The sequence below is a fragment of the Ursus arctos genome, unplaced genomic scaffold (assembly GCF_023065955.2).
Source record: "Ursus arctos isolate Adak ecotype North America unplaced genomic scaffold, UrsArc2.0 scaffold_30, whole genome shotgun sequence".
Classification (NCBI taxonomy): domain Eukaryota; kingdom Metazoa; phylum Chordata; class Mammalia; order Carnivora; family Ursidae; genus Ursus; species Ursus arctos.
Genome location: NW_026622986.1, coordinates 33,023,958 through 33,095,365, shown reverse-complemented (window position 1 = coordinate 33,095,365; position 71,408 = coordinate 33,023,958). Strand labels below are relative to the sequence as shown.

Here is a 71,408-nt window from a genome sequence, read left to right as displayed (position 1 = left end):
TTCGCCCACAGCCACATTCCCTTCTGTAGCCACGGTCTCTCAGACTCCTGGCATTTCGGGTTTAAAATGCCGATGCTGTATTTGGCGAAGTAGGGGTGTGTGAGAAGAAAGTCTCAGTTACTCAAAAGTTGCTAGCAAAGGACAACGATGACCTCAAGCTTGGGTAAGCGAACACCTCGTGCAGGTTCCCGCCCCTCCAGCTGAAGAGGTGCTGCGGGACGGCGCGGCAGAAATCACCAGCAAAGAAGGAAAATGAAATGAGAAAAGAATATGACACAAACTGAGAACAGAGAGCATCTGCTGGAAAGGCTGCCCGCCGGCCTGGGCCTGCTCTGTTATCAGGGGACTGTTTTCCTGAAAGGGACCTGAAGGTGACGGCCGTCCTCAGTCAGGGGTCCTGGAGCTGTGTGTGTGCCTGTGTCCGCCCACAGAAAGCCCCATTCCATACAGAACAGGGATGCCTCCTTCCGTGTTTCTATTTTTTTTTTAAAGATTTAATTAATTTTTTTGACAGAGATAGAGACAGCCAGCGAGAGAGGGAACACAAGCAGGGGGAGTGGGAGAGGAAGAAGCAGGCTCCCAACGGAGGAGCCTGATGTGGGGCTTGATCCCATAACGCCGGGATCACGCCCTGAGCCGAAGGCAGACGCTTAAGGACTGCACCACCCAGGCGTCCCCTTCTTCCGTGTTTCTATTAGGAACTCGAAGACCCAGATTGTGGGAGCCAGTGCTTTTTATTTTTCCTAAGAGGGAAACTTGCTCTAAAAAGGAGAGCAGAATTCTCCAAGATCCTGCATGAACACAAGGACACCCCTTCCCTAAAAGGCAAACCTCACAGCCAGCAGGATGCCACTCACCTTACTTCCAGGGACATACACCCTCCTCCCTGTCCCAGGAGGTCACAGGGGACAGGCTTGCTGGCCTTCGGATCTGACAGAGCTCCATGGTCCCGCCTCTACTCGCTCTCTCCATTGCGGCAGCACTGCTCCCCACAGTGCTGCACGTTCAGGGAGCACGAGTGGAGTCCGCGGGCTCCGGGGGATGGGAAAACCGAGCCCGTGGCCCGCAGTTGCTCTGCCCTGTCTTTATTGAAACGATCTGTTTTCATTATTTCAATCAATGGTGTTATTATGTGTATTCTGAAACTTTAAGCAAATGGAATCATGTAGAAAATGCAATAAATGAGTAAAATGAGGTGAAGAACAGAGAACACCGTGTTTTCAGGCATAGGAACAATAGCCGCTCCTCCGGCCCCACTGGCCTGTCCCCTGGGCGTGGTCACCTGAGACCAGGGTCACATCAGCACGGGTCCCCATTCTGCCCTTCCGCTCCTGCCAGCAGCGAAGTGTCTCCCTGCAACTGCTCTCCTCAAGCCACCTGCAGCTGCCACGGAGCCGCGCAGACCGCCCCCCCCCCCCGAGGCCCACACGCATTGGTACCCGGGCCCTTGGGCTGAGCCTCTGCCTTTCTGCAGGGGAGAGTGCGGAAGGATGCCCGCTGCGTGGCCACGTCGGGGACACCTGTCTGAAGACCACGATGGGCTGAATGTCAGGTCCCCCGCGTGTTGAAGCCTGACCCCAGTCTGAGGAGATGGAGATTTGGCGAGGTGATGAGGTCAGGAGGGATTAGTGTCCTTATGGAAGAGCACCCGTGAGCCTTCTCGCCCCTCCCGCCGCGTGAGGGCACAGCGAGCCAGGAAACGGGGTCTCAGCAGACACCGGACCTGCACGGGCCGCGGTCTCAGCCTCCAGCCTCCAGAACTGGGGCGGGGGGCAGATGTCTGCTGTGCATGAGCTCCCCTGTCTGGGGTGTGTGTCACAGCAGCTGGAATGGACGAGGAGGAAATGCCGGGGGTGGGGGTTGTTAACGCAGTGTTCATACGATCTTACTTAAGGACGGTTTGAGACACGTGAGGGGTTCCAGAGGAGCGTGGTGTGTGTGCCTGCACCCCTCACGCCTGTCTGCCCTGCTCACAGAAGAGTAAGTTTTGGAAGGAGGGGAAAACCTCAGTTAGCCCTGAAGTTGGAGGTTTATCATCACTGGCAGTAAATGGCAATTCTAAGGAGCATTAGAATAACTCTCGTGAGAGTATCTTCTCAGAACCTGGGCAACAAGATGACCCATTGCAGGGACCATAAATGTCCTTGCCCGGACATCACTGGGCACCAGGACAGGCGTCCTGCAGCTGCCCATCTCTTAGAGCCCACACTGTGTGGTTTAAACAGCAAACCACGCTTACCGGGGCCTCCATAACATATTTATATTGTCTCAACTACTGTTCGTTTATGAGAGATATGTAGTTATTTCCAGACGAAACGAGAGGCCACAATGCCCTGCAAGGCCAAGGGCAAGGTGGTGGCAGAACGGGGACTCAAGCCCAGGTCCCTGCTGCTCCCTCCCCACACAGTCAGCTTTGGAGCTCTGAAAATCACAGAAATGGGCACTCCCTCAAAAACATCAAGAACCTCTTGGAAGATGTGTCATGAAAGGAAGCGTGGACAAGCCGTGCACACCCGTTCTTCCTTCTGCCCCCTGGCCCTGTGCCCCCACTCTCTCTGGGGCTGAAGAGCTCTTTGCATTGCATCCCTGCCCAAGGTGGAGAAGGTCCTGGTGTTGGGGTGCTCTCTAGTTCCCTGGGTGTGGTGCACCGTGCCCTCCCCTTGCTAATTCCCCAGGCATCAGACCCACGATGCACCCTGTATCCTTGAGATGGTTTCTGAGATGCAGATTTCAGGCAGAACAAGGCTCTGTGGCTGGATGCAGAACTCACATTGCATGCATTTTTCTCCTGGTCCTTCTCCAAAATGAGATAACTGAGACAATGAGTTACTCAAAAAAATTAAAAAGGCGGAGGGCACTGGGGTGGCATAGACCATTAAGTGTTCGACTCTTGGTCTCGGCTCAGGTCTGATCTCAGGATCGTGAGATCCAGCCCCACATCGGGCTCTGTGCTCAGCATGGAGTCTGCTGGAGATTGTCTTTTTCCTTCTCCCTCTCCTTCTCTCCCTGCTCATGCGCGCTCTCTCTCTCTAAAAATAAATAAATCTTTGAAAAAAAACAAAAATAAATAGGAGGGGCTTTCTATCAAATGTCTTCTCGCAGTTTTGACATGTGGAAGGCCAGGGGACCTGGTTCGTCAAGACAAGAACGGTAGGGAACGTGACCAGCACAGTCAGGGGACACCTCCAAGATTTCCGTCCCTCCACCTCTGCCCTCAGATCACTTTTCTTCCAAGATGGTTCCTTTGAGGCTTAACTAAGGAATTTGAGCTGAATTACTAGCATCAAGGATTGGTCTCTCTTTTTTCAAAGGGCGCCAAAACGTGCCCATTTGTTTCTTTCTTTTTTGGTGCATGTTTAGGACTCAGGATCTGTATGGTATTTAAAGAGAAGCTGAATTTTTAGTCTCTGAGCCAAGGGCGGTGGGTGACGTTCAAGTTCCCCCCGAATCTTCTGATTTTCACTCTGGTTCAAAACCACAGTTCCATGTGCAGTGGAAATGGCATTTTCCTCCTGTCCCTGACTTCTGCATTTAGTATCAAGCCCTGGGCTGTGCGCGCAGCTGCGGGAGCGAGCGTGGCGCTCTTTCCACGCATTCCACCGCTGGAGTGCTCACATCCACTTTGGGGATTGCTCCCCGGAATGAACTAGAGTCCCTCATTCCTACAGCCGACGCAGGCATGGCCTTGCGCCTCAAGATGCCAGCACAGAGATGCGAGAAGCTGTTCTTAGTAGGGCGCTCGATACAGGAAATGAAAGAGGGAACCAATGGTTTCCACCAACTTAGAGCAGAACCGAAAGTCTGCAAATAAAAATTACGGATCCTTCATCACAGCCCCCCTCCCCCTGCATGCGCTGCATGAAAACACGCGTTTCTGTAAGAGACTTGCCTTTTTTCAAAGCTCTTGAGTCATCTTGGTTTCTGTCTCCTAATTTAGATTGGCTTGGAAAACAATAAAATGAAATAGTCAAAGCCGCACATTTCCCTGCTGTGCACGGAAAGCGCTGACAACGTCTCGCTCCACGAAAAGACCCTGCTCTGGGACGCTTTGTGGGACCCGACCTAACTGTGCTCGCTTGACCTTTTGCCTGGTATTTTTGAAAAAAGAAGAGAAGCACCTCAAAACCTAAACTTTGGTTTTATTTCTGGGCCAAACATTTGGGGCTTTCTGAAAAAGTATACTGAGATAAAGGCATCATCAACTGTGGAAAAGAAGGTTAGGCAGAAAATAAGTGGTACATATTTATTACACATTAAAGACTAAATGGGCTGCAGGAGAGATCGTAAGTCCACATAATCTGTGCCAGGTCTCTCCTCTAGCCCTGCTCAAGCCTTTCCTCCCTCTGTTCTTGCTTCTGATTTGCCCAATTCCCCAAAGTTAGAAAACAGAAGGACGCACAAATGACTTTTTGCCTGTCCTTGGGAGTCTAACTTTGGATCCACACCCATTCCGTGAAGCGTCAGAAGGTCAGATGTGCATGTTTTTCTGCACTTTGGGGAAAAAAGGGAACTGACCATCATTACCAGTCTTCAGAACCCACTTTAGTGCTAATAATTCAGCTTGGATTCCTTAGGAGCTATACCATGCTCCAGCATTTGTCCTGGGGAAACATTTGGGCAGCTCATACCTACAACCTGCATATAACCTCCCCAGCGACCTGCTCGTTGGAGCTGACAGTTGAGTCAAAATATGTTTGTGCATCTGTTTTTCTGCTCATGAAGGACACGGCAAATAGATTTTGAATGAGGAGAAATCTGCAAACCCGGGCTTTTATGTTATGAGCGCAACATGGCGAATATGACCGTGTCAACATATTTTAATAAGCGTTCGTTACTTATTGGGCCTAAGAGTGCTTATGCAGTACGCCTTTAATTGTGTTTGTAGATTTTATTGTTTTCAGTGGGAAGTACTTGAAGGCAAGTGTCCTAAGTGTCACTCAGGCGCCAGTGTGGCCGTCGGATCGAAGGAAGCCTGTGAATTCTAAGGCACAACATAAAGTGAGAATCACCGGATTAACTGTGGGTAGACAATAACAGCCGTGAGTACTGTATAAGCTAATATAAAATTATCCCTAAAGTAAGTATTCTAAGAGTAAATTATTCTAGCCAGTAGTCATCAGTAGTGAATACACCATCTTGTCACTTCCTTTCCCCCCTCCAGGATTTTATTTACTTATTTGAGAGAGAGCACAAGCAGGGGCAGAGGGACAGGGAGAAGCAGACTCCCCACTGAGCAGGGAGCCCGACGTGGGGCTGGATCCCAGGATCCCAGGACCGTGACCTGAGCTGCAGGCAGCTGCTTAACTGACTGAGCCCCGCAAGTCCCCCCATCCTTGTCTCTTCTGCACCTGTAACATGCCAGCCCACATAATTCTGCAACACTATGTTAAATCTGCAACAGCACAGCCCCCGACTGACACTGTCTTAAACAGTAGTCCCCTGACCATCCCTTTCTTTGCCCCTAGAAAATTAAAGTCCCTACATTTGAAAGAAAAGGGAATTTGTATTTGCCAAATGCCTGTTTTATACCATCCCCAGAAGTTTTGCCAGGAAGATGTCCCTTTTTCACAGGTGTTGCCCCAGAGGCTCAGATAGGTCAGGGGACTTGCCCACAGCCTCACAGTTCAGATGGGGCAGGCGGGACTCAGACCTGGTTCCCAAACCCACCTCATCCTGTGACTCCGTGCTGCCTCCCCCTTGATAAGTCATGCCCCAACAATCCAGTTTTACAAGGACACACCTCACATTTCTTCAGGGAGTCTCCCCTGGGCCCTTCCTGTTCCTGTAAGGTTAAGGGTGCAGCTCGTCTGCACGCATAAGCTCTGGAAGTGAAGTCCTGTGACGTGGGTCAGGCTGCCATCCCAGGGCTCAACAGACTTTCCCAGAACAGTACGGATGGGCGAGGAAAGTGCCGAGTCTTGCTGGACGGTCCCACCCCAGGTGCTCGTGCTCTGAGTCACGGGCTGCGTGTGGGGTGCAAGCCCAGGGCAACTGAGTCACCGCAGCCTTCGTCCTGCACGGAGAGCTCTCCTTGGTGAAGAGCTGCTCCCCACAAGCCTCACTAACACCCTTGCCTTTTCTGGGCCCATCTTCTCGTCCAGGGCCTGTTCAGAGACTTGTCCCCAAGGTCACTAGACTTGTTCTGTCCCTTCTTTGCTGCCCTTGTAGGAACGGGTTGGGGAGACAGCCGGCCAGTGTGGGCCAACTTCAAGACGCTCACCCACAATTACCCCTCTATTCACTCTGTGGCCACTGCTGATCGCTAGGTGAGGGGATGAAGGAACGTGGCCGCCCTTCCGAGGCTGGGCTGCCTCTGGCGTGTTCTCCATCCTCGGACTGCAGGGAGCGTGTGCCTTCGGGCTGATGATGCTGTGTGCACACACGGCACCCTGTCCTCCCGAGTTACCCAAGGGGGACGGCCTGACTGTCTCATGACCAGGAGGCCAGCAGTGAGTTCAACCAATGCTTGGTCATGGCATCGTCTTAAGGTGGGTTTTCATCTGCCAGTAATAACCCCTCTTTGTAAGAAGAGAGCTCTCAGATCATAAAAACTGTGAGCGATCGGGAAGCACGGATGAGCTTTACGTTCTTGCCATGTGTGCCCATCGGAGGTCACCCGGCTGCTGCTCCCCGTGTGGCCCCCATCGTGTCCCCGTGCTGCAGTCCCCATCCTGGGCGGTCACGTGTGAGGGTCATTGCTGGAGCGGGGCTGTCGGTGCAGGAGCACAGGTCACGGTTCAGCCTCCCCGACGGTGACGGCAGGGTCCGTGTGAGCGGATTCTAACTTACTCAGTGTTGCTGAATCTCTGAGTCCTCTGGGCCCACCTAACAACTTCAAGACGCTGTTTTCAAATTACTGCTCCTGTTTTTCAGAGAAGAGGCTACAGTACTCATCTGAACCGGAGGCAACTGTGATGTTCGTCGCCCGTAGGGGCGCCCGGGCCCAGGCCATGCTCTTCACGGATGTCACGGGCGGTCCCAGCACGGCCCGCCGTCGGCGGTGATCAGCTCCAGGGCTCCAATCCGAAGCCGCGGAAGGCAGAGAAGCAGCAGCAGCGTGGACCCTGGAGCATAGTCCTTCCCACCAGTGGGTTTTCCCAGCATTAGCCCCTGAGAGCGCCACACCTGTCTTGGGATTTGGGGGACAGGCGTTTTCACCCCCAGGAAAGTGTGGTGTCTCAGCCAAAGCCACCCAGGCAGCGGTGGACGCCAGCCGAGCGAGCACCAGGCCTTCGGGCTGCAGCGTGTTTTATTTGCTCCTGAGATTGCCTGAAAGGCTATTTCCCAGTGACTGATCCCCAAAAATGACAGAGTAAAGAAGGGTCACTAGAAGGAATCATGGCAAGCAAGAGAAGGTTCTGTCCAAGGACTTCAGATAAAAACCACGTGCCCCTAAGTGAGCCACCCAGAGAAAAGTGGATTGGGGTTGACTTCCTGCCACCTCCTGGCACCGGGGACTGCATGGGGGGGCAGCACGAACCCCGTGTCTACCGCTGGCAGCAGCGTGAGACGGAGGCAGACACGGAACTGCAGCCCCTCGCCCACGGGGATGACATGATCCAGGCTGGGAGTCGAACTCGACGTTCTCATCCTAGACGGTCACCAGATCCTGGTACCCAAACCTGGGACAGGACGACTCCTCCAGGTCCTGCCAGAATCGAGCACGTGAGAAGCAGGTGAGAAGCAATCATCTCGTGAGCTTGTAGAAAAAGAGGGGCACTCTGGCAAATCAGATGCGGGAAAAGGCTCCACGCTCCTGAGAGAGGACATTCGAGGTTTGTAGATGAGTAAATCAGCCGCCTGGAAACACCCAGCTTATTCCACGGTTTAAAAGGCTTTGCGTTTAGTTTGGAAGTAATATGTCAAAACACTTGATTATTTAAATTTGAATGACAGACAGAGAGCCAGCTCTAATAAAGTTTCATTTTCGTTTTCCCCGAGTAGCTCTACTCCGAGGCATGGGGCTCTTTCTGGAGTATTCAGTACATTTGTAGGGGGGACAAGTTCTTTGAATTCACGTCAAGTGGAAAGAAGGGAACCCGGGTGGTGACATTGCCTCTGTGAATGCTGCGTATTCGGATCCGAGCCTTGGCAGCCTTACGGATTTCGCCCATCATCTTCCCCTGATCTTCAGCAGCTTCGAATTCTCCAAGAGCTTCTGTGTCTAAGGTGACGGGGAGAAGGAAAAGAATGAGCACACGCTGGGTGAGTGGCCTTCCTCAGGCCCCTCTGGGTAAGAGATTTACCGGAGATGTCTAATACCTTGGATCAAGTGAGTAGCTGGGCTTTATTTAGGATGAAGGTCTGCATGCTGCTGGCCACACAAGTGAAGCAGACAGAGCAGCCGCCAGTCCCTTCGGGCGCGGACCAGGCAGGTGCAGCGCTCCCACGCTCACCGCCCAAACGGACTCCTGCTCTGGGGAGCGAGAGAGAGAAAGAACCCAGAGAGAGAAAGAACCCAGAGAAGAGGCAGGTGCTGGAGGTTCAGCAGAGCAGAGAGGACGCCCCAGGAGGGACTTCGAGACTGGCTGTCGTCCATTTCTGAAATGCCATCACACCTGAAGGATGGGCAAGGTGTTCTCTTCGTATGATTCAACCACCTCATAGTAGACATGAAAACAAATTCCATGCATATCGTGTTCACGTCCATCCTCCGTATCCGGTGGTAGAAAGTCCAACACTGGTCCAGAAATAAGGGCATGCACCTGCCAGTTATCCTCGTGGGCATAATTCCTGATGGCAGGGCATGCTTTGTGGCCCGCAGGAATGGCCCGGGTGACTTGTTTTCAGATCTAATCAAACGTGAGTCCCAGGGGCTCAGAGGGCACTGGTGAAGGAGCCGTGGGCACACACAGGCACATCCACATCCATCATCACTGCCGAACTAGCAAGCATGTATTGAGCACGGACTTGATAGGATACCCAAGCTTTGAAAGGCCTAACTCTCTGGCTGTGCATTTCAAGTGAAAAATAAAAGCACGGAGGTGCCTTGCATTGCATATCAAGTAAGGCAAATAAAAAGCAAGGCTCAGGGAAGGAGACACCTGTGGACCAGCGTGACCCTGGCGGCTGGTGGAAGGGGTCTGCTTCTACCCTAAAGCTTGGAGAAAAGGGTCCAGACTCGGTCGGTCCTACGCGGTCTGCGGTGGTTGGGCTTCACTGTTGCGTGGATGAATGAAACGTGGGCTTTGCCCTCAGATCCCCTGTCCCTGGCTCACGTGGACTCCAGCTCTGGGTGGGTTGAGAAGGTGAACGTGGGTCCACAGGGTGCATGCACACGGACGTAACGAGATGGCTGGCTTGTTTCTCTGGCTCTGCCTCCCACTGGCCATGCTGGCGGGCTGACCGCGCCTCTGGTCCAGTCCGCAAACTGAGAACGCTATTGGCTGCCTGCTCACCGCCGCTGGTTCGGTTTGAGGAGCAAGTGAGAGCCGTTCTCACAGTCTTGCTGATCAAATTTGTTACCCGGAGTGGTGCCTGCATCAGACCCCGCGGGAGTACTCATTTGTCAGAGGACAATGGCCAGTAAGACTGTTTTACAAACGAACACATCAGCACCCCCAAAACAGAGCAGAACAAAGGAACCGAACAAAACCAAACCAAAAAACCAAAAAACCTCTGCAAACATATGGCATTTTATTTTCATCAAAAGTCATGGAGGCATGGGAAAAGGGGGTGAAAATAGAAAACAAGCAAACATCAGTTAACTAAAATAAAACAAGAAAGAAAACAAACCAACGTGTGTATCTGCATGTAAGCATAGGGATTTTAATTGGACAAAACATATGCCGAGTTAGAGTAGCTTCTAGCATCGAGGCTGAGACTTGGTGATGGAGGAGGCTTTCCATGCACAGAATTCATTTCATCAGAAAGAACATAGCACGTTAAATAATGCAGCGAGTCCGGAGGACTTTGGTGAGTTACCTGTTTAATGGGAACCTAAGCTCGGCCCACCCAGTTCAGAACAATTGGACCAGTCTCGAGATTTATAGCCATGCGTGAAAACCGCGGTAACGCTCGGGACTTCTGGGTTCTTTGTCATTTGTTAAAAACACTGTGAATTCAGCTCCCTGACTGTGTTGGTCAATTCCATTCTGCCATTGGTCAGCATGTTCACGGCTTCTGACAGGAAAAGCGTTTTACTCAAAGATTTGCAGAACTTCCTTCCTGCAAGATTTCAGTAGCATGGCAAGAATGGCGAGAGGAAGCTACGGTATTGATCGTAAAAACACCCCGCAAAGCCTAAGCTTGTCCTTCACTGGATTTATGGGAAGATGTCGTGGAAAGCAAACATGGGTGAAATTTGCCTAATGCTTGCTGAGTTTTGTTTTTTTTTTAAAGATTTTATTTATTTATTCGACAGAGATAGAGACAGCCAGCGAGAGAGGGAACACAAGCAGGGGGAGTGGGAGAGGAAGAAGCAGGCTCATAGCGGAGGAGCCTGATGTGGGGCTCGATCCCGGAACGCCGGGATCACGCCCTGAGCCGAAGGCAGACGCTTAACTGCTGTGCCACCCAGGCGCCCCTGCTTGCTGAGTTTTAAAAAAATCTATTTTTACATAAATTCAGTGGGGAAAACAAGAGTTATTTTCCTGATTGAGAAATAAATATCCACCACACAATGGGCATCAGCAGCAGCTACCCATCACATGTCATGTTCCAGACCCCAGGCTCGGTCCCCGCCGACCTGCGTTTTCTCTAGTCTTTCAACAATCCCCAAAGGATTTCCATTATTCCCGTTTTGGAGATGAGAATGACAAAGTTTAAGGATTGTAGGAGACCATCGCGCAGCCGAGAATTAATGAATCTTTTCGTTTGTTAAGTTCTATGTGGGAAGGTTCACCATGGATTCCCCAGAACATAGGAGGGTAAGTGCCCGGTCTTGGCAGATAGAACTGCTAGAATTCCCTTAAAACAACAGAGGTTCCTAGACTGGGTCACTGTTAGACGTTTCCAAGGGAGCTCACAGCTTGAAGAAAGGGCTCCAGGGTATTTGGACAACAGCTTTCCCACGTTCTTGGGGGTGGTGGTGGTGGTGGTGGTGGTGGTGTGCTTTCCAGGTGCCCCTCCAGCTGTCCCTGGAGTACAGGCATCCTTAAAAGGCGACACTCCTGATGACCTAAGCACAGGAAGCTCGGTGGGTGGGTCGTGATTGATTCACGGCGAACGAGAAGTTGCTGGCGCGCCTTCCTCTCTCAAACCCCATCAACTTTTCTAGTCACAATGGGACTGGAACTGGTTCCCATTGCCCCCTCCTCCTGACATCCTCAAAGTTGAGTATGCGGCATCACAGCCTGGAGAAGCCCAAAACACAGGCAGCCCGTCTCTTGGGACCGTCCTCACGTGCAGCTGGGTGGCTCGGTAAAGGCCCCCACAGCTTTTGCTGCTGTTCCCCCAGGCATGGGGATGTTGCAGGAGTGACCCTGGAAATGCTGGATTTCCAGTGGCCTGTTACCCACCAGGCCGTAGCCCCTGCTGCCTGTCTCCATCTTCCGACAGGGCACCACCAGACAGCTTCTGAACCCCGGACTGCCGGGGCTCCCTATCTTCAATCTGCAGCGAGCACGGACGTTCTCTTTCATTTACTTTAACTAAACGACTTACCTATCTGGATTCTGCCTGAAGGCAATTTTGCCATAAAGAGTTAAATTTTTACAGTGACAATGCAGGCACACATCTGTCTTGTGGGGAGTCGGCTTGCTTTAGCTTTTGAACTGTGAATAAATGACCTGGTTTGGGGAGGATGGTAAATTGTAGAAGTCGGGCCAGGGGTGCTGGGGAAGAGCTTCTCCGGGTCCCATCGCAACGGCAAGAGAGGGCGTGTGGTCCAGTGACTCCTTTTGAACTTGTCCCTTGTCCTCACCTGCAGGAGCAGAGCAGGGACACCCTTCCCGCAGCGACCTCCCTGACGGCCAGCGCAGGCCATCACCTATCTTGCACATCTGGAAGGAAGTCTTGCACAACCGGAGTGAAGTGTGGCAATGTGAAACTGAAGAAATAGACGGAACAGAACTATGCTTTGTCGGGTACGTGCCCGTCACCCCTACACATGCTTGGGCGCCCGGCACTGTAGGAAGCTGCAGAAAATGCTGATGCGCCACGGGGGGAAGAGTTACCCATTAGCTAAGCAGCTAAGCCGTTTAAAAAGTTAATCATTGTTTATGGCAGCTTTGAAATGGGGGCTCTTAATTTAAGGAACAGTTCCAGATCATAGGATAACTTTGCCTTTTTTTTTTTTTTTGGTACGGTTTACGTAAAGGGAAGTCAAGGCCTAGCACCCCGAGTTTGGAGGAACTGACAGGCACACATCAGGCATTTTAGTGAAATCTGCTTTTATTGAAAATTCTTCAGCGACTGCTCAGCCCAGCATGGCTCCTATCAGGACATGTGGTACCCAGACTCCTTCCTCTCTTTGTCTCTTCTCACTCACAGAAGTTTAGAGAATTCTCATTAAAATTACTTAGAGCGAAACAGAGAGCCCGTGTTATAAAATAAACCTAGTTAAATACACTTTGTTGTATTGCCTCATTTGTGTGATGCATGGACTTAATTTTCCTCTCTTTGTGTCTTAACTACGTGCATTAGGTGACGCTTGCCAATTAATGCAGGATGTCACATCCCCAATCGCTTTCTCTATCTTCTTAAACATTAAAAATAAATACACGCCATCTGTCTCATATCTTGAAAGCAATTCAAAATGGTTACTTTTGTTTGCTTAGGATTGCAGCACAGTTTATAGCTTTAGTGCCTCTGAATTGTAGGCAAGTTCTGTCTCCATTTCATAAATATAACTTCATTTTAAAGTTCATCCAGTGGAACGAGCAGAAGGCTCTCATGAGAGCTTGGACAAGACAGAAAGCAGGGGTGGGTGGTGATGGAAGCCTTGCTCTTTGGCATTTGAGAGAGCTGGACCGAATGCTTAGCCTGCTTTTTACTGGCTGAGCGATCTCGGAAAATCAGCTTTAACTTCGTGAAGCCTCAGTATTCCCTATCTGTGAAATGGGGGTAACTCCTGCTGTGTGGCACGCTCTGGGAAACAGATATAAGTACCCCCGCGCGAGAGAAAACATACTGCCTGCCCAACTCCTGGTTAAGGCGCAAGAAATAGTAATCATCTTCATCATCACCCACATTTGGGAGGGGGATAATTTAGTTTGAGAAGGAGGATTGTGGTGAAAAAAATAGCTCAGACTACCAGAAGGTTAAATCCTAAGAAAGGAACTACATAGGAAAGCTATGTTCTTTCTCCATAGCAATTAAAATATGAGGGTAAACAACTTGACTCCAATCGCCCCCACTGCCCCTCGGGCACCCAGGTCAGCTGGGATGTGCAGAATACGATTGGTGCCTCGGGACAACTGGAGACACTTTGGATCTGCCGCAGCTACAATGGCACTTTTCAAAGAGGTTTTCTTCTCCTTTTTTTTTTTAAATTAAAAAAAAAATGGTATGCCATAAAGCACCAAATGCCTGAATAACTTAACTATAATTAAAGGGGCAAAGGGCAATTTGAGAACGTTCCATTTTCCATTCTAAGTCAGAGCAATTTTCCCAACAATACTTTCTACTGTAGCAAAAGAGAACTTTTCTAGATGTGAGCCGAGCATTCTGAAAATGGTGAATGTGTAATTTGAAATCCACCCTATACTCACAGACCACAGAATTGTAGTGCTGTATGAAATGCCAGACACATGTGACCTGGCCCAAAATATTTTAGCAATAAGAAAATTGAGGTCCTGTGAAACACAGCAAATTGCCCAGAAGCACACAGCTAGTTCAAACAGAAACGTATCCTTTCTTTGAGCTAGGTTTCAAAAAATTCGTTAAACACATTGAAATTTTTTAGACTTCTATAAATATCCTTGGTTTACAGCCGATTTCTTACACGACGCGGCTTCTAACAGCCTTATTTGAACATAACTGAGCTGTTCAGCATAGTCTCCGCATGACAAAGTGGTCAAGTCTTACTAGTAGCCGAGAATGCATTATCAAGGCTTTATTTAGCCGTACTGTCAGGGCAATCCAACTATTAGTCATCTTGACATGTGCCTCAGAACACCACACACCCATGAGTCCTGGCAAAAATTGCATCTGCTTCCTGCTGCCTCCCACACTTCAACTCTTTGCAAATTGCAGATATTTTTACTGCCGTTCTAGAAAGAAAATTACTTAACATTCCTAATCTGGGGAGGCATTTAAACGTCCCCTCCCTAATTATAAAATTAAAAGCCGACTAGTGTAAAGTCTGCATGTTAGCAAAATGAGGATACGCTAGGAAGAGCAGTAGTGAGCAAGCGAAAATCAAGCACTTCCTGAAACGACGACGTTAGGAAGTTCATGCCTACGGAAATTTCTGTCATCCCGCAGCCCCCTTCTTCTAGAAAGCACATTGGTTTTACCCTGTCACTCCCGAGTCTTCATATGATCTGGAAATGGACTTGTAGGCGGACCAATTGCTACTTATCACATAGCAAAACCAAGCCCAAGATCGAAAGCTGTTCACACGAAACATTTCTGAAAACCAAAAGCGTTTGTATTTTCAAACCCTACATTTAATACGTGCTGTTGGCCCTAAACATTGTATCTATCTGGCTACATAAAATCATGTGATCATGTAAACGATCTTTTACTTTGTGCCCTATTTCACTGGGCTGATCAGTAAACATATGGTTTATACAGAAGAGTGGGTTGAAGGCCAGGGGGTGACTTTTGGACCTGCTGCCCCGCCTCTGTCATTTCTACCCTTCTCAGAGCAAGATCAGTTTCCTCTTTCCACCTTAGCTCCCAGGACAGGCTGTTCAAAAGTCAGGGGGGAAAGGCAGGCAAGTGGCTGTCAGAATTGCACAAGCGATATTTCCCAAGGAGGAGCCATGCTGATTAATAAAACAGGAATCTGTTTCGACACCCTGGCCTCACCCCCGCCCCCAAGAAAAGAACCACCAGACTCAAGATGCTGATAAGAATTCTTTTATGTTATTCCAATAAAAAATACATTCATACAGAAATATAACAATCTTGCAAAAAACAATTTCAAATAAAATCTTGTAAAACAAAATTTTACAAAAATCTTACAAAGATTCTTTAGATAACAGGGTGCTTCAAAAAAAAAAAAGGAATTTCACTAATAGAAATTTTTTTTTAACGTCAAGCAAAAAGTTTCTGCTTGATTGAGGCTCAGTTATCACCTGAACAGAATGTAATTCTTTATGTACTTGCTTATTATGAAAATTACAGGCATTGACACACATGGCACCCAGCCCCACCCAAACAACTTCACGGTGTTTCATAAGTGAGACAAGCCAGTGCAAGTTGTTGTGGGTTTGTTTTTTTTTTTTTTTTCCTTTTTTGTCTTTTGTTTACCTTCTTGCTTAATGGAATTGTTATGGCTAACACAGCAGGGCCAAAAAAGGAGTTTCCCCAAACCCAGCAAATCCAGTGCCTGGATTTGGAGTTGCCAAAAGAAAAGTGCATTTTCCCCTCAGCAAAATGAAATGAGTTCTTCAGGTAAGTGTATTCCTCAGCCTAGATTAAAAAACAACAACAAAAACAAAAACAAAACCAAAAAAAACCAGTTATGTGAGCTTTCCTCATTGCTCATTTCCAGGAAGATCAAACAAAATACCAGCCCAGCCAGACTCATATGTGTATATATATATATATATATACATATATATAAAGAAAAGATCCACACCCACGAGCCAGCAGCTGGATGACATATCAGCTGTCCATGCTGCGGTATGCCAATTCGGGGAAATTACTCGTTGGAAAAACTGGAAGAATCTATGTGCTGGAAAAAATAGCTTCATCTGCATAAAAAGTATTCGAAAAAAGAATCCCTGGGATTCCGCTTCCTCTTAGGTTAGATGTTCTAATGAGGCTGAAATTCAAAATCAAACCCTTAGTGTGTCTGAGACCAATTCGTGGGCTAGGATTCCCTTCGTGCCACTTTCGAACGGCTGAAGGTCCCTTATTCTGGACCCGCCAATAACGACGAGTAAAGTCAGCAGTCTGGAACAGACTGGATGCCAAGAATCTGTAGCAAATCATGAAATTACAGATAAAGCCTTTAAAAAGTTACGGTTTTCATTTTTACCTCCTTTATGGCCATTCTGAAATACTTCTTCACAGGCTGTGGAATTTTCTATCTAAACATTCTCATTTCTCCTTAGAAAAATATTTATATATTATCTATATATATGTATATATATACACACACACACGCACACACATACACATACTATACACACGAATACACATACACAAGAATTCTGCCCACTTTTTAAAAAAAAGTAATATACTTTCTGTATTACCAACAGATAGCTAGATAGATATGTGGAGCTTGTGCCTTTTAAGCAAATACATTAACATTGTTTTTTTTTTTTATACTTCTGTATCTTTAATATGTGTGACAACGTTACATATTAAATACGGCCGGTGTGTGATCTATACAATTGTTGTGCAAAGTCTATATGAAAGTCTCATGGTGGCAGAAATGGTCCGATTTTCCAATTATCACGTGTTTTCCACTTTAACACTGACGGTCAAGTTGTCTAAAATATCGAGTAAATACTGACTTGTTTGGGGAGTTTTTAACCTCTCTATTTGTCTTTGTGAAGGAGGACTTTAAAGAGATTTTTTTTTCTGTATTATATATTGATACAGTACAATGCCAGGTGAAAAAAGAGCCTTAATAAAGCATGCATCACCCATACCCCTGTATGAGACCCCCACAGAAGGGGTCACTTGCATAAGGCACCATTATTAAGATCTACAGTGCATTAACAGCTAGAAAACCAGAAATTAGTCCTCAAGGCATAAATAAGAGAAACTTAGCTGCATGAGAAAACAGTTTCTAAGCTTTAGTGGTTTTATCCACCCAACTGAGAAAAATTTTAGGTTCTCAGTCTAATGTAACATTAGACTAGCAATTCCCAGCCCTAGCATTCTTGATACCCAACATATGCCCAATGTCTTCAAAGGGCATCAGGAAATTCTCCAAAAAGGTAATTCAAATTCAGAATCATTTAAAAAATAATCCTATGCTGCACAACGCCTTTCTGAAAGGGGAGTGTTATAAAATCGCCGAGGGGGGGGGGCGTGGGGGAGGATTGTGTATTGCCAGGCCCCGATGGCGAGGGATCACTGAATTTGACCAATCCTATCTTAGCTGCTCAGTAACTGGAATCAACATTGTAGTCCTGATTTAAGAATGGAAAGCAGTTCCCCAGACCATGCATTACTTTTTGTCTTATAAGGAAAAGTTATCAATGTGTTATATTTGTAAATACACAGCTTATACAACGGGTAACAAATGAGCTCTGTTGTAGCAAGTAAACAAGCTACTTGACACATTGCACGTTTTTTTTTTTTTCGTAGCTGCACCAGACACCGAAAGTTCTCTCACACGGGGAGGGGCTCCCCTCCCCACACCCATTCACCACTCCGGGGGGTCTTGACCACCCACTCCCGCCCTCCATGTTTTCCCTTCTTCTTTTTTTTGTCTTTTTTTTTTTTTCTTCTAAGGCGCAGACCCCACCCCCCAGGAAATGATCGGTGGTCATCTCATCTCGTGGGATACTCCTCACACACAAAACATTCAAACTCCGCGCTTGCTGCCTCTTGCGGTCTTGCTACCGCAAGGGAAAAAGACTCTGTCCCCATCACACAGTCAGTAACTAACAGACCCTCCACAGACAGTCAACCCAACCATTAACATTCTCAGTGCACATGCTCACGGCAAAGGCTTAGGGACCACTCAGAAGATAGGTACCAGTGGCGAGTCCAGGGCCACCCAAACACCACACACCACAGGTGCTCTGCCGCTTCTGACATGACGTTTCTCGCCCTCGAAAGACCTTCCAAGTAGAGGTCCTGGAGGCAACTGGGTGGGGTGCAAAATGGCATGCTTCGGCTGGAACACGCACCCTCCTTCCACGGCCGTCTCTCAGCCTGGAAGCCTTTTAGCCCGCGGGATTCGCCGCTCTGCTCCCTCAGAGGTGCCTCTTCATGTGCAGGGCCAGGTGGTCGGACCTGGAGAAACACCTGCAGAGCAAAGCAGCCCCCGACACGTTAGGTCTCCAGCCTTCCCGAGCTGATGGCCCACCCGGCCTGCGCTCCCCGGGCCCAGCCCCTCTCCGAGGCAAGGCGGGAACCCACGGAGTCCCGGCCATTCCCATTTGGGCTTCTGGGGCAGGAAACCCCGACGGAGGGGCATATAAAGGAAGGCCTCCCATCAGCTCTCTGGAGGATTCCACCTGACCTTATTACTCAACCTTCAAGTGTGTACGGATGAAGGCCGACCTCCAGAAAGTATGAATGAAATCACTCTGTGCTCACGCACACAGAACCCAGCTCTTCCTAATTTGGACAACTGGCAGATTACAGACTGTCTCAGAAAGGCCCAGGCTCAAACGTGGGACAGGGAAGCGCCTGCCTTCTTTCCTGCGGCCTGTTCCTCCCCGGAGAGGCCATTCTGCGTCCCTGCGCTTTGTGCACGTACCTGTCACAGTGAGAACATTTAAAAGGCTTGGCACCAGTGTGCTTTCTGAAGTGTCTGGTTAACTCATCGCTTCTTGCAAAACGCCACTCACACCCTTCCCATGAGCATCTGTAAGGCTTTTCTCCTGGGAAGAGAGCACACGACAAGCACACGGTGATTTCCCTGAACAGGAGAAGGTGTGCAGCGACAGGGCGGCTGGACAAATGTCAACTCGGGAGCCAGCTCCGGGGCCGGCCCCGCTTAAGCACGGAGCTGGCACTCGAGGTGACACAACGGAGCCCCTTCCTGACCCAGGCCTGGGCCGCCGAGTGCCGTGGACGGGACCGGGGCCGGGCAGAGCCCACGTGACCGTCATCGGAGTTACCGTGTAAGAATGACAAATACTCAGACTGGCGAAATACTTCAGGGGTGACGTGTCAGCCCGCTGGACCCACAGCCCTGGCGGGGGCAGGGTTTTATTGCTTTCTCCATGGAAACGGTTCTCTCAAGCACTAATTTTGCTCCTTACTCACTTCCCTGTGGAATGAGGCTTTGTACTTTCCTCCGGGAAATGACATTTCTCCAAAACTGAGGTCATGAGTTTCTGGGAAACCCCATCCTGAGGCCTTCAAAGCACTTTCTAAATGACAATCAAGTGACCAAAGTGACCTCTTCCATCAGTCAGACAAGAAATATGAATTCACTAAAAGTGCTACCTGAGGCAATCAAGACGTTGCCCCAGCCAGTGCCCAAGTGGGCTGTCGGGACAGACGGGGGCCGGGGGGGGGACCTGGGTCCTGACCGTGGCTCTGCCGGGGACCCCGACTTGAGGGCTCCGAGGTCCCCTCTCGTCACCGGGCAGGTCAGAGCTTACATGACTCCGCATGCACGATCCCTCCCCACTCGGGAACCTGCGTGACTCTTCACCCAGCTACCCCGGACCAGCACAGTCATCTCAGATGCGAGTTCCATCTGAGTTGTGGGCTTTCATTACAAAGCTGTTCTGTGTGTGGGGTTTTTTTTTTTTTTTTTTTTCCAACCGGTATCAGAAAACAAAGGCCACGTGATACACAGAGAACTTCTCAGCAAGTACCCGGGGATCAGTACTGCTTCCATGGAGCGCGTGGGTCAAGCTCCCAGCTCACGGCCCCGTGGACACCCGCATGCTCTGTACCCCCCAGCCACCCCTTCCCCCCACCCTTGGGTTTCATTTCAGAAACTTGGGAGGTTAACTCCACAAGACGGGATGCCTGGATGCTGCACACCGGGCACCGGGGGTGGGGGGGGCCCATCACCGGGAAGGTTGGAGTGAGTGAGGGATGGGGTGTAGGCGGAGAATGGGATTTACCTCATTTGTTTAATCTGAAAGTCTCGCCCGTTCATCGGGCTCACACGTCCAGTCTTTGAGCTCCTACTCTGTCCTCCCCAGAGACCCAACTCTTTTGGGGAAGCATGAGGTGAGGATGTGTCTGCTCTGCCAGCCTCCTGTGGAGCCCCGGCCCCCTCCCAGGGCTGGTGCAATTCAGTGGCGCCCACCAGCAGCCCACCTCCCGCGTCGCAGGAGGGACTGACCTGTGTGAGTGCGCTGATGTGCTTTCAAGTGGGAGCTTTTGGTGTAAACTTTCCTGCAGCCGTTAAAGTGGCAGCGGTGCACCCGCCTCCGGCCATCCGGGGAGGCGTCCCCGCTGCCCTTGTCACCCGGCTTTCCCGCAGTCCCACTGCGCAGCTTCCCGGGGGGGTGCAGCTCGCCAGGCACGCAGCCCCACAGGTGCGAAGGCTCCCTGCTTAGTTCTGGAGAAGATGGGGGCGTGGAGGTGACCGAGGAGCTCAGGGTCCCCGAGTTGACTAAGACTTCACCGATGGGGTCGGAGGTAAACTTGGTGGTGGGAGAAAGCTCCTCAGAGCTGTCGGACGACTCGCTGCTCACATCGGAGTTCAGGCTGTTGGTCTCCAGGTTGTAAGCAAAGCCGGGGCTGTTCAGAGCATCCTCGGGGGGACTGGAGGAAAGCTTCAGGTCCGGGTCCTCCTTTTTCTCCCGAGCCAAGATGATTTTGGTCCACAGATCTTCCTGGCTGTCGAACTTGATTTCGGAGGCTGACACATAGCAGGGTTCGCTCTGGAGGTAACGTTCCAACTCCAGGCAGGTCTGTGCAAAAGGAACCACAAGAAGGCACGTGATCGTTATGACGACTAACAATGGAACTGAAAGCACGTTTCCAAAAACATGCAGGAATCAAGGGCAAACAGACTGTGGCCGTGGGGCTGTAAGAATCGCATCTCTAGGAGAGCGAGAGGAAAGCTGTTTCTAGGAATGGATATGCAATCAGGAGAAGGACCAGAGGTGGAACCTCTCTGGGCCTTCCCAGGTTGGACCAGTGGCCCCAAGGACTGATGGTCCCCAAGCCACCTCTGTCATAGTTACCAGTGTTGACATGGCTACTGAGTTTCTGTAAACCACACAAAGAAAACCAGCTGCAAACACATGCCCCCCGACAGGTTTAACCAGATCATCTGACAGTCTCGAGAACCATGTGCTTTAAGGGATGCTCCGGCCACCCTCGTTTCTCACGCACAAGACAGAAAGGCCGCACTGCACGCGAGGCAATGTGTTCTGACATTGCATGTGTCTTTCTTTAGAGACACAGCTGAGAGCACAGGGCCACACTCAGCCGGCAGACGCAGCGAGCTGACGGTCTGCGTTCGGGGCCATCAATGGAGCTGCGGAGAAGCCACCCCGTTTCCTGTAGAGCCCCGACCTAGGAGGCTTTCAGAGAATGCCATTCCCAAGTGCGGGGCCAGGCTCGCACACAACTTTAATGACTTCCACGGTGGTCAGAGAAAAACAAGAGCTTCAACAACAGGAGTGGAGAAATAATTCCAGAACGGCCATCTGCTATTGTAAACGATTCAGGAGGGGAAATTCCTCCCCAGCCCTGCTGGGAGTCCCACAATGGACAAGAACTTCATCTACTGGCCAAGAGTACAACTGTATGAGTCATCACTCTGTTTCTTTCACGCAATGCCAAAGGAGACTTCCTTTTGAAATTCTGACCAGCGGCCAAAAAAGGACCCGGTTCAAATATACATGCAGTGTGTCATGGACAGTGCCCCTCCCCAGCCCCACAACCAACCTTTCAAGAAGCTACAACTGCCGAGAGACCAGCATCCCCTCTCCCCACCATCTCAAACTTTCTAGCCACTGGAAAAGAAAAACGGTAGGAAACATTTTAGGATTAAATTATGTCTGCCCTTATCTTTACTAGGATCAACTGCCTGCATGTCCTTATAAGGCTGTCTATGCAACTGCAATTCTACGGATTTACATTTCTACAGCAAACTCTGTTCTTTTTAGCAAATCATTTTCAGGACTAGCAGAAGCCTACCCGAAGGGCTCCTGCTTGCTTGCTTACTTAGCAAATGTGCCTGCTGTAACATAGCACATACCCTTCCCCCTCCCCACAGACTCGTCACAGAGCTAGCATGAGCAAGCAAAGGGGAAAAAACAATCATTGTTTTCTCTTTACCCCTAAAATTAGACGTCTGAGTTACAGTGCATACAACAGTGTTCTGAGAAACAGTGTTCTGAGGAGAGACGGCCAGGTTTATTGATGTGCCAAAGAAAAAGGAAAGCACATTTACTGAGATCTTGTTAAACTTTAATAATCTGGCTAATTTAAAATCTCCATTATGCTGATAAGCACTGGGGACCAAAACGTAGCTCTCTCAGAGTTTAAAAGCCTCTGAAGGCAACCGGGAGCTCAGCCTGGCTTGTGGCCCAAATCCCAAATGCCCGAAGGAAACTACTTAGATCAATTTCAATCACGTCCTAGGGAGCAGCTTCTTTAGGAGGAAAAGGGGGGAGGGGAGAGGAAGGCAGGATAGGGCTGGGAACAATTAAGCAGGCTTGTGAAGGCTGCAACACTTTGCATTTCATCCCTTTTAAAAGCTTTCTAGGCTTTGAAACGCACAGAACATATTTGATCTGCTAATTCACTTTGCGACAAAAAGCAAACAGCCTAGCAGGGCAGAGAGACAGCCCCGACCCCTCCTTCTGTCTTTTTAAAGACAATGGGACAAGTGTCAGAATCTCTCTCCCTTTAGGCAATCCTAACGAACTGGGGGGGGGGGGGGTAACTTTCTTAAATGTCCAATGTCAAAAATTCCAGTTCTACTAAAAAAAAAATGCTGGAAACCGAGACTCTTCTTCTCAAACTCAGACTTGAAGCAATTTGGACGGGCTCATTGTCATATGACTGATAAGTCACTGGTTGTGCAAACACTGTTGGCTTTTTTTTTTTTTTCTGGTCAACAAAAGAAGCAGGTAAGAAAAACAAGCCAGATCGAAACAAATCTTAAGGATTCCAAAAAGGAAAAAGAAACTGGAAATGGCCTAGCAGAGAAAAAAGGAGCTGGTGGATGTTTCACTGGTGACATTTTTAATAATAATAATAATAATAATAATAATTTAAAAACTCTATGTACAAACACTAAAAAACCAAAACCAAAAACAAATTCCCCATTAAAAAAAAAAACAAAAAAACAAAACAAAACAAAAAACCCTTGGCAGTCCAGGCAAGTTCATATGACAAGATCCAGCTGTGGAGTCTGGAGCCGGTACAAGGCACCAAACTTCTGCCAAGGGCTCGGGCCGGGATCAGGCCGCGGAGCTGGGACTGCCCTCGGGAGGATGCAGCCCAGCAGCCCCAGAAACGGGCGAAAACACTCGGAGAGACGAAGCGTTGCTGCGCCCCGCTCATATGACAACTCCGCTCCACGCCGTCAAAGGCCCCTTTAAAGTGCCTTCCGCACGCAGACAGCGCAAGTACGTTTTGAGTCTCATTATTTTAATTTTTCAAAAATTTACCCAAACCATTAAAAAAAAAAGAAAAAGAAATGCACCTCCAACCACACACCATCCTGTCCGTGCGTGCATGCACTCCCTCCTCGGTGCACCGGGCACCTGGCACACGAAAATTCCTATTTACCTGTTGCCAATATTCCTCCAGGGAGGGCAGCGCCGAGAAGTAACCAGTCTCGTGCACAATCTGGAGTTCCTGGAAGATGCTGCACATTGGGAGTACATCCATGTCGGGTTGGAAAAGACAGTCACTGCTGTTGTGAAAACAGGGAGGTGTGCGGTCTGGAGTCGGGAGCGCAGCAGCCGTGCCTGCAGCGCCGGGGAAAGTTTCATGCAAACTCAGTGCACAGCAATTAGGCGCCGCGGGTTCGGATCCTGCCGGAGCCCAGAGACGCGCTCGCGAGCCCACACAATATTTGCAAACACCGGACTGACTGCAAACGTAACCCCTGCAAAACTTCCCTATTCAAAGCTCCGCTGCCAGCCTCCCCCTCCTCCCCGCCTGGCTCCCCCCACTCCCTCCCCCCACGTGACTCGCCCGCGCCCGCCCCGCGGACCGCCCAATCACGCTGCGCCCGGCCCGGGGGCTGCGCGCCGGTGATGTCAGCTCCGGCCAATGGCAGGCGGTGACTCACAGCGGCCCCGCCTGGCGTGACCGAGCCTCTCCATCACAGCCCTGGCCATTGGCTCAATTCGAACTTCAGGCGGCTCTGATTGGAAGGCGTCCTCGCAGGCTATTTTTAGCAGGGTATATAAGGCGCGGGCCGCCGCGCGCCGGAGGAGTCGGCGCTGGGAGGTGCGGGCCGAGCGGCTCAGTGAGCCCGCGGCCGGCCGAGGGAGGCTCTCCTCCCGTCCCCGGGCCGCGTCCCATCCCCCGGTCCCCGTGCCCCGTGCCCCGTTCCTCCGGTCGGGTCTCGGCCCGGTCGCCCCGGCCCACAGCTCAGGCCAGCAGTCTCATCCCCGGCCTGCCCTGCGGTCTTCGTCACCCAGGCCCCGTCCCGGTCGCCAGATCGGCCGTTCCCATCCCGCCTCCGGGCCGGTCACTTTGGCCCCGTCACCCCGGGCCCCGTCCCCTGTCCCCCGGCAGAGCGGCTCAGTGCCCCGAGGGGAGCCAGGCGGGCCCCCTCGTCCCTGTCCCTCCTCCGTCCACCTTCGGGGCCGCGCTGCTCCCCTCGTTCTTCCTTCTGTCCCTCCCCCTCTAACCTCGGGGCCGCCCTGCGCCCCTGGCGCCCTCTGTTCCCCTCCGATCGCCTCCACCTCCTCTGACCCTTCTCTGTCCCCCGTCAGTCCTCTGCCCCCCATCCTCTTCTGTCCACCCACCTTCCTCTGTTCCCCCCAACCCCGTCGCCCTCCGTCCTCCTTTTCCCCCATGTCCCCCATCCTCTTCTGTCCCCCTCCATCTTCCTCTGTCCCCCAATCCCCCTCTGCTCCATCTTGTCCCCTCTGTCCCTCCCCCTCCGGAACCACCCTACCCACTCTGTACTCTGTGCCCCCCCCTTGTCACCCTCCACCCCCCATTCTCCTCTGCCCCCCATCCCCCTCAGACCTCAGGCCCACAATGCCGGTGACCCCTGGAGTTGGAGGACAGAGCCAGTGTGTGGGGGGGAACCTGACAAGCTGGGAGTGAAACGGAGTCTCTCCTTCCCCCTCCCTCCCTGGCACACACACCTGTAGGCCTGGGAAACCTGCCTAAACTGCGGGAAAGAGTCAGAAAGGCCTGGAAGATGGATGCTGGGTCTGCTGGCTTTGAGTCGGGTACTTTAGGATGAAGTGTACGTTTTACACCCTGATTCTGTGAGAAAGAATTTTGACCTTTAAAGAAGAGATGCCCTATAACTGGTTCTCAGTAGGGTCTCAAGCCTAGCACAGCATCCATAAGGTACTTGTTGAAAGTCCAGCCCCCAAACCTGCAGCATCTGAAGCTGGGGTGGGGTGGGGCTGTCCCAGCCATTGTGTTTGAACAGCGAGGTGTTCTGTTGCCCACTGAAGCTTTGCCAACCAGGGATCTGGAACTCGAAGTGTCCATTTACTTGTAACCTACCACACGATGGCCTTCATCCTAAGACGGTGCAGAGTCTACGGCTAATGGGGAGGAATCTGTTTATCTGGTAGAGCTGCAATCTCCCAGAACCCTCAGCAAGGTTAACAACTAAGCTTTTCCTCTGAATGTGCAAACCATTTAAATTAGGATGGTGCTGACATTCAACGTGTTTCTTTCCCATATGAATTATGTCCTAAAATATACCATAATGTTCATTTTCAAGAAAAATGCCAAGACCACAAAGAATGTGCATTTTAAAATTCAAAATGGAAAACTGAATTATAACTAGTAGTTTCATTTTTATCTCAAGATAGAGTTTAATGAACATCCTTTTGAAGTTTTTAAAAATGTACCATGTAAAAGGATTTTGAGAGGATTTTGTATGTTACATTTGCACAGATTAGAGCAGACTAGAATATACCAGGATTATGACCCTGTAAGGTTCTAGGCAGGGACCTTTGTTTGGGAATCCAAAGTTGGAAAAGGTTATTAGCTCAATGATCTATCACAGAGTCTGTGAAGATGATCCACAGTGAATCAATACGAGTGATCATTGGCCTGTGTTCGTGTCATTTTGCCCCAGAAACAAAGAGGATGTCTAGTCTTCTGTCAGTGAGACGTGTACCTCGGGTCTATTTCCAGGAACAGAGATGGTTTGGCCTTGAACCATCCACAGGTTGAGCCAACCTGGTGACCAGCAGCTGGTCATCTTTGGGATATGGTTCCAAGAGTGTGGTTTTGTTGGGGGTAGGATTTTCTTAGTATTTAGTAGCCATTGCCAAAGGAAGCAAAAATCCAGGGCATATACAAGTGACCAAAGCCGGCATCCCGGCATATGGGCATATGGAGGAAAGTCAGGGCAAGGGAGGGCAGTCCTCCCCAAGTCCTGAGAAGGGAACAGCTCTGTGCAGTGCATATGGGTGTCATGGTAATGGTGCCCTATGTACCTTTTGGACAATTAACTATTCATTGTTTTAATAATTTTCCTTATCTGCATTCCCATGGAATGCAGATTTGTCCTTGTCTCATGCACGCATTGACAAATAGTTAGAAGACTGTATAGTTTATTTTTAAAATAGTGAGCCTAATTGGACATGATACAGAGATGCTCAAAATGGTAATTTTCAGAAAAAAAAAATAAAATGGTATAGAAACAGGATATGTAGACTGGTTTTCAAAGAGAATGAGCTCTGTGACCTCCCACTACACCCGTGAGCCATCCAGCTCATGTTATTCATATTCACGCCCTGTGACTGGCCAGGTATTTGGGACTCTCCTACGTTTACAAAATCGGCACAGCTCCCTGCGGCGGGGGAGGTGGGAGATATATTGGAGGGGAGCTATCTTAAAACAGAGGCATTTCTGTTCCTGGTAGGAGCAGCTATTTGGTGGGGAAACAGTGTCAGCCTCCTATGAGAAAAAAGTCTGCGTGGGATCCGAGTTATACTAGTCACATCTGATTTCTAAAAAGATGGGCACAGAAGATTCGGAGAAGGCCAGAGTTATTTGGAGGAGGGGGAGCGTGGCATGGTATTTAAAACTCCAGCTATCCTTGCTACACGTGCGGCCTTGGTCACGTCCTTTAAATAGGAGATGAAAATGTCTGTTAGAATCAGTTTGGTAGGATTGAAAGATGATGCATGAAAACCCCTGGTTTATGACAAATAGTCATTTCATAAATTGAAGGCAGTATTTCAGTTATTCAACATACATTCATCTCTTCAGTTTGCTGTTGTTATTTGCTTTATAAACCCTCCTCCTCCCCCCACTTTTTAAAAATTTGATGAGTGAGTGTAGATGGCAGATCGCATCGCCAGTCAGAGGCGAGGTTGGGCCCATAGTGAGGTCCAGGAACTCCAGAAGAGCTTCTTTGGGGCGCCTGGATGGCTTGGTCAGTTAAGCGTCTGCCTCTTGGTTTTGGCTCAGGTTGTGATCTCAGGGCTGTGGGACTGAGCCCCACATCGGGCTCCCTGCTCAAAGGGCAGTCTGCATGAGGTTCTTTTTCCCTCTCCCTCTGCCCCTCCCCCATCTCTTTAAAATAAATAAATAAAATCTTAAAAAAAAAAAAAAAAAAAAGCGAGCCTCTCTGTCCCACCCACCCCACCCTGCAGATCTCCCTCCCTCCCACCCCTTCTCGCTCTCCAAGCTGTCGGAGAGAAAATCCTCAACTCCAGTTGCTGAGCGTGACCCTTGTTCTTCTCCATCTCCCTCTGCCCATCTGTCAGTGGTCACACTGCCCACCATCTTCAGAGGCTCAGGACCCTTCTCTGTGGCTGCCCCAGGCTCTTCACGTTCCGGGATCATAGAGGAGTCTGACGCCATAGCAACCCCCTGCCGATTCCTCACCTCCCCCCACCCGCACACATGCCCTCCTCCATTTCCTCTCTGGTCACACTTGGGTCATACTCAGACATTTCATACCACTAAGTTCTATCTGCCACTTTTAGAAAAAATAAAGTTTGTCGTTTAAACCTAACTTTCAGCTTAAAGATGTATAGGGTGAAATACAAGCTTTTGGTATGTTCAATCCTCCCTTTTCTTCTAGATAATTCAGGTAGGGCTCTTGAGAGGAGTCTTATGAAGGCTGAGCCAAGGGTCATTCCAGCAACGCCCCCAATGATATTGACGGACAAGATGCTCTGTTGGATGAGAAGCTGCTTTTGTTTCATTTTGGTTTTGGTGTTATTACCAAAACATCAATTACTATACGCCGTTCAGGTACGGATTTGCTCCTTAAACAACTATTAGTGCTGAGAATAGCTAATCAGGAAAGTTCTCTATTGATAGTTTTTAATAGATGTTCAACTTACGTTATCAACATAGGGAACGTGCTCAGCGCTCTGGCCCTGAGGCCTCCAGGGCATTAAAGGGGGAAAAGGGGGAAAATTTATACACACCTAAAGCCTCTGTTTTAGTGGCCCTCTTTTTAAAATATCATAATGAACTCTGGGGTATTTGATAACAGTGGGAAAATATGTTGCTATCTATCAAAGTTTTATAGAAAGAAAGGAACGAAGGAGAAGAGAATGAATCCACACTCGATAAATATGTTCCCTATGTCAGGTACCGCACTGAACCCTTTCCACGTGGTGCCCGCAGGACCCCGTGGAGTACGTGTTACAGTCGACAGTTGAAAAAACAAGTTTAAAGCTCAGAGAAAGTGTGTGATTCGCCAAGTGTCAGGGTGTTTAAATCCTGGTCTTTCTCATTGCACAGAGGGCCTACAGCTCCCCTGTCCAGGCCTTCTCAAGCAGGATTCTCACACTGGACTGGGCACAAGGGGCCTGTGGCAGACAGAGCTCTAAGGTGGCCAAGGGACCCCTGACCTGCACCTCCCCCTCTCCTAAGTGTGGCCGAGATGCTAGGCTACCCGCCCTTACTGTCACCTGACTTGAAGTTAATCAAAAGGGAGATATCTTGGGTGGGCCTGACCTAAAGGAATGTCCTTTAAAAGCAGGTGAAGCTCAGAGAGACCATTCAAGATACAGACGCTCAGAAATTGGAAATGGAAGGGAACGTCCCAAGTCTCATAAAGGGACTTGGGCAGCCCGGCCCGCCCAGCAGTGGCTGCCGCTTCTTTTCTCCTACCTCGGCTCACGGTGAGAGCAGGGTATGTTTTCAGTTCTGATCTAACTGCTGTCCCAGCGGCCCTGTGCATCTGTGCTCTGGGGCTTGGTTTTCTCAGTGTTGCTCCCTCTTCCCCTGGGCAGCCAGACTTTCTTGCACCTGCCAGAGGATGGTTGGAGGTGGGAGAGTCCCACCCCTCTCCTGGCAAGGGAATTCAGCTTCCTGGCCTGTAGGACCCGGCTCCTGCCTCTGTCCCAGCTCTGAAAGGCTTTCATTGCCTTTGAGACAAGGGTCTGGGAGGGTGGGTGGGGTTTCATGCTTCCTTCCCACTTGGGGTTGCAGTGGGCGGGGGGCGGGGAGCGGAGGGGTGTCTTTGCTCTCCTACCCTGCACACTCGTCTCTCTTGTGAGCACCTGGTGGGGGCCCGTGCAAAGAGCTTGCAGGTCAGCTTCTGTCTCAGGCTCCTCTTTATTCCAGACAGTCTGTCCTGCCAGCCCACACTTAGGCATTAACAAATTATTACCGTATCACTGTTTTCTCCCGTGGCGGCCGCCTCTTCCTACTTTGCCAAAGTTGAACCGGAGTGGGGCCTGACTCCTCTTTGGTGCGTCTTCACACCTTTGAGATTCAGTTCCCATGGGGGCCAGCCGCCCTCGGCTCTTAAGTAGGCTGAAGAGAATGAGGATTTTGTAGGTTATCTGACTTTTTCCTGTTATTAGGGTGTAAGGGAGCAACGTTCTCCTACGACTTTCTTCACACTAGGCAGAAATGAGTGCCAGAGAAATCCAAATGGGCACAGAAAGTCTCAACAAATGCAAGGACACCTGAGAACACATATGGTGGGGGGCAGACTTCGGCCCAGTCTCACATCCTATACAAAATCAATTTGAGACAGATTATAGAGCAAATGAAGGACTAACCTGTAAAGCTTCCAGAAGAAAACATAGGAGAAAATCATCATGACATAAGGGTAGGCAAAGTCTTCTTGGACAGAATACCGAAAGCCATAGCATAAGGAAAAAAATATTTTTTTCTGATTGACAAATTAGACTTCACCAAATTTAAAACTTCATCAAAAGATACTACTAAGAGCATTAATAGACAAATCACAGACTGAGAGAAAATACTCTCAAAGGTCTATCAAGTGTTGAACAGGTATCCAGGGTATGTGTAAGTCACTAATGAAATTTTTTTGAAAACATAAAAAATAGGCAAAATACATACATTTCTAATAAGCACATAAAAACATGTTCAACAGTACTTGTCATCAGGGAAATGTAAAATGAAACCCACTAGAATAGCTAAAGTTAAGAAGACTCAGGACACTACAAGTTGGTGAAGATGTGTGGGGGGTGACCAGAACTTTCCTACCACTATTGGTGGAGGTGTGAAATGCTGGCCATTCTTAATAAAGCCCAACATATGCCTACTCTATGACTCAGCTCCTCCATCTTCTAGGCATTTAGTTAAAAGCACTGAAAGAACATGTTCAGAGATTTGTGCAAGATTATTCATGGCAGGTTAGCCATAACGGTCAAAACCTGGAAACTGCCCAGGTGTCCATCAGCAGGAGAGGCGGTATTTCCGTAGAGTCGGTACTTCTCTTCACCGCATGCAGCAACATGAATGTATCTCAGAACCGTGGGCTGAGTGAAAGAAGCCTTGCACACAGGAATTCCTACCGAGAGATTCAGACTACATTAAGGGCTAGACAAGGTAAAACTGATGTTTGGTTGACTTGGGTAGGCAGGGGTGGAAACTGAGAAAGGACATGACAGAGTTCTCTTGGTGATGGATGATGGTGACAGTGACGGAGGTTGGTGATGGCTAAAGGATGTTGGTCATGGCGATGATGATGGCGGTGGGATCATGATGGTGATAGTGGTGATGGTGGTAATGATGGTGATGGTAATGATGGTGTTGACAGTGATGGTGATGGTGGTGGTGGTGGTGTTGACAGTGGTGGTGATGGTGGTGATGATGTTGACGGTGATGATGGTTGTGGTGATGGTGATGGTAGTGTTGATGGTGATGGTGTTGGTGTTGGTGATGATAGTGATGATGGTGATGGTGATGATGGTGTTGACAGCGATGATGATAGTGTTGATTATGGTGATGGTAGTGTTGGTGGCGATGGTGTTGACGGTCGTGTTGGTGGTGTTGGTGTTGGTGATGATAGTGATGATGGTGATGGTAATGGTGCTGATGATGGTGTTGACAGTGATGATGACGGTGTTGATGATGGTGATGGTAGTGTTGGTGGTGATGGTGATGTTGGTGGTGTTGGTGATGACAGTGATGATGGTGGTGGTGGTGATGGTGTTGACGGTGGTGTTGGTGTTGGTGGTGTTGGTGTTGGTGATGATAGTGATGATGGTGATGGTAATGGTGCTGATGATGGTGTTGACAGTGATGATGATGGTGTTGATGATTGTGATGGTAGTGTTGGTGGTGATGGTGATGTTGGTGGCGTTGGTGATGATAGTGATGATGGTGATGAATGGTGGTGATGTTGGACCTGTTCTATCTGGATATAGGCGTGTGGTTGCACAGGTGACTGCATTTGTTTGAACTGCTCCAATGGTACATCCAAGACTTGTGCACTTCACTTTCTGTAAATTTCGCCCTCCCCCCACCAAAATAAAGAACTGTAAACAAAGACTGAACTCTGGTTAACTCTGATGTGCAAGCTGCAGAGGGGACGTATACTAAGGTGTGCAGTGTGCTTTGGAAACAGAGAGAATGAGAGACATGAGAGAGACAGAAAGGAGGACTGTGCTGTATTGATTTCAAGCACGTAATGAGTCAGAATATGAAATTAATGTTTGTTTACCCTGCATTGGTTTCCTTTGGGTGCAACAATAAATCACTGCAGACACAACTGAAGTTTATTCTCTCACCGTTCACAGTTCTGGAGGCCATGAGTCTGAGCAAAGGTGTGCAGGGCCATGCTCCCCCTGGAGGCTCCGAGGGAGGACGCTTCCTTGTCTCCTCTGTCGTCTGGTGGCCTCTGGCTTCCTTGGCTTGTGGCTGCATCATTGCCCTTTCTCCTTCCTGGTCACACAGCTGCCTCCTCTTCTGTCTCAAACCTCCCTCCCTGTTCCCTTAGAACAACACATGTTGTTGGCTTTAGGGCCGAGTCACATAATTCAGGACGAGTTCATCTCAAGGCCCTTAATTTAATTACATCTGCGAAGACTCATTTTCCAAATAAGATCATACTCCTAGATTCCAGGGATTTGATGTGGATATCTTTTGGGAGGTCATTTTTTGCACTCTGTGAAAAGATTGTAAATTCACTCGTATGAAATAGTACTTATGGCGGTAGAATAATGGGATATGACAAACTCCAGCTAATTTCCTACATTATCAACAGCAAACATTTTTGAACATATGTGACTTAACATTACAGAGATCTTTTTAGATAATATGATCACTTTTAGGGCTTGCTTATTTCATTCCTGTTCAAAACTAGGATCCACCAGCTGTTAGGGACACAAGTCTTAACGTTCCTATTAAAAACTTGATCAATCGAGTGTTGATACAAACCAACAAGGGACAGAAACTCACGTTGCTTTTCTTCAAGAATTTGATGACCTCAAATTGAGGGCTCTTGGTCCAGGGTCCAGAGCTGCCGCTCTCCTAAAGGCAGAGGAGAACAGATCTTCTGGCCTGTTTCAGAGATCGGGGCCTGTGAAGATGTCAGTGTTTCTAGGTCTTGGTTCCTTCGTCGATGGGTGAGAGATTAGGGAGAAGGCCCCTCTCTTCCCACATTCCGGGATCGAGTCCACAGCCTTGAGGAGGCGGGAGAAGGCCCCTCTCTTCCCACATTCCGGGATCGAGTCCACAGCCTTGAGGAGGCGGAGGGAGGCACATGGAAACACAGAAGAGACGTTGATTTTGGCCGCTTCCTGGAGATGGTCTTGAAGGGTGGTGACAGGGAGTGCCAGGAGGGACGGCCTGATGAGAAGTCCCCAAGGTAAGGCGACCAGGAGCCGGGCTGGCACGCTGCCTTGTAGAGAAGAGGGTCTGGGAAGGTGAGGCTGGAGGACACCAGCAGAATGTTTCCTGCAAAGGAAATCATGGCAGAAGTGTGGACAATGATTTGAAAGAACGACCGGATGGCAGGCAAGAGGTGAGAAAGGTCTCGGCAGTGACCCTAAACACTAAGCCCCTCTCCTCGGAGGCTGGATCAACACCGCCGGACACCAGAGCACTGCCAGGTTCCTCTGCTAAGTGTTCTGCGTGGATTATCTGCTTTAATCTTCACGACTACCTCACCACTGCCACGGTAAATCGAAAGGAAACAGAGACACGAGAGATTCTACGACTTGTCTGAAATCATCCAGCTGGGAGTAAGGAAACGTGATCTTTCCTATGCGCTTGGCTGTACAAGCCTCTGAGATCAATGTTCTTGTTACCTCATTCCGTAGATCTGGAAGCCAAGGCGAGGAGAAGCCCATCGGCCGCCTGAGGTCACCTGGCTGAGGGCAGCAGATCCAGGTTGAAACAGTGGAGCGAGGAGCTCGAGCTCTGCGGCCTCGGGGCTGAGGAACCGGGCTGGGGTTTGAGCCGAGCCCAAGGGCACGACCACCGCCTTGCATGACTGTAGCCATGGGAACCCAGAGAAAAGACTGCAGGTTTGCTTCTGAGGAACGTCCCCAGGATTTGGTAGCGGGGAGGTGAGGTTTGGGGTGGTGAGCCATGGGGCCCCCACATCAGCCTTTAGGGTTTGATTGTTCCCTTGGACCTGGCTGCCGCGGCGCCAGGCAGTCACATCCTGTGTCACTGTCTCCTCCACGTTCCTCCTGATTTGGTGAGCCAGGTGTGTCCCACCTCGCAATACCGGAGAACCCTCTGTAACTGTCCCCTGCATGGCCTTGGAGACTCTGCCCAAATGCACCCCCTAGAAGCCCTCCCCAGCTCCCCGTCAGTTTGCCCAGCACGTTGTTATGCCCTCTGTCGCCTCTGCAGTAATGGCCTCGGGCTGTGGCTGTGGCTTGCTGTGCTGTCGTTCTCCCCAAGGTCTGCAAGCACCCCATGAGGGACGCTGACCTCCACGTCCACATCTCACTGCCAGGGCGGACAGGGTTTATGGCTCGGCTCAGAAACGCAACTCAGTTCACTCTCGGTGAGATGGTGCCCAGAAGGCAAGCTTCCCGAGTTTACCTGTCGAGAGGTGTGCTATTGTGTCGCGTCCCAGGTAGTCATGAAAGCTGCTTCTCCCTAGGAGACCGCTAGCTTCCAAGAAGTAATGACGAGTACTGCCATCCTTCTTCCCTCTGCAGATGTCAGCAGGCACTCATCTTAAGAGACTTTTCTAGAAGCAATAATGATGCCTACTCACTCTATAAGGCAGCCTCTACAAATTGAAATTCAGAGCTAGAGTTTATAAGAGGACACAAAGAAAAGGGAAGATTGCCAGAAATTAATGATTGATGCATTTGGTCTAAATCCAAAGCCTGTCATTGAGCCTTAAATTGTTAAAGAGAAAAAAAAAAGAAAGTGAGAGAGAGAGAACATAACAACCCCGCAGTTGAGTGAGAGAATTGCAGACTGGCGATTCCAGGTAAGATTCAAGTCCACTGTTGTAAATTAAATAAGGTAGGATTATGTTTGCAGGTGAACGCCTTTCATCTTCTTTTCACCTACTATGTTCTAAATAAAAAGGAACTGCCACGAGTGCCTGCTAAACACTTAGCAATCACTCAAAATTTCCCCCGGAAATTAAATTTCATAATCAGGTAACACTAGAGATGGTCTTCAGGTACTGGGCCCCTGCCAATACGTAATACACAAATAAACAAATAACCCCGCTCATACTTGCAGGATGTCTACACTGTCGTTTAGCGTCACAGATACTCGTGGCTTCAGTGGCTGGCTTAGGCCTTTGTCTCCTCTAATAGGCTGAACAAAGAGGGTACTCATTCTTTTTTCATAACTAGCTCTTAGCATAATGCTTGATCTAGCAGCCATTCAGTAAATGCTCTCTGAGTGGCATTACGCGTCTGTAAGGATAAGGTTAATGATGTCACTTCAAAGTATTTTCTAATTTTCGTAAATGAAGATAAAATTGGTTCTCCAATTTTACTTCGCTTTTTGCCCCTCTTTTTGCCCATCTAGAAATTAAGACAAAGGATGACTCTTTTCATCCTAAAGAAGTCACAGCTAATTTTATGTCCTAAATTGCTGTGCCCTTAGGAACGACCCATAGGAGTTGCCATCCTGAATAAGTGCACAGCCCTGGGATAAATTACAGGCTGACTCAGAAATATTTTACACACGATATTTTATTGTTTGCTGGAGAAATGGGAGGAAGAAAAAAATAAAATGGAGTGTTGGACAGGGTGACCCTCTAGGTGACAGCCAGTTTGGATGCACGTGGCTGTTCTCGGACTGTGCTGCTCTTGGTGGATTCCCTTTTCTCTTGTTTTCTGTGTTTATCGTGCAGTTTTTCTGGAGTACATCCTCTAGTAACTTCTTGGTTCTTCTCAGATGGCTGGGGATACCTATGCATACCCGTGGTCTTCTAGCATTTTCCATTTCTAGAGATGTTTCCAGGGACATCGCTTCTGGTAGCAGTTCTTTCCAGGACTCTAAGGGACGAACCATTTAGGATTAGTGGGCGGGGAGCTCCCACAGGCTGTGTGTTTACCCAATGCCAGACATTGTCTGAAGCATTTGCTCTAGTGTCTTGGGGAAGGGAGGGGTCTGATGTTTTGCTGGAATGTAAGTGCCTGCGCTCTAAGGGGAAGGGTGGCATAGGGGAACGGAGATTGAGGTTTTGACTGGGGCGCTGCCCCATAGATAGGACTTCAGTTGTTCCTCCTGTCCTCCACCCACTTCTCATCCCCACACCCATCTGTGTGTCACTCTGGTTCCAGCATCTTTGCGATTCAGCTGGGTGTGCTGACACTCACCTCGTCTGAAACCCACTTCCAGCATATTCCAGGCTGTAGACGTCTCCACTTGATACCTCGCTCCACCCACTGTTGCCGAATTGTTTTCTAGACCCGTGTTGAGCTCTCCTCTACATCTCCCTACTTAATCCCTGTTACGTATTTGTTGTTGTAATGGTGCATTTTTATTTCAATGGTGAGAGAGAGAGAGAGAATGGGGGCAAAGTTATGAGCCTGGACTGTTGGCTTAAACCAAAGGGAGTGAATTTCATTAAAAAAATAAGTTTAACAACCCACAATAAAGATCATGGTTGTGTTTTTTCTTACTCTGCCAGTGATAGACATCTGTTTTCTTTCCGTTTTCATGTACTGGGTTTTATAAAAACTTGATAAGCCCAAGATGTAAGAGAGAGAGGGGGAGAGAGAAAGCGAGCACGTGAGCAGAGGGGGACGGGAGAGAAAGAACATGAAGAAAGCATGAAAAGAAATGTGGTACCTTTAACCACGCTTGCTTGGTATTTCAGAAAGAACCCAAAATGAAATTCCCATAATCAAAGGAATCCTATTGAGAACTTAGCAAATCCATATGTGGGCCAAAGTTTTGTGACATTTTTCTCCGAAAAGAGAAGTCTCCGTAATAAAGGTAATCTCCACCCTAGCTCAGTGTGGAAGGTCGTCTAGCCTTCCGTGCAACTTTCTCATTTCCGTGAAATGTTCACATTTTCAGAGGAGTCACAAACCTTTATCATCTATGGTAACACCATTCCACTGCATGTATGGAACCCGTGCCGAGCGCTCAGAGAAAATCATTTTCTATCTTGTTTCTGAGTGCTCGCTTTTTTGAGGCATCATTTTATGCCTTCAGGATACAACAGTGTCCAAAACTACCTCCCCAGCCAGCTCATGCTCTGTTGGAGGGACAGCAGGTAAACAAGTAATAACTCAGGTGAGGACAGATGCCGTGGAGGGGGTGGGGTGGGAAGCGAGGAACAGGGGGAGTCAGGGAAGGCTATCTTAGGGTGGTTCTTGGATGAAGTGCATTTGCCGAGAGAGGGGGAGGGGGCGGGATAAAAGGAAGGCATGGTGATATCTGGCAGCAAGTGCCTGCAGAAAGACTAATCAAGTGACAATCAGTCCTCTTCTGCCATGATTTTAAAAGATATTTAAGGATTTTCTACTGCTTTAGGTACTTCTTTACATTTTAATTGTCTTTTTTTTTTTTTCTTAGATAATGTTGGTTCTTAGGCAACCTCAGATATAAACTTCTAGAGGTCAGGACAACCTACACGAAACTTTTCGGAGGTAAACAGCACTTTAAAACTTACAATAAGTATGTTCATGGAAAAGCTTCTGTTTGAGTATGTTGTAAGACTGCTTGAATCTGATGTAGGAAACCAGGGTGACCACCGCCCAGGGAGATGAAACCATTTCAAAAGCCCCTCAGCTCTCCAGCCAGCATGATATCTCTGTTTTATGGTTTTGCCGATCTGATAAAGAGCCTAGAACACCAGGAGGCACATGGCTTGGGGTGGGGGTGGGGGGTTCTTCTAGAGGAACCAGAGTCCCGGGCACTTCAGCCTCCTTCCTGGAATGTTCTCCAAGATTGATTTTGTGTGGTGCCCAAACTGCCGGACGTGGAGCAAACATGAGTTGGCTTCTGAGCAACACTGTTTGCTTGGGCCATTTGCACAACTGGACCATGTGCATGACTGGGCCATTTGCACGGCTGTGTACCTAGGGGTGCTTCTTTTCTGTTTTAAGTGAACCTTTCTTTCTCTTGAAGTCATGGGCACACACTAGGAAACCTTGCAGCTCTGAGCCCCACGTCTCACACAAACCCTGGGCAGCCTGGTGGGCCATACCACCTTTCCCAAATCTGAAAGTGACATTGGGTTGCATGGATTAGCCTGGTACCGAGGCACTTGCCGACTTGACCCTTCCCAGAGTCCTCGACTCCTGTGAAAGGCTCTGTGGAGTGTTGCCTGAGAGGAGAGATTTCAGCATCAGTCCCCAGAGATGGAATTGTAACAGCAAGGGGCTTAGTGATTTCCCGCTCCCTATTTGTTATTGGAGAATTTGGAAGTCAGCTTGGTGACCCAGGGTCCGTAACCTCTAATAACATATCCTTCGTCTATGGAGTTTAAACACACAGTGTTGATTTTATTTCATTTGACCTCCTTCAGGGTCATGGCCGAGGGTCTGCTCTTGGAGACGACCCTGAGTTTCTACCTAATCTCTAGGAGGCTTGACTCAACTCCTCTGCACGGCAGTTAGAAGCACGCTTCCTTTCCACGAGTGGCTGGGGATTACATGAGATAATGTATGCTTAGCCCACAGTTCTAGACACAGCTCTGTTTAAGGTATGGTGACAAACCCAGCCTGACTCCCAGGCAGATTCTGCAGGTATGAAACGTGGAGTAACATTTACCAGCAAAATGCAGAGGCTTGTTTTCCCTGTTTCAGGGCTCGGGGGTGGGGGGGCAGTCATAGTGCTGGGCACGGAGGGCAGGTGAATTCCTGGAGGAGGAACGCTTGTTTCTCCCCCTCTATTTCTGTGTCTTCTCAGTTGTATAGACACCTGGTCATACACTGGCTTTAAATGGCCTCAGACCGTAGGGGAGTCCCCATGTCCCCACTGTTGTGGTGCCTTCTTGGTCCTTGATGGCTAGCAGGTAGGAGGGCTTGGTGGCCTCTCCACGCAGTCGTCCTTGTGACCGTGGTGCAAAGGCACACCGTCTTCCTTGGTTTCTCTGATCACTTGTTTCTTTGGTTTTTTAATAAGATTTTTATTTATTTATTTGAGAGAGAGAAAAAGAGAAAGAGCAGGGGGAGGGGCAGAGGGAGAGAGAGAGGGAGAGAGATGAAAATCTCAAGCAGATTCCCCTCGGAGCGTGGAGTCCCATGAGGGACTCCATCTCACTGCCCTGAGATCATGACCTGAGCCAAAACCAATTGGACGCCCGACCAACTGAGCCACCCAGGCACCCCACTTTCTTGGTTTTTATTGTTCCTAGAAATAGTCTTGGTTGGGACTAGGCACATAGACAGACACACGTGGGCACATTCGTACACACACTCACACACACACACGAATGCGGAGATACAGATAAATTCACAGACATACTCACAGCGGTGCATGCACACGAACACACACTCACACACAGCTAGACACAGAGACACACCACTCACACAAGTACATACAGACACATACAGACAACCCAGAGGTCCACACATTCACAGATACACAAACACAGACACACAGACACACAAGAGCGAGGGTCTCCTGGCTATATCGAAGCCAATTAATTCCTGGGCTGTGAAGTTCGCAGCTGACCCTAAGCAAAGGACAGCCTGAATGAGCACCTTTAGATTTCCTTACAAATCAAGTATAGTATTGCTGTGATAAACAGATTCGGGAAAACATGCCAGATTTCAAGAGCATTTTAATGACTAATTGGAGAGACTGAGTAGGTAGCAAATATTTGGCTAGCATTACCCACCCTCAGACAGTGCCGGTGAAAGAAAAGCCTTGGAATGATGAGCTATTTATAACACTGTTTTAAAAGGTTACCTTGTTGAAATGCAACATCTCATTAGGAGTTAAATCCTGGAACCGGCTGGGAAAAAAGTGGTACTTGAAAATAACATGTTGTCAGGGTAGCGAGGAAATGCTAGCGTGCGACTGTCTGTCTGTGAAGTGAGCATACGACCGCAAGGACGGGATCTTCTGTGGTGAGAAATCCTGCCGCTCTCCTGAGCCCAGGAGCCCTTACAGACGGCAGAGCAGAGCGATGTGTCCTTAATGCAGTAAGGTAAAATATTACATGACAGGGCACAAGAAAACATGTTCCTCTAAAAAGCAAATTGACGGAATCTGTCATTTTAGAAAGCTAAAATTATCGAGGACTCTTCATGTCTCGAGGAAAATAATGGAGAGGAAATGTCAGGCACTGCGGTTTTCCCGAATAGGCTTTAGCTCGGATACATCAGAAGTCAGTTTTTAGGAAAGTCGATTTTTCACACATTTACAGAAATAATTCGCTTCAGATCTGCAATGAAGGCTTGAAACCACATGCGTTTTTGAAACTGCCAATCCAGGATACTGTCTGGGGTATCTTTTTTTTAAAATACCTAAATTAGATGTATGCAGAATGTGGAAATAGCAGATAACAGGCAATGTGGAAGTAATAAAGACAAAAATGTCAAAGGCGCTTTCTTTGAGCCCGTCCCTCCCTCCAGACACAGTGAAGTGTCAGTGCGGTGGGGCCCTCCCCAAGGTCGCAGGCGGCAATGAGCGAATCCTTTCAGAGAAGACATTAGGGGTCTTGGTTCACTATTTAAAACTATAAAACCGACAATTACAGACAGAAACTATTCATTCTGAGATTTAAGGTGGGGGAAAGCAGAACAAAACTAAAAAAGAGCCCGTGTCCTCTGACGCTGGAGCAAAGGGCAGGGAACCGAGCCAGCACAGTCCAGAGGGTCCCACAAGGGGACACATGGGGGGTCCTGGGGAAGGAGGCGGGAGGCGCAGGGACCTCGCAGTGGTTCTGGCTCTGGTGTCTGTGCACGAAGAGGCCCGCCTGGAACCTTCCCGGGGCTCTCCTTCCAGGGTCTGTCTGCTTCATCCCATTGTGGGAGATGTTCCTTAAAAGTACGTGGTGTGTCGGGCGAAGATTTTTCTGGATGGCCAGCACTTGACAAGAATACCACACATCTGACTGTGCAGGCAGAGAAGCCTTTCTGTTTGAGTCATTGAAAGGCTGGGTGGGGGAATTTGTGAGCACCTAATAATAGGATTTCAAAAATCCTTTTTTATTTATTTTGAGCACATTTCAGTAGCAGAGGCATTGTTCTTGAATAGCCCATGCACTATAAACGTAGCCGCAGTGTTCAGTAGGCACAGAGCTTTAGTTGTATATATGGAAATGTATTTAAATGTTTTCAGCATTTGTCCTGAAATATATTTTTTATGTTGCCAATTTACACTGTAGAGATGCAAAGATTTAATGGACAAGGACAGACTTTATCGCAGCTCTGCTCGGAGTTAATGAGTAAAAATTCTGAAATTAGTAATATCTAAAAACTCAGTCCCTTTCAATGTCTTAAGAAGTTCCCCTGACTGAGTGTAAGCTTCTAGTTAATAGCAATCATACTACTACTCTTTAGTTTGTAGAAGGTTTTGCAAAGAATACCAAATACTAGAATCCATGCCCTTGAAAGTATTAAACTTGTTTTTCCTTTCATTAAAAAAAAATACTTGTTTGATTCTGTTAGAATACCTGTGAAAACCATTTTACAAAATTTTAATGATGAGATCTTGATTGAGCAAGTCTCTCCTAATTTCCTAGAAACCATTAATTAAAATTTCAAAGTATCAACCTCTGTGTTACATATTCATCCAAAAAAAATGTATTATTTAGACAACAAACGCTGTTGCCTTGCGATAGGTTATTTTTTTTCAAGTGAGCCAACACCACGGAATAAAATATATGATCTGTCGTGGCTGACTCACTTCCTGTTTCAATAACAAGAATGTCATCTGCTAAATGCTAAGCACCACACTTTGTTACTGTGTGTGTGGCTTTCTGTGGACACGTTGCCAGAAAGTTCTTAGGGAAAATACACTCATCATTCTAATACCAAAAAAGAAACTTTCGGTGAGCAGTTTTGGCTGCGGTGTTGCCCGTTGCCCTGTTGGTTATTTCTGCTAGAACCAAAGCTTCCCTAATGGGAGTGAGAATGCTTGCCCTGCAGCGTGAAACGCTGCTGTAATTTTGCCCAGCGAAGTGGCCATTTCTTCCCGTCCTCCAAGTCCTGACCCAAATGAGTAGAGGTTTCCCCCAAGATTGAGAGGTGTCCTCCAGCTGGTCGCCTGGCTTTGCTCGCAAGTGACCGCCGGACCTTGGACCTCCATTTCCACATTCGTGAAATGAGACGGTGTCAAATAGCATCATCTCCCCGGGATTCTTCCAGGGACAAACTCTGCGGCCCTTTGCCCGGAATCACGAAATCACGTTGGCATGTGTCCGTGCGATCCGTGCCCGCCGCTACCTGAATTTAGAAGCTGGCCCCCCAGAGGCATCACGGGGCACATTTTAGGTGATTCACCTGCGTGATTCACTGCCACATGGCCTTCAGGACAAGGCAGCCCTGGCCCTGGGGGGAGGGGGGGCTAGCATTTTTGCAAATCACTGCAGATCAGGGCTGGAGCGCTCCGACTGCCCCTGGGTGGTGGGCTGGAAGACGTGCAACAGAGCTCCGAGGACAGGGCTGGTGGGCGGAGGAAGAGAATCGGTGTGTCTAGTCCGACCACGTCTGAACTAGCATCCCGGGCTGTTCGGGGCGTTCACGTGATTTGGGTCAGATGCGCAGTGTACCGAGACACATTCCAGGGCCCTTGCGGGTGGCCCCCTCGCTGACTCATGAGGTGCGATAGTGCCCGACGAGTCAGGATGAAGCAAGGAGGGGAGCAGGGCTGCCTGCAGTGGAAAGGGAATTTCAGACACACAGCCAGGCATGGTTTTGCCCCCTCCCGCATTTAAAATCTTGTTCCCTCTGTGGCAGCATCCGGGTACCAGCCAGCTCTCTTTCAAAATTCCCGTAGAGAATTACACGACGACCGTGTGCGCTCTCGAGTGTGTGTTAAAAATTCATCCAGAGCCTCGCTTTCAAGGCGTCATTAGGTTATAATAATTAACATCTTATTGACATTCAGTAGAAGTCTACACAAGCGTCTAAGGTGGGGGAAGGCATTCTGTAATTGCTAAGTCAATATTTGCCCTCAGTTATAAAGAAGGAATACAGTGGGCACGACCCAGCTTTCCTGTCACTGGCTGCCCAAGGCGGCCTTGGTGTGCGTGGTGTGTGAGCGCCGCTGCGTCGGACGGGCCTGCACCCTCAGCCGGACGCACGTGCACCTGCAGGGTCCCTGTGTGCCTGGGATGAGGGCCAACGGGCCTCACTGTGACGGTGCTGTCGCTCGGGCCTCAGTCACGGGAGCACGGTTTAAGAACGTGCTGCCGTGGAAACTGCTGGAAAGATAGTCATCTTCTGTCCTTCTGCTAAAGCCTGAGGTTCCTAGGGGAGCCGTACCGTCCTTGGGACCTGGGCCCACAGTCTGTGATAGGCCATGGGCCATGGGCTCAGGTCCCAGTCAGACGCAATGTAGGGATGCGGAAGTGGATTGGGCTAATTTCAGGGTTTCAATCCATTCCGGAGTGACCTGGTCCGTCTCTAGCATTCAGAAGTCATTTGGCTCTCTGGGTCCCCTGAAGACGCTAAGATGCGCAAAGTCTACCCCTGAATTGCTTCCGCTTATCAGGAGCTTGTGGGCTGTCTATCGACTGGTGCTGGTCACCTCTTGCTTCTGCTCAAATTAAAGTGACAGGACAGGCATCTGGGGTCTCCCTCCATGCCCCATCCTGGGAGCTCGCTCCGAGTATCTTCGGGACACTGATTCTCCAGCAGCCAAGGGACAGGTGAGTCTCCACATCTTGCTCTCACTTTCCACGGTGTGTCCTCAAAGTCCCTCCGGCCTGAGTCCCATAGCTGGCCAGCTATGTCGAAATCTTCTAGACCTGAACCCCTACAGCCTACACTCGGTAAAGGGCTGAAAATGCACCTCTTCTCTTTAGGCTCCTGTCTTGCGAGCTGCCCCCATCCCTACCCTCCTTTGCGTTGCCGCAGTGTCCCCTCCCTTCTTCCAGCTTCTTCTTTCCAGCCACCCCTGCTTGCCTGGTCTTCCTCCCCTGCCTGTCTGTAGGCCCCTGGGTCTTAGGATTTGTTTGACAATCTGAAACGTAGAGTTCCCTCTGCACGACGGTCTTCAGTTAGGGGTGGGTCAGGTAAGACTCTTTCCCTGACCGTCAGCTCACTCGTCCATCTGTGGTGTTCTAGGAGCTTTCCAGCGGTGCGACCTCGAGCCGGTCTCCTCTGTAGCATGAGGACACGGGGACGGACTCCACAGGGTCTCGGGGAGGGGACATGCCCGGTTTGCTGCTTGACGCAGGGCTGGTTCTCGGTGAACGTCACTGACCGTCCCTCCTGGATCTCTGGAAGCAAATTCTTATAAGCTCTTCACAAAGATGGCTCTGCCCCAGGTGCTGTTGTTAGACGTTCTGATTTGTGGTTCTGAACTTGTGTGCCGGGCGGCCTGCTTGCTTCTGCACCGCAAGTCCCCGCGCCCCCCGAGAGTGGCAGGCCAGAATGGAGGGCCCTGGTACAGAATTAGCAGCCGTTCCTGCTGCTGTGGTTATAACCCTGCTGCTATTTTAGGGCCTGTATTGTTCAGTCTGGGTTTCGTTTCCTTCACCAGCTAGTCTGGCAACTGCCTTGCTCTGAAAGGGCAGCTCTGTCACGGCCAGGGGCTCGTCGAGGGCCTCTGTCTGATTTTACGTAGTGAGATGGCAGTCACCCACAGAAGAAACAAAGGGTGGGAGGACTTACACCCATTATCTTTCATTCAAAAGGGTTTTAAAAATACCTTTTTAAACAAGAGAGAGATGTTAGAATGTTTTAAAATGTGTTTTCATATGTAAAGTTAGAAGAAATCAGACTTACACAGTGATATGAATTATTGGAGAAATTGTAAAGAACATTCTAGAATGTTTGTAGGTATACATTACAGTGTGTGTGTGTGTGTGTGTGTGTGTGTGTGTGTGTGTGTGTTTGGGGGAATTCCTCATCTACTCCCCTGTTTTCTGAATGGGATGGCTCCTGGAATCCCAGGAAAGAGACTCTCCTTACATCCCTCGGAGAATTCTGTCCATACACCTGTCCCTAAGAATATTAGCATATGATTATATAACAATTAAGGCATGGGGAGTTTTGGCTGTGGGTGTTTCATACAATGTGACACCACATATTAAAAATGACAAGATTCACTTCAGGCCCACGAGAATCAGAATACTTGCATTCCGTGTTGTTCTGACGGCCAGAGGAGCGGGCAGCCTTGTGAGGACGGTGGCAGGCCGGGAAGTGTGGAGATTCTATGTGGAATTTTCTGTAATCCAGAGATAGCCCTGAGGCTGATGCATGTAAACGCTGGAGAGGTTTGCCTCCCTGTCAAAACCGGTTGGCTCCCCACGCATAGTTAGCTGGGCTTCCAGCAAATGCGCTCACAGGTGAGACAACCTTTGGCACCCAGCGCTTAACTTTCAGTTCAGAGGACGGTGAGTTCCCAGTACCGGGGAGTGGAAGCTGACGTCATCGAAAAGATATTGCCCTGCTTTGAAATCAGCAAGCGCGTCCAAAGTTCTCCAACACACACACACACACACACACCCTGGAAAATGTGTTTCCGAAGAGCCACGAGCAGCCCTTTGATCAACAGATGTTCCCCAAACAGAAAACAAACAAACAAACCAGCCCAAGGACACGTACGTAGTTTCTGCTGAAGAACGCTCCACAGTTTGAACACGGGCGTTATAATCCTATTTTCACTTGCGCTTTCCCGGAAGATGTTGCTGGGAGTGAAAAACCAAAATTAGCTCTAGGCCAAGAGTGAATAATTTCGACAGCCGCTCTAAAATGGTTTGTATGTTTGGAGCCATATATGGGTGAAAGTAACTATTTCAACAGGAAGCAAAAAAAAAAAAAAAAAAAAAAAAGGGAAAACTTTTTTACACACCAGAAAAATACTCAACTTCCATTTGTGGAAGAGGTCAGATTCCCAACACTTGCTGAATGATACTCCAGGTAGTTTTAAAATTTGCTTTTATAAAATTTATTTGAAGTGCTTCACCGACTTTCAGGGCCAAATCAGGAAACGTTGTTTCCACTAACTATTATTTAAGAGTTGGCTAGCATTGCTCCTCTGTATGTGTTCTCCTTTTCATAACCCAAAACCGGTGAACGTTTAATTGAGTTTTGATGATAATCTTAATAGCGCCATTCTACATTTACTCCTTAAAGCAATTTCGTGTTTGCAAACGGCTCTTGCATTCCTTGTAGCTAGTTACATAACTTACTTTGCTCAAAGAGTAAAATTAAATTCTTACTAATATGACGTGCTTTGGCTTTTCCAGGGTAAACACAAATATGTCAAGAAATGCACAGAGAGTGAACTCACGTGGACAGGGACTTACCAGTGTCTCTCCGTAGCCTTTCTGCGAGACCACACATGGCCATCCTTACAGATCTGGGGGTGGGCATCCAAATAAGGTCCTGCAACGTAGCATTTCCTCACCTGCTGTGAGGTTGACTTCGTCACCTAAACTCTCGTCAGCCAGCACCCTTGGTGGCCAGGTGGGGAGCTGGTTAGAGTCCAGAAATATAAGCCCCTGATGTTTCCCAGCTGGTGAGGAAAGAAAACAATCCAGTGCACTGACCTCTCAGCAAATAGGTACTGGGCATTTTTTGAGTAAGTAAAAGCTGGAAATCCCAAAGGGTGTCACAGGACATAGGACTCAACAGGTTCGTGGTTCCGCTGGTGAGCACCGAGCACCTCGGTTCCCTTGTGCCGGGCATACGGCTGCTGTGCCGACGAGTCTTAGGACATAGTTAACACATCATTTTCCTCTAGATCCCTGGCTTTGTGTCCATTGTAGGCATATATGTCCTTGTGTCCCAGGTCGCCACTGTAATGCTTGCCATTCCCGCAGTAATTCTCAGCGCAGTATGGTATTTTAGGAAGACCAGAGAGCGTTCACATGGGGTCTTCGGGTGAGAAGACGACCCCTCCCCGAAACCCAGTCATGCCCGAGGCATTACTCTGCGCAGAGAGTACTTCCCATTCCTCAAACACCACGTGCTGTGGACATTATGACAAATACATTTGTAGGCATTGATTTGAAGAAGTGCTTTTTTCCTAAATCTAAAGCCTAGAGGGGTAAGAACTAGCATTTCTTTCTGTTTTTTGAAAGATCTAAAGACATGAGCTTTTCCCTTACAGCGGGGGCCTGAGGTTGCTGCAGATCTCAAAGGTGGACCCGCCAGGACACCTTCTGCAGAGTTTCGTGGGGCTCATGGACTGGTTCTCCCCTCTGCCCAGTTACACCGAGCACCGCAGAAAGACCGCACGGTCGTGGTTTGCACCATGATGGTGATTCCATGAGCACTCATGGCCATCCACCGTCCTTCCCGGCTTAGAGCTCGTATCAGCAAATGCCCCTGTAAGACATCTCTCTCCGGCTGCCACCTTCTGCAAGTCACAGGCCACCGCACCGGGAACCACAGTGTGTCTGTGTGTGCCTGGCTGAAGAGAATAAGCGGGTTGAAGAGTCCTCACCTGACCTCTCTTCCAGGAGCCTGCTGTGACTGGCCCCCCTCCCCCAGGCCGGCTTCCACACACCCATCAATCTCCTTTTCCATCCTGGCAGCTCTCTAAGGCAATGAAAGTAAAACGAAACTAGTAGTAATAACAGGAGTTGTATTTCGCTCTTGAACGTAGCCACCCCGTCCTCTCACAGACGCTTACGTGCGCCATCTTTCCGGACTGGTTTCAACCCTCACTGGGCTGTTTCTCCACACAAAGTGGAAAATGTCCAGGATGGAGGCCGTAGGTGGTCCTAGACAGTCTACCTCGGGGGTGAGATACTCAATCCTGACCGAGGTTTGGGTCTATGGCCCCACCTAACTGGTTTTTGTGGTTTTTGGAGACAGATTAAAATTCACTTACCTTCCTAAAAATATCTGAGGTTCAGACAGTGTGAGTTAATACGTTTCAATTGTTCAGGTGTCTGGGAAAAAAATGTCTGTACTCTATTGAGTTAAATCAGAGAAAAACATACTTTGATAGAGTCCTAAGCCAGAAATAAAAGGTAAATGTTTGTGTTTCTAGTAAGGCTCTGTGGTGGTTTCCAATATGTCCCCAAGTGCTTCGATAATCCTTCTCTTGAGTGTGGGCTGGACTCAGTGACTCGCCTCTAACGGAGAGAACGTGTGAAGTGAGTTTGACTGCGTGTGTACCTGAGACCAGAAGGAGCACGGTCTCCTTTTTGAGTGTCCGGATCACTGGCCCCGGGGAGGCCGGCGGCACCTGGTGAGGAGGCTGGGCCCCTGGGGGAGAGGCTGGTGCCCAGAGCCACGTGGGTGGACTGTCTTCAGTGTGGTTTCTCCGGCCTCCGTCAAGGCTTCAAAGGTTGACAGCCTCATCCAGCACCCTATGTGCAGGCCCCCCAGAGACCCCAAGTCAGCCCACCCAGCTAAGCCCCTCTGGGGTTCCTGAAGCACGGACCATGAGACACTAAATATTCACTGTCTCAAGCCACTAGGTTTGGGGGTGATGTCTTTCATGTCGGTAGATGTCTAAGATAGAAAGGGCCACTGCCATTAAAATACGGAGCAGTGGACAGAAATCCTAGGAATTTGCCATTTCATTGCTTGCAGTGGACTTTTGGGGGTATTTTGGAAGAGTGTGCGCATGAATTTATCTTATCTACCTGCACACTCCCCCTTGGTAGTCTCACCGTTTACCAGCAGGAAGGGCATATTTCCGGTCTAGGCAATTTTCGGAGACACCATGTTTCTTGCATGGTTGAGGATGGAGAGGTAACTTACTCGTATCTCTTCAGCCATAGGCACCAGCCAGACACAAACAAAAAGTGTTACTGTTGCATGTGGAAGAATTCAGAGGAGGACAGAAGCCATCTATTTGAAATATAAATCATTCAAAATGTCGTAAGTCAGTCAGTCAGAAAGGGAAGTGTCAGATACATTCTTGGTTCATTCCTCTGCTTGCTCGGAGCCACCCTTTGCTGATTCTCATCCAGTTTTTGATTCCGTGTTGTTGAGATCGTTTGAGCAGATAGGAGCTAATGGCCAGAGAGATCGCATATTAGCAACACAGACAGGACAGACGCAGGGGCTTCTGGCCATGGCCTCCCGGCCAGCAACCCCACACCTACCACCGCTCTGAGTGTGAAGGGTGGAACTGGGGGTGATAGAGGTGTGGGGTGGTACAAGGAATTTCAGGGCCCAATTTTAAAAAAACTAGATATTAATAGCTATGCAGGGTCGAAAAATTAAGAAATACAGATAAGCAAAAGGAAGATAATGCAAATTACCCATAATCACACAACCGAGAGGCCGGTGTTGTTGGCCTGCCCAGCCTGGTCGCTGGTTGGGCGCAGGGGGCAGTGGAGGTTGGGCTGGGGGGTACCTTTCTCTCTGGACAGAGGGACGTGTAAGCCTAGGGGAAGCTCGGACCACCCTCCGAGTTTTAGCACATGTACAACCTGCTGCTTCTTCACTCGTCTGTGTTTGTCCTTCTACTCACACAGTCGTACGTGTGTTTAACTTATCGCGATAAATAATAGTCCCCGTAGTGTTTGGGAACCTGCCATATATCTGTAAGAATATATTAGCTGTGTTATTCTGTATCATTGAATATCTACTTGTCTCATGATAACAGCCACATAATAAAACATTGTATAAACATAGAGCCGGTTTGCAGTGACTACCCCTGTAGCTCATAGTGGGAAGGCCCAGATTCAAGGTGTTGGATCAGAAGGAGACAGATTTTTAGGACTTTCGATATATTTCATCAAATATTTTCGCAAAAAGCAATACCAAATTGCGTTCTCATCAGCTATGTTGAGGAGTGGACATACAGCGTAAATTTTGTGAATCTACTGGCATTTAATGATTAAGCATTTGGTCCAAGCTTTAGACATTTGAAAGAGCATACACAGTGGTCACGCAAGCCCCTCCTTCCCACGGTTAGATAGAAACCCCCTTTGTTGGAATTAAAAGATGTTCCTATTTTGTTTGGTATTGTTCGTGCTTTATATGTGAGGGAAACTGAGGCTTGCAGAAATCAGGTAAACCTCCAAATCACAGGACTAGTAATTTTCAAAGCCAGAATTCAAGGCTAAGGTGGGTTGGCTCCCCAGCCCAGGAACCTAACTTACTCCCCACTGTCTCTTGTCTCTGACGTTTTCCTGCCCCCAGGAGACCCCAGGACCCACTTAGTGTTCCTGAGTATGAACCTGACCCGCCTGCTCTTTCTGATGATTGTGGAAGCTCCAACCATTTGATTTGGTTCTATTAGCCAGATTCACACGAGCACTCAAAACATCATGGCTGTATTCCTTTTTAATGCATGGTGCATCAGAGGCTCCTGAATGAGAACACTCGCCAGGGCTTCGGGAGTGAAATCCGTAGTCTGTTTCTTGCTGTGATTTTTGGTACATATTTTAGACATACCAGGACGTGCTGTGACGGGCTCTCCATGACTAAATCTTCTCTCTCGCTACAAGAGAGTCACATGTGTAATAGAGGAATAGATGTGTCTCCTTTGTTTTCCTCCCTGGCTTTGCAAATACACAGATGTTAAAAAAAAAAAAAAGACTATTTAAAAAGCATCTACGAACCTGGTTTTTAGTACATGCCTCCTCACTTGTGTGCAGTGTTCGTCACGTGGTGAGAAAGGCACATCCGTGTGAGTTTCATGAGAATGCACCAGTGATCACTCCCAGAAGACTGAAATGACTTAGTGTTATTACACCTCCAAAAAGATACAGCCCCCAAGCTGTAACCATCAGGATAAAAAGGGGACCCCAATCCTGCAACATATCACTCTGACACTGACGCTACATGACACGTGCTTGTAGAATTAAAACCAGGGGTGCGTTGACACTTTCTGGGAATAGGACCTAATCCGTTATCTTTACTTTCTTTCTCCCAAATTCCCGAGTCTCTTTAAAAGAGATCCAGGGAGCTGGGTGTCACCAGGACCCCTCTCCTCGTGGCTCTGGAGTCCTCTCCGTCCAGACGATGCACCAGCTGTCCTCCTTTGTCTGATTCTGTTCACGATGTAAAGCGTGCTGTCACTCCTGCTCTGGACCGGGGGACCGACACACTCGGCAACTTCAAACAATGGTTTTACTTTTTCTTGTGACTTTGTGGGCCAGAGATTTGGGGATGGCTCAAGCACGCAGTTCTCCTGGGGGTTCGTCATACAATTGCAGTCAGACACGTTGGCAAGGCTGCTGTCCCCTGAAGGCCGACTGGGCTGGAGGTTACTGACGGCTGAGTCTGGTGCTGCCTGAGGGCTGGGAGCACAGCTGGGACTGCCCACGGGAGCACCTACAGGTGACCTCTCAGAAGGGCGGTCTCCGGGCAGTTGGACGTCACGTGTGCAGCCAGCTTCCCAGGGTGAGCACTGCAAGCAAACATCAGAGCCGCTCAGCCTTCTCTGACCTCAGCGTACAAGTCCTATGAGAGCACATCGTCACAAACTGTTGGTCGAAGCCCCCACACATCCAGCCAAAGTCAAAGGGAAAGGACACAGACTTCCCCCTCTTCAGGGGGAGGCGATCCAAGCATTTGGAGCCATTTTGTCAAAATAGCCCCAATCAATACTGTGTTATGCACTTCCCAAATTCAATACTACAGTTTTTGAGTGACCAGATTGACCTATTTATACATCATGACACTTTGTGTTTTCTTTTTTTTTCTTTTTATATTTTTAACTTAAATTCAGTTAGCCAACATATAGTACATCATACACTTTGTGTTTTCATTGGCCTGTTTAGCCCTAACAGAATATGGCACTTGCAGGAATTCTGCTCACAGAATCATCCCACATTGGACTCCTGAAGTGACAGACACGGCAGATTGGGGGTCAGCATTTGTTAATTGCAATTAAATTTTACGTGGGATGTTTCTGACTGCAAATATAAATCCTCCCATAGATTAGCTCTGGAGAAAATTTTCATGATGACCTAGACTCATTTATCTATTGGGGTGTAGGCATTGAGGTGGGATTTGCCAGCCTTCCACCTCTCATGAGTCTGCTGAAGAGGGTTCCACTCCCCGTTCCTGTCCTGGGCTGTAAAGAAGGTCTGAAACAGAAGGCGGGTGTGGACTGCTCTCTGTCCTTCTCCGACAGCAGAGAAGGAGAAAACGGGGGAGTCTTACCTTCACCAGCACACCGTGCTTTACACTGAGCTTTCCTTTTGGGAACCAAACGCAGGTGCCTCTGTGTGAAGAATCTTGTTTTCCAGGAAGCACATAAGAAAAACAACAGAGCTCAAGCAGGCCAAAGGGAAAACGCAGTTTGGGGGGACTTCTGACCCACAAGAAGGGTTCATTCATGTTTGCATTAAGCATGGTCCCAGCCCCAAGCCAAGCTGCCAACCCATAAGATCTCCAAGGTAGCTGAGGCCACTGTGGCATCATTTCCCCTTCTAGAACTCTCTCCCTGCCAAGTGCAGGAACAAGTCCAAAGTCACCACATGGAAACCAGAAGCTGAACATGCAGGGGACTTCATTCTTTACCACCCCTCTTTGTCTGTGGTCTTGAGGTCTCTGGACATAAAAAAGGAACTGTTGCCCACAGAAATTAGGGCACCCATCTTTAAACAGAGCACTAGGTAACAGCTTCCACTGGCAGTGAAAGAATATGGATTCATGGGAATTTTACTTGGTTAGGGAAAAGCTCCCTCGCCCACTAGGAAGGACCCTTGGGTGATACCAGGAGCACATCAATTCATAATCCAAAAGGCACCTGCGTGGGAGCATTGCTGCAACGTATCACACATCCCGTCTCGCGTCCTTGCTTACGACCTTCAGCACGATTGCCACCGAAGTTCCTTTTGGAGCGTATGTGTGTTCAGGGTAAATACATTCTACAGCTCATTATTATCCCTTAAAAAATATTTACTTCCTACTCTGCAGCTCAGTTTGTAGAAAGAAGAAGGGGTAGCCCTGGGCTGGTTTTCTTGAAAAGGTCTAGTGAGTGAAGGCTTGAAAGGGTAGAGAAAGGTGTTCTATCAGATCTAACGTGGACACCACACGTTCCGTTCATATCCTGCCCTCATGTTCAGCTGGAAGACCACTGGGTCATTGCTCTTTCTTCTTCTTTTACTGAAATATAATTGACATACAATGTTATAGTAGTTTCAGGCGTACAATGTGGTGAGTCCACAATCCTATGTATTACTCGGTGCTCACCGTGATAAGTTCAGTCCCCATGCGGTGTTATTAGGGTCTTACTTGCTGTATTCCCTATGCGGTACTTTCCACCTCCGTGACTGACTTATTTTATAACTGGAAGTTTGTACCTTACTCCCCATCACCTGTTCACCCCTCCCCTCCCTCTGGCAACCACTAGTTTGAGCTCTGTATTTAAGAATCTGTTGACTTGTGTTGTTTTTCAGATTCCACATATAAATGAAATCACATGGTATTTGCTTTGCCCTGTCGGACTTATTTCACTTAGCATTATACCTTCCGAGCCCGCCTGTGTTGTCACGAATGGCAAGAGAGATGCATACATCGGTGAAGATAAACCCGTGCTTCTACGGTCAATTAATCTATGACAAAGGAGGCAAGAATATACAATGAGGAAAAGACAGTCTTTTCAATAAATGGTGTCGAGAAAACTGGACAGCGACATGCAAAAGAATGAAACTGGACCGCTTTCGTACACCATACACGAAAATAAACTCAAAATAGATTCAGGACCTCAATGTGAGACCTGAAGCCATAAAACTCCTGAAAGAAAACACAGGCAGTAATCTCTTGGACATCAGCCTTAGCAACATATTTATGAATATGTCTCCTCAGGCAAGGGAAACAAAAGCAAAAATAAACTGTTGGGACTACACCAAAATAAAAAGCTTCTGCACAGGGAAGGAAACCACCAAAACAAAGCAAGGCAACTCATTGACTAGGACAAGATATTTGCAAATGATATAGTCCATAAGGGGTTAATATCCAAAATATATAAATCACTCATGCAACTCAACACCAAGAAAATAATTGATTAAAAAATGGGCAGAGGACCTACATAGACAATTTTCCAAAGAAAACATGCAGGTGGCCAACAGACACATGAAAAGATGCTCGACATCACTCATCATCAGGGAAATGCAAATCAGAACCACAAGGAGACATCACCTCACACCTGTCAGAGCAGCTAGTACCAAAAAAGGCAAGAAATAACAGGTGTTGGCGAGGATGTGGAGAGAAAGGAACCGTCGTGCACTGCTGGTGGGAATGCAAACTGCTGCAGCCACCGTGGAAACCAGAATGGACGTTCCTCAAAAAATTAAAAATAGAATCACCACATTACTACTGGGTATCTACCCCCAAAATACAGGAGCGCTAATTTGAAAAGAGATATGCACCCCTGTGTTTATGCCACATTAAGTACAGTAGCCATGACACGGAAGCCGCCCAAGGGCCCATCAACAGATGAGTGGATGAAGATGTGGGGTTTACACACAACGGAATACACTCAGCCATGAAAAGGAGTGACATTGTTACTCTTACTTCTTAATTGACTGGAATCTATCAAACTTGCACCTTTGTTGAGAAGTACTGAGAAATATTATTGATCATAGCTAATTGTGTTTGAGAAAATTGTTCATTGACGTCACCACGTATAAGGATTGTCCCTGCACGGAGCTGATCCCAAGTCTGGTCAGTTACCCTCATCGGACGCAACCTTCCACCTTGGCTCCGGCACGGCAAACCGTAGCAGCAACAGGCTGGTGCCTTGTGGTTCAAAGCACGTGGGAGAGTCGTGAGCTGCACAAGAGCGGCCTGGGGCTTCCAGGGCTGATGTGGTGAGGCCGCGAGCTGGCTTTGTGATGTGAGTACGCTGAGCACTCGTGCGGCTGGAGAGCAGAAGCCACCGATCCTTGTGACTTTTCCACAGAATTCTCTGCAGGGCTCTGCTCTTTCTGGAGTTCCTAAGAAAGGCCCACTCAGATGCCCACCGCCTGGCTCCAGAGGTCATAGTTTCCACTGGCAACCTGAACCCACAGCATTAGGGACCCCCTCAGGGACGGAGAAGGTATAATATGCAGCAAGATGTCCCATTCTACCGAACAGCCCCTTGCCAGAGGAGAACACCCAGTGTAAATCCAGACATGCCGTGGCATTACTTTGCAGCTAGAGAAATCATGTTGTCAGTGGGGCACGTGGCTTGGTCTGCGGGTATTTGGTGGCAAAGAAAGGAAACTGCTCAAAGTATGTCAAAAGAAGCCAACAGGCTAGCTAACAGAAGTTGGAAACAAAAGATCCGGGGAGAGCTGTTGGCCTCATGAGAGATTGGAGCTGGGGTCCCGGAAGCCGTGCGGAGCCCGGGCAGCATCCCTCCCTCAGAGCCCGTGGAGTTCACAGAGCACATCCTGTTCAGAAACCCAACAATCCTGCCTCATGATGTGCCTGCTTCTTTCCATAGGTCCTCGGACTTCAATTAGACAAGCCTGATTTTTCCCATAGAAGTGTGTGTGTGTGCACGCATACCCACACACGCGTGTGCACGCTGCATTTCTCAGTAAGAATTTGATTGTCTGCTGAGGTGTATTTGATGCTCTTGCTCTGACATGTAAACCGTCAGCAGGTGGCTTTCCCTCTGTGACATGGGAGGGAAAACCTTCATCCTGGTCCGCAAACCTTCCACCCAGGGCAAGATCGTGCTGAATCCTGAGAGCATTAGCTCCTTCCTCTGATTTTGATACCGTTCCCTTCCATATATGTGTATTTCTAAAAAGCATACGTTTTAATTTGTCGGTGTTCTTTGAACTTAATAAAAAGAGTACCAGGTGGTATTATAATCAGAAACTTAACGTTTTTCAGCAGATATTGTATCATTAAAATTTATATGGTGATTTCTGATGTCAAGTGTTATACATTCGTGTGATGGTTGCTGGAAGATGACCCATTGCTGGTTTCCCACAAGTTAAACTGGACGCTTTGTCCAGCATCTACTAGGTTAAATCTTTTTATTTTTTTAATGAATGGAATTTGAATTCCGTTAAAGTTTCCAGCATCTGTTTGATGAAGCAGAAATACCTGGTGGGGAAATGTCCCCGAATGTGCCATGGGAGTGGTGCGAAACCTATCAGGCGCTGAGCAAAAGAAACCAGACCCAAGAGAGACACACTGTGTGATTCCGTTTCAAGAAGATGGGCATGTGGATGTGTTCGCAGAGATGCTCTGCGCGGCTGTGGGCGTGGTCACGCAGGTGCACGCAGTAGCTAGAAGTCATCACTGAACCCTCACAACAGGGGCACTTTAGCGTATGCAAATCACAGGTCAGTAACGCTGATTTAAAAACCACTGACTGTTTCTTGCGCTTATCCTGGTGATTGAATGAGATGAGGCTTGCAAGGTCGGGGGTCGGGGACGCAGTCCTTTTGGCCACAGGTTTTCATCACTGCAGCTGTCTTCCTGTTCACACAGCTACACTCGGGAAGTTGGCTTTGGAGGGAGGTGGGTGGGAAAGGCAGGGATTGCCCTGCTGACGGGCTGGGGTTTAACCTGGGCAGGCCATCGGGAGCTGTGATGAGAAAGTCCTCGTCCTTCAGGAGCGTGGTCCCTGCCTCGCATACTCCAAGTCCAGATGGTTCAACTCGATCTCCTCCAGTGCGCATCTGCAGAACTCCTTCTGATACCCCCCGGGTTGTGGGGTGTCATCGGGAATTTGAGGTCAGGAAGGTAGGACCCCTGGGGTTAGAGCCTTGCAGGGCCCCCACTGCTATTTCTGTGTCCCCCAGACGCACGGGCACATCGGTGGGCTGTGCACATGCTTGTGAATGAATCAGTGACCGAGTGAGCACAAACCTCACCCCTTTTGAGCTTTTCTATTTCTCTCTCAGTAAAATGACGTTACCTTCTTTGCTCGCGTGCTAAGCCTGTAGGTTCCAAAACTTTTTAACTCTGGAAAAATAGATTTCCAGCATAGGATATTTCCATTTTTTCCAGCTTTATTGGGTGACGATTGATAAACAAAACTTGTGTGTGTTTCAGGTACACGATGCGATGTTTTGATAAACGTTGTGAAATGAACACCGCAATCAAGCTAACACGTCCATCGCCTCCTATAGTTACTGTGTGTGTGTGTGTGTGTGTGTGTGTGTGTGTGTGTGTCGTGGGGACACCTGAGATTTACTCACAAGGTGACTTCAAGTGTACAATACAGTATTATTAACTATAGTCCCCACACTGTACCTGAGATCCCCAGATCGGCCCCATGTCCACATAGGAGTCACATGATGCAGTGTTTGTCTTTCTGTGTCTGGCTTATCTCACGAGGCCTAATGTCCTCCAAGTCCGTCCACGTTGTTCCAAATGACAGGATTTCCTTCTTTTTAAGGTTGTGACAATATTCCATTGCCACTCTAATTCATATCACTCATAGATGTTGGCATTATGCATTCCCATCTAAAATCACCGTTAATCCTCCGGCCATGCCTACAAACTTCTCATGGCAGAAGATTTTCTTGTTAAGAGAAAGACCAGCAACCGCATTACCAGAAGGAACTGGATTCCTGGCTAAGGAGCCGATCATTGTGCCCTGACCTCACCGTGGACCAGAGCCCCGAGGGGCTGATTTGGGCTTAGGCTCTCTGTAGATCCTGGGTCAACCCAGGAATTCCGACTCATGAACCGTCATGATGCTTCCCATTGAAATGTACTCTTCTAAACACCACTGTGGGGTATTCGCAAAATACACATTTAGCCTATACATTCAATAAATAAGAAGATGTTTTTCTCATGACTCATCTTTGAACACTGCCCAACAACACATTCAAACACTCCAAAGTACGGATGCTGACACGCTGTTTTTTGTAAGTCAGCTTCCTTTTTGAAGGCTCCCAACGACAGGGACATGAACACACCGAGTCAGGAAGCACACGCTCGGCGAGGCATGAGTCATACAGCAAATGAGTCCGACTCACATGCAGATACACCACTGCCCCGGTGTTTAGCTTAAAGCATGATATGACCCTCTAATATTTAGGAAGGTGGTGATTCTGCAATGTTGCGTTGCCTTCCGCATTTATTGTACTTTACAAAAACCGTGCATTTATTTCGGGAGTTCCATGAAAGGAATCTGAGTGTGGCATCCCTTTCCAAAGAATCGATGTGCGTCATTTAGCTGTCAGCTTAGGGGGACGACCCCTCGTTTCTAAGACTTGCCCTCAGAGATGGCGCAGATGCCAACCGTTGGAGCTGAGAATATACCGGCCCCCCCCACCTCAAAACAAACAGACAAATAAGGCATTGTCTTTCTTTGAGCACATCAGGTTTTCTCTGTGATGTGAGGTTGTCTGAATGCCCTGTGTATTTCTGGTGTGGCATTATCCGAATTTCCCATTCATCTCTCTCCTAAGCAGCATCTCTGTTCCTTGATCTACATTTGGTCAATTAAGGTAAACCCAGTGTTCAGTGTGAATTAAAACTATAAGACCCTTATTCATGGCACTGTTACAAGACTGAGACATACGAAAGAAAATCACATCAATCATGCATAATATCATATGGTAGGAAGCACACCCAGCATATGATTCCCTTTCCCGATAGCCGGGCATGATGTTATTTCTCTTTCTAAAAACACCATTTCTTCTGTGTGGGCCTTTGTGTAAAGCGCAGGAGTGCCAAGTGCTTTTATTTTAATCAGACTTGGTTTCTGGGAAATTCAGCTATTCCCCCCCCCCCCCCCCCCCGTTTATCAAGGTGGTGATGGAGGCCTATCAGCCACACTGATTAGATTGTTGGTCAAACTGCACGAGATCAAGCGAGAGCTGCTCCCTGTGATCTTCAAAGAGAAAGAAAGTCTAGATGAAAAGTGGAGGCATCCTGGTGATAACAGCCAGCCACGTAATTGAGAAATTAGGTCGCGATGAAGAGTCTTCACAGATACCGAGACTTAATCTTTCGTCTGTAACCCATTGGATGGGCACTAACTTAAGTTAGGAAAGTCCCGGCGTCTCAAAGGGAATAAATTTGGTTCATCTTTTCCATATTGATTTCCTTTTTCTAGGTTATGACATGGAGATTTTTAGGAATGAACGTGAAATGTTCGAATACAATTATCAAAGTGCTTTCAGGCTCTTTGTCTTACTGATATGCCCAAGAGCAGTGAGGACTTTTAAGAGGTAGTCATGTCTCCTTAAGACAGAAGAGGATACAGAACTTAATGAAGTTTAAGTGACTTCCTTGGGGCCAGTGGCTAGTGAAGTATGGATTTGGGGCTGGATCAATTTCACGTGGTAATTCTCTCTTCTCTGAGCAGCACACAGGACCAACAGTTGCGAAGCATCTATTCTGCTTGCTGTGCACTATTGGAAGAAAAGGCAATTTCCTTTTGACTTGAGCATATTAAGAAAATAATTTTTTGAAATATATACTTAGTAGTATTGTCTCCATGACTTTATAAATCTATCTAACGGTCCTGGGATCCAGGTCACAACTTTGTATACTGAAGTATTGTGCATGGAAACAATATCCAAATTACTCATCTAGTATATTCAGATTTTGGGGGGGTCAGTGTCACAACAATTCTGAACACGGTTACGTAAAAACAGGAATTGTTCAGCTAAGGTGGAAATATTTCCAGAAAGAGTCTGAAGTGTAGCTCTCACGCCTTCTTCCCCAGAGCCTACTTTCACCAGGGATCTCCAACCTCTTGGAAGGCATTTGGCTAAAAACTCAGTATTTTTGTTTATGACTTTTTTTGTTTGTTTGTTTAGGCGTATGATGAATACTTACTCGGCATGACAGCAGGCTCTTAGATATGGAGGCGGAGGCTTCTTTAAGGAAAAAAGCGGTAGTTAAGAAAAAAATAGTAGGTGAATCAACAAAGACCCACAGGAAAGCTATAAAATAATGTAAATAGACTATATTTTTGTATGTCATCGTGGCTGGTTCCCAACACCATGTCGGTGTTCGATCCCCAAGCAACAAAAAATAACTTGGGAGAGGAAATCGGACCGTGAGTACACTTTTATTTAGGACGGATGGGAAAGGACGCACGGCTGGGATGGTGTGTCCAGAGCCCCAGGAGCAGAATTCCCCAGCCGTGAGGTCACGGGGGAGTCTCTGCTCTGGAAATAAGGTATCTGTTACTTGGGGGAGGGAGGGGGTGGTAGAGCGTATGCCACAAGATTATGACAAATGTTGGAACACAGTCCGAGTAACCGGACTTCAGTAGACCGTTACCCTCAGGGTCCTCAGGACCATTCAGTTGACCTTAAAGCCAAGGGTTTGAATAATGCCGATCGAGTCTTGGAGAAAACCTGCGAACTGGCAGTTTTCTGGAGTGGAATGAAGACACTGCCCGTTTTATAGCATCTCCAGGCAGAGAAGTGTCCTTAGCAGGGGTGGGGATTCCTTTTTAAAACTTAAAAGCATAGAATAGAGTCTCTTAATGATCGGGAGATCACAGCAAGTCAGCTGGACATGCAGTAGATTTACGGGAACAGGGAGTTTCGGAGAGGGCTGAGGTCCCGAGCGGCCACCTCACGTAGCCTCGTGCTCAGGACCACGTTGGTAAGGAGGCTGCCGGCGTCAGGTGCGTCACCGCGCGGTGGGTAAGAGGCCGCTGAAATACAGAGATAGAGGTTGTCCGTTAACTTGACCCTTCCAGAACTATGTGAGTCACGCACGGCAGAGGTCATACCTGGCTTGCTCACAACGGAAAGTCACACACAGGGAGACAGCTCCTCATGCAGGAGGGGCCACGGTGCGTGGTGTTCTGTCTGAGATCAAGAGTCACATCTGCGCCTTCTGGGCTCCCCCAGGGCATTTGGTTTTGATTCTCACTGTTGCCTCCTCTCCGGGAGTTGGTGGTCACTGGTGGAGGATGGCCTCCGCGGGGCGCATGTATAAGCCATTGGCCAGGGGACTGGTTCAAGCTCTCGGCTCTAGTTACGAACACACTGGCGGTGAGGTGCCTTCCGTTACTCCTAGTGGTCCCGCTGGGCTGCCTTGTCAACGTCAGTGGCTCCTAGTTTTTCTAGTTCAAGTGTCGCTTGAGACCAGGCTAGAATATTAGGAAGGTATCCCAGGAGTTGGGTGATAGGATATCTTCCCGTGGTCTCAGATTTGGAAATCTCTGTAATGTGGCCGTGGAATTACAAAGCCCCTGTGAAAGCAGAATATTCTGGAGGGTTGCTAACCCTCTCAAGAGACTGGGCCCAAGTTACGTAGGCCAGATTCACTTTCAAGAGTATTTCTGGGGGTTGACCCCAGCGTTGGCTGGAAGAATGTGCCTTCACCCAGGGCCTGGCCAGCTTTGGCTCCAGGTCGTGCTTTCCTGGAGGCTTGGTGTCACAGAACCTATAAAATCAGACAAAACCCACAGGCCCAATGACACCGGCTCCTGCCCTAACAGGACCCTGACAAATAAAGGATGCTTGAAACCCGCTGCTGTTATTTTGATGACAATAATGAGGAAGAGGAGAAAGGTGGAATCTGTCAGCAACCACATGTAAGCATAGGGCATTTACAAAGGTTTTAAAAAGGTCTGTGGCTTGAGCTGACCGTGGGAGGAGTAATTGCGTGGCTCCCTCTTAGAATGCACAGTCCTTTCCTTAGGAGCATAGTGATGCCCGACGGTTTCTTCCCCTCTCCACCCTCCCCACCTCAACGCACACGTTAAAACTCCCGTCTGTGACCTTCATGGCCGAGCTGTCCATGAGCCAGAGAGAAGCAATGTCCCAGAGGAGGCGGCCGCAGGAGCGGGCTGGAAGGTGGGCGCGCGAGCAGGTGCTGGACAGTGGGGTGCGGAGGTGAGCAGGGCAGCAAGGCTGGCAGGAGCTCCTGTGGCCCTTGTCGTGGGCGCGGAAACAGACTCAGGCCGAGGAGCCCTCCCAGCCCCGTCACCTCCCAGCAGGCACGCAGCTTTCGCCGGTGCGGGGAGAGCCTGGGCCAGGGCTCCATGACCCTGCTCGTGCTCCAAGGGCACAGCCTCAGCGAAGTCACCGTATTAACACGTCTTTGCCGTTCGTTACTGAAGAGACAGCTTCTTACAAAATCCGGGGAGGTCTCCATGGCGAGGAGCCCCGTGGTCTGGTGAGGAGGCTCAGAGGTGGCGTTTATCTGATGCCCGATCCCTGCTCTTCATTCCTGGCCAGGCTTGTCTGACTTCTGTTCCAACATGCTTGTGACGGGGGCCTTGTCCAGAGGAACTGGCTTGCCGTCTGCTGGGGATCCCTCCTGGGCCCGGAGCTGAGCAAGTGTTGGCTGGAGCGGGGGGCAGGGAGAGAGAAGAAAGGTGAGGTGACTTCCTCGCCTCCTGCCCGCCCATCTCTGTGTGTGAGCATATGTGTGCATGTGTGTACTTGCATGTGTGTGTATATATGTACATGTGAACGCACACACATGTGTGTTTGTGCCCGTGTGTATGGATTGTGTGTCTCTGTGTGGCCCCGAGCATGTACGTACATATATGTGGTGTGTGCATGTGTGTATGTCGATGTGTGTCTGTGTATATCTATGCGTGTGCGTGTGTTTACATGGATGCATGTGTATAAGCGTGACTGTGGCTGGGTCTCTGTATGCACATGCATGTCTCTGTGTGCGGGGTGTCTGTGTGTCTCTGTGCGCATGTGTGGGTGCGTACGTGTATTGCGTGTGTGTGCACTTGTGTGGTGGGGGAGGAGGTAGGATCAGGAAGCTTTGCGGGATGCTCACGGAGCACTGGTGTGCTTGTGGGAAGCACACACAGCTGCTGCTGGACACGCAGCTCTCGAGCCCATGGAGTGACTGTCCTGCAGCCTCGTAGACGCAGGCGAAGCAGAGCTATTCAGGAAGCATGGCTATCAATCCCCCCTTGCAATAAAGACGGACCAATGAATGTATGTGTGTGCATAAGCATAATCGGTTTTGAAAGGACTTCTGAAACAACGACTAGGAGCAGTTTAGACTATACCAACGTGTTGGAGGAACAGACGCTCCTTCGGGGCTCCGTGGTCGGGACACCCCCACACCCCTGCATCCATTTTCTGTCCGTTACTACTGAGTCCTTTGGCCTTTGACTGGGTGACAGGCACTGTTTCTGCACCAGCTTCCTTTCCCTTTCACAGCACGATCAGAGTCGAAACGGAAGCGAGACAAACTCCAGGACGCCAGCAGTGCCCTTCAAGCCCTGAACATGGTCATCAAGAAACGAAACGGTATCATTAAGAAAAAGTTACATTTGCGAAACCTGGCATCAAAGGTTTTTTAGTTTCTATTTATAAAATCTAGGAGTCAATGCATGTTGATTTTAAAAGAGGGCACATCTCATATTGGTAGAAGCCTAGAGAGGGGGGAAGGTATCAGGAAGGACGCCACCATGGCTTCACCGTGAAGCAGAAACCCATCTTCACATCACCACGGCTCCCATAATCTCGCAGTGGGAAGGTAGTCGAATCTTCCTGCATTCGACTGAGCACGCAAACAGACCAACAATCTCTCTCCAAAAAACAAAGCAAAAAAAAAAAAAAAAAAAAGTGAGGCAGCCTCTCATGTGGCCCTTTGCCTGTGTGGGCAGTGCCCACGTGGAACCTTCTGGAAGGTCTGCTCTGTTGGGCTCCCGGCTCTTGCCAGTAGGGCTTCTGTCTGTCTCCCTGTCCATGTCCCCCTTGGAATGAGAGCTCGGCTGAAGATGCCAAGTGTGAAGAAAGCCCTGGAGGCCCAACTTCCCAAGATGAGGTGCTCCAGGGGCGCCTGGGGGGGGGGGGGGGGGCTCAGCTGGTGAAACGTCTGCCTTCGGCTCAGGTCCTGGGATCGGGCCCCTTATCTGTCTCCCTGCCCAGCAAGGAGCCTGCTTCTCCCTCTCCCTCTGCTGCTCCCCTGCTCGTGCTCTCTCTTTCTCTCTGTCAAATAAATAAATAAAATCTTTTTTCTTTTTTTTTTAAAAGAGGTGCTCCGTGTTCCTGTGGCCCAAATTCTACCTCCCAGAGTTTGGGGGCAGGCTCCTTCTCTGTCCCCATCCCCACTGATGAGAGCCTCCTCTCTTAGCTGTGGCCCCCAGGACCTAACACAGGGCCTGAGTCAATGCACCCCCTCCAGTGGGTGACTTAAAGTCACATGACGAATGCACGGCTTCCTGGTGGTCACCGTGATCAAGTCCAGGAGCCCGGCTGTGAGGCGGCGGATGTCTGTCGGTGCTCCATGGGCCCAGCTTGCAAGGACGTGCGTGTCTCCAGAGAACGTCCTCATCAAGGCGTCTCACAGTTAGTCCCACCGTGGGGGACACACGAGCTCAGGGCCTCCAGACAGTGCTCCTCTCATGCTGTTGGCATACTGTCCGGGGCTAAGACTTCCCGCCGCTGAAAAAGTCTGCTGAACACGGTTTCAGGGTGTGTTTCCCAGGTTTGGTGGACCAGGACACTTCAGAAAATAATAGTGACCTCTCTTAGCATCTCCTGGAGTTCGCTGCCATGGAAACGGTAGGAGGCGGTGATGTCATACCCCCTGGGAGGGGTTTGAATTGAGGCGAGTTTCGAGTCCTGGGTCTGCAGCGCCTCACATTCTGTGTGACCTACCGCGTGCCGGGTCATGTCTCCAAGCATTTCCTCCCAGTAAAAAGTGGATAAAATCCAAAGTTAGAAACAAAACCGAGAAAATGCCTAGAACACAGCAACCATTTAGCACAATGAGTGCCAGCCTGCAGTGGGACAGCGGAAAATGCTAAAATTTACGTGATCAAAGAGGCAAAGAGTTTCTTTCTTTCTTTTTTAATCAATTGTATTACGACATTCAGACTGGCTGTCTATACAAGCACCTTTAAATCCCCATGGTTTAGATTAGGATTCTTATAGGAGCGAACTTGAAAAATCCTAATATGCCAATCATTTTCTTTTCTTTTCTTTTCTTTTTTTTTTTTTTTTTTTAAGATTTTATTTATTTACTTGACAGAGAGAGAGAGACAGCTAGCTAGAGAGGAAACACAAGCAGGGGGAGTGGGAGAGAAAGAAGCAGCCTTCCCAGTGGAGCAGGGAGCCCGATGCGGGGCTCGATCCCAGGACCCTGGGACCTTGACCCGAGCCAAAGGCAGACGCTTAATGTCTGAGCCACTCAGGGGTCCCATCATTTGCTTTTCTATTATTGATTCAAATAAGCATGTAATCCAACTGACAGAGGGTTCCAGAAAACAGGTCCCAACACACTCAAAAAGCACAGCACACATTCGTTTGAAATTCCAAACTTTGAACAGAGCTCAGAAGGTACTGATGGCAGAATTCAAAAAAAGAAGGTCGATAACAGTTATGAGCCAAACATAAAGACGGCAGAGTGTCCCGGTCAGGTCATCAAATTTCCCATTAGGGAGATTAGATTTTAATCTGTTTTCAAAGTGACTGAATGTTTGAACTTGTACAATAGAGATAACTCCCATCCCACAAAAGGAAAGCTCTTTCTGTAAACTGCAAACAACATTTATAAGCAATTTCTATTTAAAATCATATCTGTAGAGAGTTTATTTGCATCCTAAAGATGTGAAGATTGGCTATTAGCATGTTCCATGCACGGAACTCCAGCTGATGGTGATGTTTCAGGAGACAGGAGATGGAGGGAGAGAAAACATTGAGGAAAAATGTACAGCTTGGTTCGTCCCAATGATTTGGAAAGATCGGCTCTAGATTGCAAACGTGACCCTTCAGTCTCCGATCAGCTTTCTTTCGAGACGTTAAATCAATTTTATACTGACATGGGTTGGCTGCAACATGGAAACACGTGGAAAAGGGAGGCTGGGATAAGGCGTCATCGGTTTGGATGGTGGAAGGAATATTTCCCATTTTTGAATAAAACAACGTCTGCGTGAACGTTTTCTGAATTACGTCCAGCATTTAATTAATGAAATACCTTCGATGTGCTGTTTTTATGGAGAGACATTACCTTGGCTGCAAAAGAGCCCCTTCTTCGGATTCGTGGAGTCGTCAGGCTCCTGCAATCCTACGGTCAACACGCCGAGATGTGCATGCTTCTGTCCCAGAATGTGAGGTGTGTCCCTCTCTCTGGTGACCCAGTGATTCTGCCCAGAGTTTATGGAACTGCACAAAGAACTATGGGTATGAAAAATTGCATTCCTTACTTGCTTTTATTTCCGATGAAGCTAGAATTAAACGTATCCTTGGGAGACATTGGGGTTGGAACAGTCTTGGATTTCTTGCGTGCATTTGAAGAGTCACTGCATGCCATCGACAGAGAACCGCCGAGTTCTGTTGGGCAGAGGCTCGTGGAGAACCCATGTAGCAAGTGCACGAGGCCGTGGAGACATGGGAGGGATTCTTAATCCCAAGTCAATTCCCTAAAAACTAAAAGCAAGGAAGGAACTTTTATTCGTAACAGTTCGGTGAAACTGTTTGCATTTGTGAAACTTTTATAGAAACTACTTGTTTTCCAGGATCACTTTGTGAGAATGTTCATGCATCGTAACTCCTGTTTCACGAATGAAAATGGATACTCAGGGGCGCCTGGGTGGCACAGTGGTTAGGCGCCTGCCTTCGGCTCAGGGCGTGATCCCGGCGTTATGGGATCGAGCCCCACATCAGGTTCCTCCGCTGGGAGCTTGCTTCTTCCTCTCCCACTCCCCCTGCTTGTGTTCCCTCTCTCGCTGGCTGTCTCTATCTCTGTCGAATAAATAAATAAAATCTTTTAAAAAAAAGAAAGAAAGAAAATGGATACTCAGATTTTAAAGCATCCTGAGGTTGGACAAAATCTTCACGATGAAGACAAAACCCAAGTATTATGTCTTCTTGTTTACTGCTTCCCCTTGGTTAAATATTAATATCCCATGGAATGAAAGAGACGGAAATTATTACACCAGTTGTCAGGTAGACAAGAACACAGCTTACTGACATGTCGAGGATTGCTGACCATCTCTTCCTGCTGGTTTTTGTTCCCTAGACATCGGCAAATATTCCAGAGCCTGAGGTCTTGCTTAGGACTTTTTTTTTTTAAGCCTGTTTATCAAAGTTTGAAGCATCATTTGATATCAGTGGAAAAAAGATTTTTTTTTCTAAGATTTTATTTATTTGTCAGAGGGCGAGTACACACGAGCAGAGGGAGAAGCAGGCTCCCAGAGGAGTCCCAGGACCCCGGGCTCACGTCCCGAGCCAAAGGCAGATGCCCAACCAACTGAGCCCCCCAGGTGTCCCAAAAAATTTTTTTTGGAGATGATGGCTGGCTAGTTCTGAGCGAGAGAGGAGACGTGTCCCGGGAACCCCACTGGGGTTTGTAGGGAAGTGGGGCAGAGAGGATCGGGGGAAGTTAGGCAGACATTCCAGCACCTTCCCGACAGAGGAGAGCCAGACTACCAGGCTTGTAGATGGAAGTGAAACCGCTCGTCTTCCATGTGCTTGTCGGGGCCGACGTGATTCCTTCCGAGGGCTGAGTGAGGTCCCTCAGGATGGGTGGGCCAGGGCGGAGGGGGGTGCGTTCTCTCAAATATCCCTGCCCTGTTTCACACCGGACACCAGCTGGGAGGCCTCCTGCTTGTCCCGAGTGCCACGTGGCAGTCCCCAGTTCTGAGGATGGGCTCAGACTTCCCTGAGCACCTGTCATGTGCTCTGTGTCCTTCCGGCATTTCAGCCCAGCATCTGCCTGGAGCCGCAGTAACATGCGGGCGTCTGGGAACCGCCCCTGCTCCTTGGGCCATCGAAGGCACATGACCTAACCACCTACACTGCACTTTCCCAGTTACGATGACAGGACTCCTTCCCTCATGGGGTACAGTGAGGACAAGAGATCGTCCGGGTAAAATGCCCGGCTCTCTGCCTGGGATGGACAAGCGCTCACTATGAGATGCTTCTCTTGTTGGGGTTGTGTTAGGAAACAGCACCGTCATCGGATGAGGGAAGTGGTACAGCACCTTCAACCCAAAGAAAATAAATGTCTCATCGAAGGGTGTGCTTCTGCTGGCCACCCCAGGCTGGCGGCTCCCTCGCAGATTCCGAGAGAGGTGGGTCGTTTCCAGATAGCCCTTGAAGTGAACCAGGAACACCTGAGCTCGGCAGGGAGCATGCAGAGAAGGGAGGATTTGGGAACGGCTGGCTGCAGATGTTTTTGATGCACCCCTTCCTCCCAACGCTGTATCTCTTTTGTGCAGATGGGATCCATGGATGGGATGCCCGGGAAGAAAACTGGGTCCCTGTGTCTTGGTTTGAGGGGAGAAGGAGGTCTTTTTTTTTTTTTAAAGATTTTATTTATTTATCTGACAGAGATAGAGACAGCCAGCGAGAGGGGGAACACAAGCAGGGGGAGTGGGAGAGGAAGAAGCAGGCTCATAGCGGAGGAGCCTGATGTGGGGCTTGATCCCATAACGCCGGGATCACGCCCTGAGCCGAAGGCAGACGCTTAACCGCTGTGCCACCCAGGCGTCCCAGAAGGAGGTCTTTTGATGTGGGTTAATCCCCTCATCTTCAACTCTGTCCCATACTCAGCCCCACACGGGAGGACCAGGTCTGTTCCCCGTGACAGGTGTATGCCAAGGACAGTGTCTGGCAGCTGGAGGCTCTTCCCTACTTATTCAGTAGATGACAAACACGTTTTTGTACTGTATAAAGCCAGGTCTTATCATTCCTTGACCACGTCTGAAAAACAGTTGCTTCGACTTGAAGGTTTACGTTAGCAACTCTACGAGATCCCTGCATGGACCATCATCAAATCTATCCCACGCCGGAGCTGTTGACTTCTGCAGACTGAATTATAATCTCCTGGAGGGAAGTGATTGGGTTTAGTCATCTTTGTCTCATCAAATCTGTGTAAGCACACAGTGCTTTTCCCTACGGATCCTCAAAATATCTTCCTGCTACCAGATTAAATTTAATGTATTGAAAAGAACCAGAGCGGATGATCTTGAGGAGAATGAATGAAACCAAACGTTTAATAAGATCACCCCACTGGAGTATAGAATGACAAAACAATTGATATATTTAGTCCAAAGTTTTGGGCAATATGTGGGCAAAACAGTAAAAATTGCTTTGCTTCTGTATGGAGTTGGTTGTGAATTAGTCATGCGTTTGCCACTAAACACATTTTTAAAATCCAAGTGAATAAAACTGTAATAAACCGAGCCTTTCTTCAACATCTATAATATTTAGTTGAAATTTTCCATGATAGAGGCATAGCACTTTTTACCTGTTTTCCTCTTGTGTTTTATCTACTTAATAAAATTTTGTTGTATGAAAATGTACACGTGTGTAATTAAATCTTCGTTAGTTACTCTAATGTAAGCCTTGCATCTGTAAAGTGAATTTTAAAATTTGTTCAAATTAATAATTACCAAGTTTCCAGTTATTTATTCAATCTCTTAATAAATGCATTAATTTATTAACTCTGTTAACAGATGTTAATAGCTCTCTAAATACACTGACTTAGTGAGTAATATTAAACCATTTGTCAAGTTTTTTCTCTCTGAGGGGCTTAAAAATTTCTTCAAGGGGTGCCTGGGTGGCGCAGTCGTTAAGCGTCTGCCTTCTGCTCAGGGCGTGATCCCAGCGTTCTGGGATCGAGCCCCACATCAGGCTCCTCCGCTATGAGCCTGCTTCTTCCTCTCCCACTCCCCCTGCTTGTGTTCCCTCTCTCACTGGCTGTCTCTATCTCTGTCAAATAAATAAATAAAATCTTTAAAAAAAAAAATTTCTTCAACTCGGTTGTGACTGAGTTTCGCGGAGAACCAAATTTTAATAAATGGCTCCTTCTTTCCTCAGCCACATAACACGTACAGAGTTTTGTGTTTTGTTTTGTGTTGTGCTTTTAAAACCAAATTGCTTTCTGATTTCTCAGCTCACTTTTTTTGAGATTGTTTAATTATGGAATCGTACTTTCTAATTCAAAGGAAACTAGTCCGTTCATTAGTGAGCCGCCTGTCAAAGGCAGACAGAAGTTATATGGACCGTTGGCAGGAGGAACTTGCCATTGTTTACAGACTTTTTTACAGACAACTGCAATTCCTACTTGCAAAAGCAAGCTTGCAATTTATTGACTGAAGATGCTAGGGTGAGATACGCTGCTCTGTTAACGGTAGATACACTCAGAGGCTCGACTCCGTGTTCTGTGCAGGACTTCCAGCTCGAAACCACTGCAGTCTGGTTCAGCTTTACTGAGTTACTGTTCGTACATTAGTGTACTTAAATATGCGATAATGTTGGTTAGAAAGGAACAGCGCCTGGGCAGCCACTGGGGCAAGAAAGCATGTGACTGACCGATGCTCTATGAAGGGTCCTAATGCGTTGTCATGTATATGGTGGAACCCACGAGGTCCGTAAAAGTTATGTGACTTATAGACTTTCGCATCTTCATCACAGACTTCCCACCTGTCGGCTATGAGCTCATCCGTGTGGGTAGATTGTGACGTGGCACTAACTTTTCCTTACCAATTTATGTGGGCTATCATGTGGCATTCGTTGTGGGTCTTATATTTCCACTATAAGCATACCTTCTAGAAAACTCATAGCTGGTTTTTAAACCGCCTATTTGTGTGCATATCTATATATTATTGTAAAGCATTTCTACCTAGGGATAGATCAGAACTGAAATTATCTTGTGTTTTTCATCACGTGAATGTTTTGTCTCTGTAGGAATGTCTTCAATCTCAGCTTCGTGGAGAACGGCATTTCCACATTTTCTGGATGTGATCCAGCTCTCTGAACTTGGAAGCTGGAGCTACTCAGCTTGTCAAATTTTCCTATGCTCTTCCAATTGGGAATGATAGTTTATAAATTACATTTGGAAATAGAAGTTTATAAATTACAGAATGCCAGTCTCAAAGAAGCCAGTCTTACCAGACCAAGTAAGGTTTTCATGATGCATCATCTCGGTAATATTCATACTGACGTGGAAAATCAAACTTCCAGTTGAATGTTATCTTACGTACATACTTACAGAGGTATGTTTATCTTGGGGACAAAGTCTGGCTGGCTGTAAATAGCTACACCATTTCCCCAAAGCCTGCGGGGATTTAATTTTAGTAATGTGAAAGGGCTGCATGGTTACTTGCTATGTTGTTCGTATGTTGTAACAGCCGACCTAAACAGTCTGGTAGTCTGTTCTCCCCCAACAAGGAAAATAAGGCACATACAGCCGCATGTATGCATAAACCTCACATGGACTCAACAATGTTGACTGGGTTTTCCTTGAGCAGTTTCACCGAATGATTCACAAATCACCAACCCTGCAGTAAACACACAGAGTTCATGAAGTCATAAGCCGCCAATCCCAACCGTTTCTACTATTTGTCTACAGCCAGCCTGGCGTGGAGAAGGGAGGGATCTCAAGCCAAGAAGTTTGTTTCCAATTCCTGCTTCGCCAGTTTCTACTTCACCTCTGTCTGCCTCAGTTTCCTTATCCAAGATATGGTACCTACCTCCTGGGGTTCTTGTAAGGATGAAGTGAGTTCATACGTCTAAAACAATGAGAATGATGAGAACGACGGCACATCATCATTCCTGCATTTGGTTGACCTGTCACCCCCCAAATATTAACAGTAATAAAACTCACCATGCTCGAATGATCTAGGAAGGTTTACACATTAAATTTAAATCCTAACACTTGAGCAAATTTTCTGTGACATACCTGTTTTATTTTTTAATGGCAAAAATTTTATGACTGATGATATGTTTCTAGCATGTGTGAGTGGTTTCAATCATCCTTATTAGTTTAATAGTGCCCTAGAGTGGTTTCTTGACCTTTCCCACACCTCAGCGATTCTTGGGGAGTTTTCTGTAAACCTCTGGCTCATGGACAGCGGAGTCACACGGGTCACCTTAGAAGGCCACCGAGTCATCCACCCTCTTGGGTTAAGCTGGGCAAACCGCATAAGGGGCCCGACTGTGGGATAGTATTCCCTTCTAGAATGATTCCTTTGTCCTCTTGGAGCAGAGCCATTCCTGC

The 71,408-nt window shown here is 48.4% G+C and overlaps 1 protein-coding gene across 2 annotated transcripts; it reads right to left on the bottom strand.

The window, feature by feature from the left end:
- Positions 1 to 16,370: 16,370 nt before the first annotated feature.
- On the bottom strand, positions 16,371 to 23,840 carry KLF6 (KLF transcription factor 6). 2 transcript variants are annotated; one of them, XM_026478687.4, is made up of 4 exons: positions 23,464 to 23,840; positions 20,051 to 20,624; positions 18,500 to 18,623; positions 16,371 to 18,042 (listed from the first exon to the last, which is right to left on the bottom strand). In XM_026478687.4, the coding sequence occupies exons 1-4, from the start codon at positions 23,563 to 23,565 to the stop codon at positions 17,991 to 17,993; spliced, it is 852 nt and encodes a 283-aa protein (XP_026334472.1). In that variant the 5' UTR covers positions 23,566 to 23,840; the 3' UTR covers positions 16,371 to 17,990. The 2 variants fall into 2 exon arrangements, with proteins under 2 accessions (XP_026334472.1, XP_057160647.1); XM_057304664.1 differs by having other exon boundaries at positions 17,490 to 18,623; positions 23,464 to 23,807.
- Positions 23,841 to 71,408: the final 47,568 nt, after the last annotated feature.

Coding starts and splice junctions, on each gene's coding strand:
- KLF6 (XM_057304664.1), bottom strand. CDS start 23,565: ATGGATGTACTCCCAATGTGCAGCATCTTCCAGGAACTCCAGATTGTG. Junction 20,625..23,463: donor TGGAGGAATATTGGCAACAG/GTAAATAGGAAT, acceptor CCTTTTGCACAG/ACCTGCCTGGAGTTGGAACG. Junction 18,624..20,050: donor ACATCAGCGCACTCACACAG/GTCAGTCCCTCC, acceptor CTCTCTTCCCAG/GAGAAAAGCCTTACAGATGC.